This window comes from Stegostoma tigrinum, chromosome 44 (assembly GCF_030684315.1).
Source record: "Stegostoma tigrinum isolate sSteTig4 chromosome 44, sSteTig4.hap1, whole genome shotgun sequence".
Taxonomy (NCBI): Eukaryota; Metazoa; Chordata; class Chondrichthyes; order Orectolobiformes; family Stegostomatidae; genus Stegostoma; species Stegostoma tigrinum.
Window position 1 is genome coordinate 15,081,340 of NC_081397.1, and position 66,837 is coordinate 15,148,176.

Sequence of the window (66,837 nt, forward strand, 5' to 3'; positions counted from 1 at the left end):
TTCAATCCATTGCCAATAATCTCCAGTTATCTGTTTGCATCTGTATCTGTTCACGACCCTATTTGCTTTCTTCTTTGGTCCATTTAATAACACCTTTATGCAGTACTTCTGTACGAGATGAGAGCTGCTTTTTAATTTGTACCTCTTTGGAGGCAAATTACATTGTAATGTTTATTTCATTTTAGACTTGGCCTACTATAGTTCAGTTCCAACAAAGGAAATTGATACATTAGTTACATGTCCAAATCTAAGACATGGTGCGATATTTGGAGGCATATTTAATCTGGCTTTCAATTTACTTCTTGAGCTGTTTCAGTAGAATTCATCATTGATCATGCAATAGCTTCAGTATTTGCTAATGTAGTGAACATGACTAATTTACTTTATGCCAAGCTGATACCTCATACTTAATCCTAAAGGAGAGCATTCACATACCGGGATTGAAGTACTTCACTCTTACCCTGTCCTATGAATGCTGAATGAAAGAGGAGCTCTCCCACCCAGGTGATATTTAAGAGAAATGGCATTTTCTTTTGTTTTCGCCTGGGTATCTACTAACCTGGCAGCATCTCCGTGCTTTGTAAGTTATTCTGTACCCACCGTGCATTGGCACAGGAGCTGCTGTTATGAAACAAGACAGACAGATACACTCAATTGATCCTATTTCCATCTTCCTGCATTGCGTTACTGAGCAGATTAAGTATTTCTTGGAAAGTGGGCAGCCAATTACCACCATGGCAGAGGACAGAGTTTTCAGTTCATCTCTCCTTTCGCATATGGGAAACAGCCTATGTTCTTCAGTTGTTTGTGCCTACAACATTTATAAGCAAGTGAAAATGCAAGACATTGCAACTGAAATGCGTCTGTGCTTTTCCTCAAGAGTTGAGGACAGAAAATAAATGGATCTTTGTAAAGGATACATTGCAGAGACTAATCGCTGTGGTGATATCAAAGGATATTTTCAGGATGATATTAATATCATTCAACATTGCATAGTGGCACAAGTCTTGGAATGCTGCTAAACTAAAGATGTTAATTTTCTATGTTATTGCCAAAGATGAAGTGCAATGAACAAATGAACTGCATTGCGGCTGACTGACCACAATGTTGCTTGTGCAGGAAAAAAAATTAGCTTTCTCACTTCGATTTTGTTTTATGGCACAGACATTAACATGCTCGGTGTTGAACTTTTGTTTTCTGTCATGTAGTGGGTAAAACTGGGGCCGTCAAACTGAATTTACTGAAGAATAAACACTGTTGAACCCTCTTTGCAAAATATAAATGAGGACGGTTATGTAGTTATATTGCTTGTTTGAAAAAAATGGCATGAAGCGTCCTTGTGTTTGATGTAAAAATTCAGATGGAATGTCAAGAGGAACACAGGGCTATTTGAACAAAATTTAAGCTAATTTGAAAACAAAAGGTCTATGATTATAAAGTCCTCTTGCTTAAGATAGAATAAAAGATATTCTAATCATGCTAGGTGAAGCAATTGACAACTGATAAAGGTGAGGATGATACTTCATCTGCCAACATGACACATTTATGGAATTTGAATACTGGCTGAATTGATGTAGAATTGTCGGCTGGTTGTTTCTAAACAGTGCAGGTTCAATGAGAGAAAGGTCTGTTTGCTGTGCTGCAGACATCTATGAATATATGGGTGTGAGTGATAAGCATTGATCCGTACTTGTTGGTAGCTGTCACGTGAAGATATAAGCGTCACCATCCAACTGTCCCTCTCAGTTTCTGCTGTGAAATATGAGAGTTTAGTTATCAATCTATATCCATCAATTCCTCTCTCATGAATGCAAAAGTGTTACAAATATGTCCTAGTCAAAATCTTCTGTGAATATGCAAATGTTGTTATCAATCTACATATGCTTATGCTTTTGCTTTCCTGTCATGTGTGGATGTATTTATCAGCCTGTACCTGTCAGTTTTTGCAGTCTGAATGTGTGTGTAATTATCTTACTGTCCCTGTCACTTTCTGATGTGTGAATGAGTGTACTGTTATCAATATGTGCCTGTCAGTTTCTTCTCTATGGCTGTGCAAGTGTATTTACCCATTTGGCCCTGTCAAATCCTGTCCTGTAAATCTGACAGTAGAGTTATTAGGCTATGCCTGAAGCTATCTGGTTTGTGAATGTGTGAATGCATTTATCATTCTCTCCCTGTATAATTTCTAGGGTCGGGTTTATGTCTTATTCCGGCTTGGTCTGTCTCTGGTCTGGACACATTTAGAGTTTAATGTTCATTTGTTGTTGCAAGCTCACTGTATGAGACATTATTAATTGTATAGTCAACAATCTAGGTTATCTGCCTGAATGTAGGTTATTTTCTGTATCATTTCAGGTCAATATTTGATTTCCTTCTGGTCTATTTAAATAGCAAAGTTTATATACAGTAGAAGTGTTTCAGATGGTTTTCACTATTCAGTTTGTAGTTTTATGCAAACAAATGCAATGTCAATGTCAATTTCAATCTGAAACCTGTCCTGATATGCAATTTCTCCAGTTTGTAGAAAAGGAAATGACACATTAATTACCTCTAAGTCGATGAGATGGTAACACGTAGAGAGGTGAAATTAATCTCTTGCTCGATATATTTCTTGGACTACTTCTTGGGAATTCAGTGTGTCAAAGAACAAAAAAAAAAATTCCAGCAAAGGAACAGGCCCTTTGGCCCTCCAAGCCTGCGCCGATCCATATCCTCTGCCGAAACCTGTCGCCTATATTCCAAGGATCTGTATCCCTCTGCTCCCTGTCCAGTCTTGTGTCTGTCTCGATACATCTTAAAGTGACACTATCACGCACATCTCTACCACCTCCGCTGGCAAAGTTTTCCAGGCACCCACCGCCCTCGGTGTAAAGACTTTTCCATGCATATCATCCTTATACTTGTCCCCCCTCACCTTGAAATCATTACCCCTAGTCATCGAGTTCCACACTCGAGGAAAAAGCTTCTTGCTATCCACCCTGTTGTTGCAACTCATGACTCTGTCGGCCTCAATCAAGTCCCCACTCAACCTCCATCTTTCTAATGTAAATAATCCTCATGTACTCAAACTCTATTCAGAGCTAGCACCCTCCATACCAGGCAACATCTTTGTTAACTTCCTCTGCAACCTTCTCCAAAGCATCAAGATCCTTTTGGTAATGTGGCGACCTGAACTGTATACAGGATTCTAAGTGTGTACAAACCAAAGTCCGATACAACTGTAACATGACCTGCCAACTCTTGCACTAAACGACCCATCTGATGAAGCAAAGAATGCAACATGTCTTCTTGGCCATTCTATCGAACTGTGTTGCCACCTTCGGGTACAATGGACCTGAACACCCAGATCTCTGAACATCAATTTTTGCCAGGGCTTGTCCATTTTCCGTATAGTTCACTTTTGAATTGGATCTTCCAAAATGCATCACCTCGCATTTGCCTGAACTGAACTCCACAAAATTTGTCCAATTTTTTTCCCCCCCATATAATGAATGAGTGATATTCACATTATGAACACGGGAGTGCATGTACACATGAGGATTGAAGTATTTAGCTCACATTCTGTTCTATTTGTCTCTTATCATGAAAGGCTACCTCTCTGACCTGAAATCCGTGAGTGGAAGTCATCTTCAATATTACACATTCTGAGGTTTGCAATATACATGATCTTCATGGCTGTTAGATGGTGTAACACATGTGATGGGGATAGTGTATATATTTACAACTCAGTGGAGTGCGTGTGTGCCAGAAAGTGTGCACACACACTCTGCTGGCATTCTACGTTAGGCTTTGGGACAGGATGTGCATTTTGAAGGCACATTATTTAATTGTTCTGGCTGTGCCTGGGACATCTATTTGACAAAAGATTAATGCTGTCCTGCTCGGTTACTGATAATAATGTCAATGTTTTCCTCCATGTCTGTCCTCATTATCTGCTAGATGTATGGTTGGTGTAACTATGTAGCAGCATGAACTATTTCTTCACCTTGACAGTAACTTTGAAAACATAGTTACTAAATGCAGATTTACTGCAGTTCTTTTGTGTCTATTTCAGATGAAAATTCAGTCTATTCATTTTCAAAAATGTTGTAAATGCCAATAGGCTACAAATGATGAATTTTTTTGAAATGGGGTGGTGTGTGTTGAGAAAACAGAGGGAGAGAAAGAACTATTTGTATTTTGTTGGTTGTGTTTGACTGTTGTCTTGAAAGCATGTCACCAGAAATTGAGTTTAATGTATCTCTGACTCAATTTGTTCTGTGCCTGTGGAAAGGATGTTCTCTGCTCGGACATGGTAACATACCTGTTGTTTGTTAGAAGCAGCTGGTCACCCTTAGCTTTGTATTGGCCAAGTATTACATTGTCTTGTTCCTGCAAGTATTTTCCTGGGGGAAGACAGAAGAGTTTACTCCTGTAAATCAACATCAACTAAGTTTTACAATGTCAAAAAGATTAATGTAATATTCAGTTAGTAATTATTAGGATGATTCTTTTCTTTAACTTCTTCTGATGAAGACCAGTGCTCCAAAAGCCTATCATTTTAAAATAACCTGTCGGATGATGACAGTGTCATGAGACTTCTGCCTTTACTTTAAAGTCATCAATTCAAACACAGCTCTGATTCCATTTTAACCTTGAGCTGCTCCTTGTCTAAGGATAATTTCTGTTTTAAATACATATGCTTCGATACCAATTGAGTAAAATCCAGAAGTGGAACGATAATTGGACAGCTCTACGTAAGGTGCTACCCAAAGCCACTGCGATGTCTGCGCCGTTACCAAATCCCAAATCACGAACTGTAGAATACATTGACTCTGATCAATGTCCGTTACAGGGTTCTTATACTTCCATAGTCTTATCTGTGTTTCGACTTAGACTGCACAATGTTAACAAACAGCATGAAACAGAAGCCAAACAATGAATTTCCAGCAGTGTTTAGAAGACTAAAAGCTACAAGACTGACCCCCAGCAGCAGCTTCTTGCCGCTGTGTCTCCCTCAGCAGGCCCACACACAGCCCGAGAAAGGCCTCTCTCTCCAAGTTCCGGGACCAGTTCCTGCTCCGCTCGGCCTCTTACCTACAGCCCCCGGTTCTCCCTGAACTGAGCCCGAATCAATGCCGGTCTCGGAGCCCCGTCTGTGTCCCAGACTCACATCTCGATGCGCTGCTGGAAGGAGCCTGCTGTTCCCTCGCTTCCCTGGGCGCTGGTCTCTCCATTGCGGCCTGTTTCAAACAAACCTCTTCTACTCACTGAGTCAATGCTCCTCAATGGCAGCGCTGGGGCAAGGCCTTACGCATGCGCTCCTCTAAACAAACAAATGCTCTTTTTCGAGGGGGTGGGGGAAATCGCGCATGCGCTACTTTTCCGAATAATTCCCAGAAACAAATATCAATTGATCATTTCCCCGATTCACTTTTCTCCCAGTTTCAGCAAAGCAACTGAGGGCTGTGGGGGAAAGAGCAGAGAACGTTTGTATGTAATGACTTTTCTTTCCGACGATTCAATTCCAATTCGCAAAAACAAGAGCGTGAAACAGAAGCTGAACGATGAACTTCGATCGTTTCCCGGAACATGTTAGTAACTGCCTCCCTGCGGCTGTCTCACAATCTGATGGGCAAGTGGAGTAGCTGCCGGCCATTCGACCCTTTAGATGTGCTCCCTAATACAAAACATCACGTCTAATCTTATGACAACACAGTGTCGAGCTGGATGAATACAGCAGGCAAAGCAGCATCTGAGGAGCACAAAAGCTGACGTTTCGGGCCTAGACCCTTCATTAGAAAAGGGGGATGGGCAGAGGATTCTGAAATAAATGGGAAGAGAGGGGAGGTGGACTGATGATGGACAGAGGAGAAGATAGGTGGAGAGGAGAGTATGGATGGGGAGTTAGGGAGGGGATCGGTCAGCCCGGGGAGGACAGATAGGTCAAGGGGGCAAGATGAGGTTAGCAGGGTGGAAATGGAGGTGCGGCTTGAGGTGGGAGGAGGGGATAGGTGAGAGGAAGAACAGGTTAGGCAGGCTGGGACGAGCTGGGCTGGTTTTGGGACGCAGTGTGTGGAGGAGAGATTTTAAAGCTGGTGAAATCCACATTGATCCCATTGGGCTGCAGGGTTCCCTAACGGAATACGAGTTGTTTTTCCTGCAAACTAAGGGTACTGCAGGACGCCCAGGATGGAAATGTCGTCTGAGGAATGGGCCCAAGCTACGCCTGTCTCTTTGTAGGTAATGTGGAACAGTCCCTCTTCCGCACCTACACTGGCCCCAAACCCCACCTCTTCCTCAGTTACATTGATGAATGTATTGGTGCTGCCTCATGCTCCAAAGAGGAGCTCGAACAGTTCATCCATTCCATCAAAACCTTCCACCCCAACCTCAAGTTCACCTGGACCATCTCTAACACATCCCTCACCCTCCTGGACCTTTCTGTCGCGATCTCAGGCGACCACCTATAAACCAATACAACAAAATGTGAGGCTGGATGAACACAGCAGGCCAAGCAGCATCTCAGGAGCACAAAAACTGACGTTTCGGGCCTAGACCCTTCATCAGAGAGCTCTCTGATGAAGGGTCTAGGCCCAAAACGTCAGCTTTTGTGCTCCTGAGATGCTGCTTGGCCTGCTGTGTTCATCCAGCCTCACATTTTGTTGTCTTGGATTCTCCAGCATCTGCAGTTCCCATTATCTCTGACCTATAAACCAATGCCCATTTCAAGCCCACCGACTCCCACAGCTACCATGAATACACCTCCTCCCAAACACCTTCCTGCAAAAATTCCATCCCCTATTCCCAATTCCGTCACCGCTGCCGCATCTGCTCCCAGGATGAGGCATTCCACTCCTGCACAACCCAGATGTCCTCGTTCTTCAAGGGCCGCAACATTCCACCCCACCCTCCCCCGACAGTGGTCAAGAACACCCTCGGCCGTGTCTCCCGCATTTCCTGTACCTCATCCCTCACACCCCACCCTCTCAATAACTGCCCCAATAGAATCCCCCTCGTTCTCACATACCACCCCACCAACCTCCGGAAACAACACATCATCCTCCGACACTTCTGCCATCTACAATCCGACCCCACCACCAAAGGTATTTTTCCATCCCCACCCTTGCCTGCCTTCCAGAGAGACCACTCTCTCCGCGACTGCCTCATCCACTCAACACTCCCCTACAACCCCACCACACCCGGCACTTTCCCCTGCAACTGCAAGAAGTGCTACACCTGCCCCCACACCACCTCCTTCACCCCCATCCCAGGCCCCAAGATGACTTTCCATATCAAGCAGATAGTCACCTGCACATCTGCCAATGTGTTATACTGCATCCGCTGTACATGGTGTGGCCTTCTGTGCATTGGGGAAACCAAGTGGAGGCTTACAGACTGCTTTGCAGAACACCTACGCTCGCAGTAAATAACCGCACCTCCCAGTTGCGAACCAGTTCAACTCCCCCTCCCATCAATGTGTCCTCAATTTGACCCAGGAATGCACTGTATAATATAAGGTTATACACGTTGGTAGCAAAATAAAAGGAAGGCACTTTATTTTCTGGACGTCGATAGTTGGACACAGTGGAATTTGCAATGAGATCTGGGTGTCCTCACAAACCAATCACTGAAATTAAGCATGTAGGTGTAGCAGACAGTGAGGAAGGTAACTGGTATGTTTTCCTTCATGGAGAGGTAATTAGAGTACAGGAGAAAAGTAGAAATTGTGGCAATTTAACAGGGTATCTGTGAGACAACATCTCGAATACTGACAGCAGGTGTGGCCTCCTTATCTGAGGAAGGATGGTGTTACTATAAAGGTAGTTTTAGTGGGCAGATTGCTGGGATGGAAGGAGAGATTGAATTGTTTGTGAACTTCTGTGCTAAAGTTCAGAAAAATGAAGGATTTTTGTAAAAACCTGTAAGCCACTGGCAGACTTAAACAATAGAAATGCTGGAAAAATATTCCTGATGGTAGGAATTACATGTTTCGGAAATAGGATAGGACATTTAGGGCTGAGAAAGTGAGAGCTTTCTTCATTCAGAGAACGGTATGCCTCTGGAATTCTCGACCGCAGAAATCAGCTCCATCCAACACACTATATGATTTCAAAATGTTATTGTGTGCAGCAATTGTGAAGAAATAGAATCAAGGTATAATTGGCTTAATGGCAATAGAGAGAGAGTGAAAGTGGAGGGCTGTTTTGTTTTCAGTCTGGGGGCCTGTCACCAGTGGTTTCCACAGGGATTTGTACTGGCTCTGTTTTTGTTTGTCATTTATAAAAATGATGTGGATCAGAATATAGAAGGCATGGTAAGCATGTTTGTGAATGCTCGCAAAGTTATTATCATAGTGAATGGAGAAGGTTTTCTGAGATTACAAAGGGATCGTAACCCAATCGGTTGGGCTGCAAAATGGAGTTCAACTGGATAACTGTGAGGTGTTGCATTTTGGTGCAACAATCAAGGGTAGGCCCTGTACAATTAATGGGTAGTGTTGTAGAAGAGAAGGACCTAGAATTCTTTTCAGTCTGCATCACACCTCAACAGGATGGTTAAGAAGGTGTTTGGCACGCTTTCCTTCGCTGCTCAGTCCTTTGTGTTTCGGAGGTGGCATTCACATTGACGTTACACAGGGCATTGGGTGAGGCCACTTCTGAAATACTGCCAACAGTTCTGGTCGGCCAGTTAGAGGAAGGACAGGATTAAGGTGGAGACGGTTCAGATGAAGTTCACCAATATTTCGAGTATGTAAGGTTCGAGTTATAAGGAAGGGATGGATAGGCTGGGAGTCTTTTTTTTCACTCGAGTGTGGCATGTTGAAAGTCAGCTTATAGAAGTTCATAAAATAATGAGAACTGCAGATGCTGGAGAATCCAAGAAAACAAAGTGTTGAGCTAAATGAACACAGCAGGCCAAGCAGCCTCTGAGGAGTACAAAAGCTGACATTTCGGGCCTAGACACAATGGTAGCTGTCCTTTGCCTGGGAAGGGGGGAATTGAAGAGCGGCATGAACATTTTTAAACTGACAGGAGAAAGATCAAAAAAAAAATACGCGAGGGTTTTATTATCACAGAGCCTGATGCAAGTCGAATGAACTTCCTGACGAAATGGTCGATGTGGCTACAATTACAACATTAAAACGGCATTTGGATTAGTACGTGAACATGACAGGTTTGAAAGGAAACAGGCCAGGGTCAGGTGGGTGGAACTAGTTCAGTTCGGCATTAAATTCGGCATGTTATGGCTGGACTGAAGGATATGCTGAATGATTCGATATGAGAGAGAAACGGACACAGGCTATTGAGTTGGATGACCTGCCATTTTCATGAGGACTGGGAGGAGAGGTTTGAAGGGCTGATTTGTTAGTTTCAGTTGCTATTATTTGTGTTTCTCTGCCTGTTTATTCCCAGAAAAATACTGACCTGGGTGATCAATGTAACTTCAAACCAGATGATTGGCTCTTGCAGCTGAATCAGGAGAAGAGCGAATCTCCGGCGCTCCGTCCTCAGAGAGTTTAACAGTGACTGAGGAGAGAGAAAAAAACTACAACGAACTCCCTGGGTATCGGAGCAAAGGCTGAAAGGAAAATAAATTATATCCGCCCACATTTATATTTCGCGATATTTCTAGCCTGCGACTGTATGGATGTGAATATTGTGCCAGAGAGACTGTAGGTAAAGGGCGGTCGGGAGAGTTTAACGTAACTGTGTTTGTGTGTCCGCTCATATCATGATATTTCCCAGTCTGTCTTGAGCAAATTAAAAAGATTTTCGATTCAACTTATCCCCCTGCTCCCTCACTAAACCCCAAAGCTAGAATTCAAGGCAACGTGTTTGTTGCTTTCTAGATTTCAGCCCAAAAGTGATGATAATGCCAGCGCTCAGCTCAGACAGCGCGATCAGTGCAGCAGCAAAATGCGTTTAACTCGACAACGGAGCCGTCAATTCGAGTGAAAACCTTTCGGCCGCAAACCTTCCTTTGTCAGGGTCAGGAACGATCGAGCCTGGCTCTCTGGAGATGCGGAATTGCAGAGGAATTGGAGAGTTTCTGCCGAGAGAGAAACACAGACAGGCAGCAGGAGCAGGGAGCTGAGGGCAGGTTGTCTCCGCGCCGTCCGCTCGCTGCCTTTAAGTTGCTCAGTGCCGCCACCAGCAGCTTCATTGCTGACCCAGTTCAGTCTGACAGAGAGAGATTCAGCGCAGAGTTCCCGACATGAGCGACAGTGCAGCCGCCGAAACGGCTCCTCCAGCCTCCGGCAGCACCAAACCCAAGTCTCCCAAGAAGAAGAAGGCGGCGGCTCCCAGGAAGAAACCAGCCGGTCCCGGGTTGGGCGAGCGGATTGTGAAGATTGTCGGGGAGAACAGCGATCGGAAGGGGACGTCTCTGGTCGCTATAAAGAAGGCGCTGCAGAGAAGCGGGATCAATGTGGAGAAGCAAAATGCACAGATCAGGATGGCTGCCAAGAGGTGCCTGGCGAAAGGCTCCCTGGTTCTGGTGAAGGGCCAGGGCGTCTCCGGCTCCTTCAAACTCGCAAAGAATCCAGTCAAGGCAAAAGTGGGAAAGAAGGCGAGACCAGCAGCAGCCGCCAAGAAAGCAGCCGTGAAGAAAACAACGAGCAAGAAGGTGGCAGCGAAGAAAGCGACAGGCAAGAAGGCAGCAACGCCGAAGAAACCGGCGAAGAAAGCAACGCCGAAGAAAAAGACTCCCGTGAAGAAGGTGAAAAAGACCAAGAGCCCCAAGGCCGCAAAGCCGGCCCCGAAATCGGCGAAGGCAAAGGCCAAGCCCAAAGCGAAAGTGACCAAGAAAGCAGCAAAGAAATGATGCAGTCGGTGTAACATGTAACAACCTGAACCCAAAGGCTCTTCTCAGAGCCACCACATCTTTCAGGAGAGAGCTGAGCCCGGATCAAATGATCCCTGTCCTAGCTCCGAGTGCAGGAATAATTTAGACACTAATTTATGTGAATAACCGTTCCGTATTTACCTATCGGATTTACACTCAGCCCCTCTTCCATACTCTACAATATGTGAGTGTGAGGTCCTGCTCACATAGACCATAGGCTCTAGTGCTTTGTCAGTTCATGTCAGTCTGCTTTTCACACATGCAGGGAGAGAGTCTCAAAGAGTCAAACACAGGCTCTGAAACCCCTCTTCACCACACAATCCTCAAGAAATGATTTTGTCTCATTCAGCTGGGGGAATAGAAACTGACGTAGAAATGGAAGAAACCGTGTTGTCTTGTTAAGAAAGGCCTGATCATGGGCGTTTAATTGTATCACAACTGCTTTGAAAAAAAGTCCCTGTTTTTACCTGCTTCGAACATGAAGCTCGAGACCGCAGTTCTTTTGCCGAAAATTGTGTTCACTGCATTGTTGAGAATAGTTTTATTTACAGATCCAGTTGGGGGCTGGAGTTCGCATATATTGCTGTATTTGTATTTCATTAACCGTTACAGGAATGATATTTCTTTCAGTTTTGATTCTGGGACAACTGTGAAAGTTTTAATTTACTTTCCATCTGCCTGTTGCAGGAAGCAATGCCAAATTATCTTGGGACTAATTATAAACGAGGTGAAAGATAGAAATGCCGCTAAATTGAGTTTGTGTAACTTTATTCGTTACACTGTGTTGCACCATATTAGCTTTTAAAATGCTTTATTCGGCGGTGTTTAGATGCATTAACGGCAGTTACACGTTCGGTTCATCATGTTTGTCCGGCTGTATTACACGCCCTCCCCCTTTCCTCACGCCTGTTACAGACAGATGAGGCAGTCCTGTCTCCGCTGATGTCGAGTTTATTCAAAAAACTTAGTTTGCAAAGTACACGATTTGATCGGAGGCGGACTTTATTATCCTTTTAAATATTTACTTTAAACTCAGGATCGCGAGGGTAAAATCGGCGGGCTTTTTGAAAGAGGCCAACTGTCATTTCAAGTTAACCAATCAGCCTCCAAAAAATATTATTCGGCCTTTTCTGTACCTTCCGGAGCTGTTTCTCAGGGGATTGAGGGACGGGACTGTATCCAATCCCAGCTCTAGGGCGGGCTCTCCATTCCCTTAAATAGGCAGCGCAGCAGCGGCGTCGGCATTGACAGCAGCAGCTTGTGTGTGTGTTGTAGAGAATGGCCAGAACCAAGCAGACAGCGCGCAAATCCACTGGAGGGAAAGCTCCCCGCAAGCAGCTGGCGACCAAAGCGGCCCGCAAGAGCGCTCCGGCCACGGGCGGAGTGAAGAAGCCTCATCGCTACAGGCCCGGCACGGTGGCTCTGCGGGAGATCCGCCGCTACCAGAAATCCACCGAGCTGCTGATCCGCAAACTGCCGTTCCAGCGCCTGGTGCGGGAGATCGCTCAGGACTTCAAGACCGACCTGCGCTTCCAGAGCTCGGCCGTGATGGCCTTGCAGGAGGCCAGCGAGGCTTACCTGGTGGGTCTGTTTGAGGACACCAACCTGTGTGCCATCCACGCCAAGCGGGTCACCATCATGCCCAAAGACATCCAGCTGGCGCGGCGGGGAGCGCGCCTAAACGGAGCGTGCCCGGCCCTGCACATTCACCCCGAGAAAAACAACGGCTCTTTTCAGAGCCACTAAACTGTCCCGAGAGAGCAGCAATCGATTGGCAATGTTGGTTACTTTATTATGCGCCCAATTTTTTTCTGCTGTTGTATTGTGTCGTTTCGTCTGTTATTAAACAATTTCAATCTGGCCGAGAAGTGGATTTGTCACGTTAATTAGAAGACAAAACGGACATTGCTGTGGGGAAGATATAAATTGATGGCAGTACATAATTGAAGCCTCCCAGTGTGCTGGAGATTTCAGTGACAGGAAAGCACCTCCCTGCCTATGCTTCCCTTGGTGTTAGCCCACTCTAACTGAACACGGCTGGGAAGTTGGGCGGGAGAAATAATTGGCGCAAAATCATCAACCGCTTTTATTTCAAATCTGAAAAGCCCGCCAATATGTAGGGGGTTCAGACCAGACATCACACTTTCCCTCAGGCCCCAGCCTGTTTCGGTTGATGCTTGTCGCAGCAAAACCAGAAGTTGCTGAAACAGCTCAGCAGGTCTGGCAACATCTCTGAAGAAGAAAAAAAATCAGAGCTAAGTTTTCGGGTCCCGTGAGCTTTCCTCAGAACTGCAAGGGTGGCCGGAGCTGAAACGTCAACTCTGGATTTTATTTTCTGCACGACTGCCAGACCTGTTGAGCTTTTTCAGCTACTTCTGGTCTTGTTCCTGATTTATAGCATCAGCTGTTCTTTCCATGTTCTTCGGAGGATCGATCAGGCTCGAAAGGCCATTTCCTGCTGTGTCGAGATTCCACGAAAGTTCATCCCTGTCAATGTATCAATGGGGCACCAATGGAGAATGAGTTGCTGTTCCTGAAACCTATGGGTGGCATCACTATGGCATTGCAGGAGGCCCAGGTTGGACATGTCGTCTGAGGAATGGGAGTGGGAGTTAAAATAGTTCATGAGTGGGAGGTGAACTCTGACACTTCCACCATCTACAATCCGACCCCACCACAAGACATTTTTTCCATCCCCACTCTGATCTACCTTTCGGAGAGACCACTCTGTCTGCGACTCCCTTGTCCACTCCACACTCCCCTCCACCCCCACCACACCTGGCACTTTCACCTGCCACTGCAGGAAGTGCTCCACTTGCCCCCCACCCCTCCTCCCTCAACTACATCCCAGGCCCCAAGATGATCCACATCTAGCAGATGTTCACCTGCACATCTGCCAATGTGTTATTCTGGATCCACCGTACCCGTTGTGGCTGCCTCTACATTGGGGAAACCAAGTGGAGGCTTAGGGACAGCTTTGCAGAACACCTACACTCGGTTTGCTATAAACAACTGCACCTCCCAGTCGCGAACCATTTTAACTCACCCTTCCACTTCTTAGGCAAATGTCCCTCCTGGGCCTCCTGCAGTGCAATAATGATGCCACTCGAAGGTTGCAGGAACAGCAACTCATGTTCCACTTGGGAACCCTGCAGCCTAGTGCTATCGATTTCACCAGCTTCAAAATCTCCCCTCTCCCCACTGCATCCCAAAACCAGCCCAGCTCGCCCCCACCCTGTCTCCCTAACCCTTTCTTCCTCTCACCTATCCCCTCCTCCCACCTCAAGCCACATCTCAATTTCTTACCTACTGACCTTATCTCCCCCCCTTGACCTGTCCATCCTCCCCAGGCTGATCTATCCCCTCCCTAACTCCTCACCTATACTCGCTACTCCACCTATCTTCTCCTTCATCCATCTTCAGTCTGCCTCCCACTATCTCCCTATTTATTTCAGATTTGCCTCCCCAGCCCCCATTTTCTGATGAAGGGGCTAGGCCCAAAACATCAGCTTTTGTGCTCCTAAGATGCTGCTTGGCCTGCTGTGTCAATCCAGCCCCACACTTTGTTATCTCAGATTCTCCAGCATCTGCAGTTCCCATTTTCTCTGACTTAAATAGATGGTAATTGCTTTGTTTGCCAGGGGTGAAGCACATGGTCCATACCCCACTAAGGCTTGTCACCCTGGAAATGGAGTCAAAAAAAGCAACTTGAGCAAATGGAAGTGGCTGAACAATGAGTTACTGGAGTTTATTATGTTCTCTCTCCCTTTTAGGTGTGACTCCACACTCCCATCACTGATATTGACTTATATATAATGGCTCTATGGCAATTACAGGTGGTTTAGCCGAGCCAGAAATGCTAATAATCTGATGAACAAGTTCAAACCGCTTTAACCTCTGTATTTATGATAAATGTAACATGCATGCAGGCTTCAGGGCTTTGATGATTAGGGTTGAATATGTTTCTAGTGCTGACACCTGCTCACAAGCTACTGGAGGCATGAGGGGTTGACAGTAAATATGCCAGTTTCCCACATTTTGAACAAGTGGGCGAAGGTAAATTCAGCAATGTGTCTTGTTTTTAAGGACGTGCTCTTTTCATATAATTGAGGCAGAGACAGATGTTCAACGTGAAATAGATAATAAAATGTGAGGCTGGATGAACACAGCAGGCCAAGCAGCATCTCAGGAGCACAAAAGCTGACGTTTCGGGCCTAGACCCTTCTTCAGAGAGGGGGATGGGGGGAGGGAACTGGAATAAATAGGGAGAGAGGGGGAGGCGGACCGAAGATGGAGAGCAAAGAAGATAGGTGGAGAGGGTGTAGGTGGGGAGGTAGGGAGGGGATAGGTCAGTCCAGGGAAGACGGACAGGTCAAGGAGGTGGGATGAGGTTAGTAGGTAGCTGGGGGTGCGGCTGGGGGTGGGAGGAAGGGATGGGTGAGAGGAAGAACCGGTTAGGGAGGCAGAGACAGGTTGGACTGGTTTTGGGATGCAGTGGGTGGGGGGGAAGAGCTGGGCTGGTTGTGTGGTGCAGTGGGGGGAGGGGATGAACTGGGCTGGTTTAGGGATGCAGTGGGGGAAGGGGAGATTTTGAAACTGGTGAAGTCCAGGGAGACCGCGTCTCCCGCAACACATCCCTCACACCCCGCCCCCGCCACAACCGCCCCAAGAGGATCCCCCTCGTTCTCACACACCACCCTACCAACCTCCGGATACAACGCATTATCCTCCGACACTTCCGCCATTTACAATCCGACCCCACCACCCAAGACATTTTTCCATCCCCACCCCTGTCTGCTTTCCGGAGAGACCACTCTCTCCGTGACTCCCTTGTTCGCTCCACACTGCCCTCCAACCCCACCACACCCGGCACCTTCCCCTGCAACCGCAGGAAATGCTACACTTGTCCCCACACCTCCTCCCTCACCCCCATCCCAGGCCCCAAGATGACATTCCACATTAAGCAGAGGTTCACCTGCACATCTGCCAATGTGGTATACTGCATCCACTGTACCCGGTGCGGCTTTCTCTACATTGGGGAAACCAAGCGGAGGCTTGGGGACCGCTTTGCAGAACACCTCCGCTCAGTTCGCAACAAACAACTGCACCTCCCAGTCGCAAACCATTTCCACTCCCCCTCCCATTCTCTTGATGACATGTCCATCATGGGCCTCCTGCACTGCCACAATGATGCCACCCGAAGGTTGCAGGAACAGCAACTCATATTCCGCCTGGGAACCCTGCAGCCATATGGTATCAATGTGGACTTCACCAGTTTCAAAATCTCCCCTTCCCCCACTGCATCCCTAAACCAGCCCAGTTCATCCCCTCCCCCCACTGCACCACACAACCAGCCCAGCTCTTCCCCCCCACCCACTGCATCCCAAAACCAGTCCAACCTGTCTCTGCCTCCCTAACCGGTTCTTCCTCTCACCCATCCCTTCCTCCCACCCCCAGCCGCACCCCCAGCTAACCTACTAACCTCATCCCACCTCCTTGACCTGTCCGTCTTCCCTGGACTGACCTATCCCCTCCCTACCTCCCCACCTACACCCTCTCCACCTATCTTCTTTGCTCTCCATCTTCGGTCCGCCTCCCCCTCTCTCCCTATTTATTCCAGTTCCCTCCCCCCATCCCCCTCTCTGAAGAAGGGTCTAGGCCCGAAACGTCAGCTTTTGTGCTCCTGAGATGCTGCTTGGCCTGCTGTGTTCATCCAGCCTCACATTTTATTATCTTGGAATCTCCAGCATCTGCAGTTCCCATTATCTCTTCAACGTGAAATGATTGCCTTTTAAAACTGCTTGGAAAGAATGTGTGAATTGACAATATCTTGGCCACACACCTTCTCTTCACAAAAAGAAAAATCAGTTGTCAAACTGGAACCTGATCAGAAGTTGCCGTTTTTGTTTTTGTTTCATGATATTTGAACACATACAATTTAGCTGCATTAACCACCACTGAACTGAAACCTCCAACTGGCCCATTATCACATCTTGTACAAAACTTCTTTCAGGGGGCACTGGGGTGGCTTTTTCAGCCTTTTGAAAATAAGGTTGTATCTTGTTTAACTTCTGTTTCAACATTTGTTGCTGATGGTATCCTTCGGAAAATTTGGCCAATATATTGAGAACAGTAGTTGGGAGGACAAGTTGCAGCTTTACAGGACATGGATTAGAACACTTGGAATAATGCATTCAATTCTGGTCTCTCTGCTACAGGAATTTAGTTAGATTTATTGTGACATGTTCCTAAATAGTGAATGGTTTTGTTGGCGAGCAGTATAGCCAGATCATAGTCAGTAAGCACATACAGGTCATAATGTGAAAAATGGAAATGATAAGGCATACAAGTTACACTCCACAGGATGTATGCAGGCAAGATCAACACTTTTGAAATTTAAGATTCCATTAGTCAGTCTAACAATGACAGGGAAGAATCTGTTCTTGAACCTGCTGGTGTGGGTGTTCGAGCTTCTGTATCTTCTGCCTGATGCAAGAGGTTGTAGGAGGGCACCACTGGGGTTGGATGGATTTTGATGTCTCAGGCTTTGCACAGCAATGAGAGCCCATGGTTGGGAAGTTGGGTGCCATGACGGTGTGGGGTGTGAACACAACCTTCCATAGTTGCTCGTGGAACAGGACAGAGCAGGTTCCATATCAGGCCTTGATGAACCCAGACAGTATGCTTTCTATGGTGCATGAGTAACATGCCAAATACATGAGCAGCCTCAGGAAGACGAGGCCTTTTTGTGCCTTCATTACCATTGCATCTATGTGGGAAGTCCCATGAAGGTTGTTGGTTATTGTAACTCTTGGGAAATTGACACTCTCAGCACCCTGCTCTGTTGATGGACCTGAGGGTGTGTTCTGCTCTTTTCCTTCTGAAACCAATTATAAGTTCTTTTGTTTTGTGACCATTCAGTTTTCTTTTTATAATTGCACCACGTCACCAAACCCTCCATCTCTTTCCTGTCATCTGAATCATCATTATTTATTATCCATCCCATCATAGTGTTGTCAACAGCAAACTTATAGGTGGCATTCATTCAGAATTTGACAACAATAGTGAGTATACAAGGAGTACAGTAGGGACCTGAGAATGCATTCTTGAGGGTTGCAGTGTTTGAATGTCCTCGCAGAGGAGATTCAGTTGCCTATCTTCTTGATTTATGGTCTGTGTTTCAGGAAGCTGAGGAGTCAGTTGCACAGGGAGGAGCCAAGCCTGAGGTGTTAGTTTTGAGTTCCGTCTTGCAGGGACAATGGTGTTGAAGACTGAGCTGTAGTTGATGAGCAGAAGCCTGATTGTAGGTGGCCTTGTTGCCCAGATGTTCCAGGGATGATTGCAGGGCTGGGAAAAGGGCATCTGCTGTGGGCCTGTTGCATTAGTGGGAAAATTGCAAGGGATTGAGGCAGGCTGAAAGTCGAGAGTTCAAGTGGGCCATGACCAGCATCTCTGAGCACTTCATGATTTTGGATGCCAGAGCCACTGGGCAGTACAGATGAAGTCATACTGCATGTAGATTTTAGGACTGGGATAATGGTGGTCTTCTCAAGCAGGTGCAGAGTACAGCTTGTCAGAGGGAGACAAAGATGTCAGAGAGTACCTCCCCACAGGAATTACATGCAGAGTTGGTGCTTCAGTCCAGGTCTGTTACTTTCCTTGGGTGTTCTCACCAGGAAGACGGATCTGACAACTGCAGTGACCGATAGAACAGGTGCGTTGAGGCCTGGCGGGGCAGTGGACACCACGCTGCTGGCATTCTGTGTCAACCAAGCATGGACAGCATCAGGGTGGGAACTGTCTTTGTCCACTATCTTGCTTTGCTCAGTTTGGTTGGTTGGGGCCACTAAACTGTTCCAGTCCTGCCTCTTGGTATCTTTGATGGATTTGCTGAAGCCTTCTCCGCTGAATTTTCTGAAACAGCCCTGGTCGTCCCCTTTTGATGCTGCACTCCTGGTCTGCTGTAGGGAATGGATTAGACAGTTCATCCAAGGTTTCAAGATGATGAACAGCCAGATTGACGAGAAGCTTTTGTTTTTAACTTTAAGCTTAAACATTCATAAAAGATTTGTAAGGGGCTCAGCTTCAGGGAGAAGCTGTACAGGCCAGGGCTACTTCTCCCAGGATAAAAGGTAGGCTGGTGGGTGGCCTTCGTGTCTTTGAGGATTTCCTCTAGGTGCTCTGGTTTCCTCCATAGTCCAAAGATGTGCACTTTATGTGGCATGGCTATGCTATGGGCCCAGTGTGTCCAGAGAAAGACAGAGTGACAGGGATATGGAAGGGCACTTTGTGAGAGATGCTCTTCAGAGGGTCAGTCGGGCCTCGATGGGCCGAATGGCCTGCTTCCACACTGTGAGGACTCGATAATATCAAAGGCAGGAAAATGAGCTGCACCTGAGATTAATGCGCAGAGGGTCAGCGGCCGTTCATTATCAGAAGCAAATGACCCTGCAACGTGCTGTCCCGGGTCACTTTCGCTTTCTCTAATGCGATGAAGGGAGATGTGAAATTGGCAGTGAACAACAAGCAGTCGGACTGGAAAACGTATTTGCAAAACGATTATTCTGTTCTCCAATTATGTCATACATTGTAATTTATAATAAGCTCATCATAACTTCTTCCTGCTCATCGGCTGCCAGCTCTGAATGGAAATATTACCGAAATCAGGAGCAGCAGGATGGATTTCATTTTCTATCGAACTGTGACAACTACAGGATCAATGAATGATGTGATTGAAATTTGACGTTGCGAAGTCCCAGGCTCTGTATATTTAAAATTAAATCAATCGAACAGAAACGAGGTCTGAGACTCTTTCACTGATGTTGTGGGTGGCTCTGAAAAGAGCCTTTGGATTGTCAAGTTACAGAACGGTCTCTTCACTTTTTAGTGGCGCCCCCAGCGGCGGTTTTCTTGGGCAGCAGCACGGCCTGAATATTAGGCAGCACCCCGCCCTGAGCGATGGTCACCCCTCCCAGCAGCTTGTTGAGCTCCTCGTCGTTGCGCACGGCCAGCTGGAGGTGCCTGGGGATGATGCGGGTCTTCTTGTTGTCCCGGGCCGCGTTACCGGCCAGCTCGAGGATTTCAGCCGTCAGGTACTCGAGCACCGCAGCCAGATAGACCGGCGCTCCGGCACCCACACGCTCAGCATAGTTACCCTTTCTCAGGAGCCTGTGAACACGGCCCACCGGGAACTGCAGCCCAGCCCGGGACGACCGAGACTTCGCCTTCGACCGAGCTTTCCCGCCACCGCCCTTTCCTCTCCCAGACATCGCCACAATCTCACAAACACTTTCACAGAGAATTCTGCAATGCGGCCACATCCCGCCCTCTTATACCTTCGGGAGGAATGGGGGTGCGGCCATTGCTGATTGGTCACATTGTTCAGTATCTCCTAATGTCGTTTCAATGCCCAATCAGATATCTGCTTCCCTCACCAATCCGGAGAGGGCCCGGGGAGGAGGCCGGAAAATCCCGGCGCCAAATCTTCAACCGCTTTCTTTCAAACTCGAAAAGCCCGCCAATATTTAACGAAAACTCGGACGTTGAACAGAACAGAATGCGCGAATACATTTACTTTTAGATTATGAATGTATATTTGACTTCATCTCCCTTTCCCGCATTCCCGAACCGAGTGGAATGTCCATTTCTGACCTTGAATCGGATTTTCAAAAACTTAAATGCAAGCGGCAAAAAGGGGCCCGAAATCTGCACCTGCATATTCATTTCACATTTCAAAAACACCTCGATATGTTAATAAACCAAACGATAACTTTTTTTTCCTGAAAGAGAGCATTAATCGTGCGCACCATCTTTAGACACTATTTTAAATTGCCTGTTCCGTCAAGGCCCTTTACTTTTTGTTTCCTCGAAAGGTTTGACATCCTTCTTCAAATCTCCAACATATCGAGGCCCAAACTATTCGTACATTCCTCAGACACCTGCCAGCGTGTCTCGGTATCAGTTTTACTCGGATTACCTTGGGTCACAGACGAGTGCTGACGTACTGTGACCAGTGCTTTTTGCTTTCTGTTGATTTGACAAATTTTACTCTCTCTCCCACTTCGGCTCTCCAATCAGTGTCACTATCAGTTTCTGCTGCAAGATATGAGTGTAGTTATCCATATAGCCTGTCAATTTCTGCAATGTCAATATGTCTGTTTAGTTATCCATTTATATTTCTCATTTTCTGCTCCGTGAGAGTGTGTCTGTGAGAGTGTGTATGTGTGTAGTTACCAATACATAGGTGTCAGATACTGCACTGTTGATATGCATATAGTTATCAAAGTGTACCTGTCAGTTCACGCTGTATGACATTGGGAGGGTTATTACCAAGCTGTTCCTGTCCATTTCTGCTTCATGGATACGTGAAGTTCATGATCAGTACGTACCTATGAGAATCTGCTTGTGAAAATTGGAGTGTAGTTACATTGAACATTACAGCACAGTACAGGCCCTTCAGCCCTCAATAGTATGCCAACCTGTCATACCGATCTGAAGTCCATCTAACCTACACTATTCCATGTATGTCCACATGCTACTCCAATGACAACTTAAATGTACCTAAAGTTGGTGAATCTACTACCGTTATCACACTGCACCTAAAAAAAATGTTAAGTCTGTGGATATTTAAATGCATTTATAAAATTGGACCTGTGAAGTTATGCTGTGAAACTGGAGTGTTAGCAACAGAGAAGAACGGATTGTTGATATGCTGTGGATATATAAGCGTATTTATCATTTGGGTACATGTAGTTTGATATGTGAGCATAAATATTAATTTGTACATATCATTTTTCAAATGTGAATTTGAGAATGGTATAGCAAACTTTTTTTCCATATATCAGAGTGTCAACCTGTTTTTTGCCTGTTTCTACAGGGTGAATGATTGAGCAGAGGAATCAACACATGCTTGTCAGTTTCTATTTGACAACACGGCTGAACTTTGGCAGCCAGTAATATTCTCTGTGACAATGCAATTTGTTATGTGGTAGCTGTTATCAGAGTCATTTAATGCAGATTATATTCAGTTTGAGTGTGTATTTTGGACAAGTATTCAGTCTGTCCATCTTCAAAAACGGTGTAAATGTCAATGGGCTGTGAATGCAGAAATGTGATGTTGTTGACTTGGTCAGTGAGCTGTCATGTTTTTGTTCGGACGTTTTGCCACCATGCTAGGTGACATCATCAGTGGAGCCTCTGCTGATGCAATGTGATTCTCCTCTGCTTGGAATTTGCACTGTCAGGTCTGTTATGCTGAGTACTGTCATTTCAGTTTTGATCTATATGGGTTTATACATGGGGTCCAATTCTATGTTTGTGTGGAGAACAATGTCTCTAGGAATTCCTTAACATGTCTATGTTTGGCTTAGGCTGCTATGGTTACCTTACACAACAAAAATAAAAGGTGCTGGAAAAAGCTCAGGTCAGGCAGCATCGGTGAAGGGAAAAACAGAGAGTTAGCCTTGCGGGTCCAGTAACCTTTCCTCAGAACCAGTTACTGCTGAGCTGCAGAGCTTGTCCAGCAAGTCTGTTTTTTGTTCCTGATTTACAGCATCCACAGTTCTTTCTTTTTAATATGGTAACTTTGTCCCATTTCAACTGATGGCCTTGGTTGTCTGAATGTATCACATATTCAGACAATAAAGGCCATCAGGTTAACATGGGACAAAGTAACCATGGTAGCCCAAGCCAAACACAGACACACAGCAATTCCGAGAGGCATGGTTTTCCATGCATACTTCAATCAACAAGATTATAGAATCGGACCCCAAAAATGAAAACTCAGACAGATCAAAACCAGAAGTGATAGTAGTCACCATAATGGACCATACAGTATAAATTCCACAGGACGTGGAATAACTGACTCATTGGAGGCTCCACTGATGATACCACTGAGCATGGTGATGGACTGTATGAAGAAAAGCAAGCCAGCTCAACATTATCCGCTATCCGAGCTGCAGATCTCGCAAAACACTTGAAATGCTGAAATTTGTTCGAACTGGGCAGGTGTGCATTGTGAATGGTGGAAAAAAACAAAACTTCTATTTCCTCTGTGTTGTTGGAACAAATCTCACTGGAAATTGACCTCAATGTGTGTCTGACTCAATCTGGTCTGTGACTGTGGAAAGGATGCTCTCTGCTCTGACAGCGGTAACATACCTTCCGTTTGTTAGAAGCAGCTGGTCACACTTGGCTTTGTGCCGAGGGAATATTACTTTCTCTTAGTCCCTCACGTATTTGCCTGGAGGAAGACAGAAGAAAATCCTCCTGCAAGTCAACATCAGCCAAGTTCAGTGATATTTCATTATTGGATGCAATGTTCAGTTAATAATCATTACAATATTTAATTTCAAGCCAGGAATCTGAACAGAATTAGGTGTTTGATTCCACTCTTGATCTGAGCTGCTTCTTTGTCTTGTGATTTTTCTTTTTGTTAATTCCATACCAATTGAGTGAAGTCCAGAAACAAACTAAGTGTCCAGATCCATGAATGGGACTACACAATGTAAGTGGGTCTGTGGATATGAGTTTATTTGTTGATCTATTCATGTCTCACACATTGGTGAGCCTTTGTTAAATTACTTATGTATTCACACAGCAGAGACTGACGGGGACCTGTGAGATTCTGCCCTGTGTTTATTTGAGAAGTTATCAAATTGGACTTGACTGTGATTATTTTTTTTCCCCCCCTTTGTGAATATGAGAATGCCGTTGTAAGTCTTTACCTGATTGTTGGTGATGTGGGAATGTTCGTGTCAGTGTCTGCAAGGTGAGTATACTTATCCATCTGTGCCAGTCGTTTTCTGCTATCTGAATGTCAGAGAGCAGGCTTCAGACTGTGCTTCTCAGTTTCTGCTATGTCAACACGTGAGCTTGGCTTTTCATCTTTACCTGTCAGTTCCGAGCTTTGAATGTGTGGGTGCAGTTGTTAGCGTAACCTTGAATGTTTCTGCTTGTAAAAATGCACCATATTCATTCAATCCTAACAGTCATTTTCAGACATGTGAATATGAAAATGTAGTTATCCGTCTGTGATTGTCAGTTTCTGTTCTGTAATTATGAGACTGTGCTTTTCAGTGCGTACCAACCAATTTCTGTTGTATGAATGAGATTGTCATTATCAATCTGAACCTTGTCAGTGTCTCCCCAGTGAATATTCTTGTGTAATTATCAGGATTATACCTCTAGGTTTCTGCTGTGAATTATTAATTAATTAATTAGTTCTCTTGCTTTCTTGTAACATTTTGCAGGAAGGATTATCCCATCCCTGTCACATATTACAATACAAATGTGTGGTTATGGTTATCAAATCTGCTCACTCAGTTTTTGTCATGTGAATGAGAGGGTGCAGTTATAAATCTCAGTTTCTGCAATGATAATGGAAGTGCAATTATCAGTCTCCATCAGTTTCTGCTGTATCCATAGATGGGTTTAGTTATTATCAGTACATGTCAGTTTCTGTCACATAAATGTGTGAGTGTTATCAACCTGCCCCTGACAGTTACTGTAATGCAGGTGGGTGACTGTAGTTATTAAGCTGTAGCTCTCTGTTACTGCCATGTGAATGAGTGTAGCTGTGCACCTACACATCAGTTGCTGGTGGTCAATGCATGAGTGTAGTTGTCACGTCTATACCTGTTTTGTATTTGCTTGTCAGTCTGAGTTTAGTAATCGATCAGTTATTGTCAGATTCTGCTGTGAAAATCTGATAGTTATCAAACTGTACCTGTCAGTTTAAACAAATATGAAACTGGGAGTTTTATTATTAATCTGTTTCTGTCAGTTTTTGCTGTGTGGATATGATAGATTTGTGATCAAAATTTCAGGAATAGTGCCAGATGACTGGAGGGTAGCAAATGTGGTTTCCCTGTTCAAGAAGGGGAGTAGAGACAACCCTGGTAATTATAGACCACTGAGCCTTACCTCAGTTGTTGGTAAAGTGTTGGAAAAGGTTATAAGGGATCGGATTTATATTCTAGAAAAGAATAAAATTGATTAGGGATAGTCAGCATGGTTTTGTTAACGGAAGGTCGTGCCTCACAAACCTTAGAGTTCTTTGAGAAGGTGACCAAACAGGTAGATGAGAGTAAACCGGTTGATGTGGTGTTTATCGATTTCAGCAAGGCATTTGATAAGATTCCCCACAAGACGCTATTGTACAAAATGCGGAGGAATGGAATTGTGGGAGATATAGCAGTTTAGATCGGAAATTGGCTTGCTGAAAGAAGACAGAGGGTGGTAGTTGATGGGAAATGTTCATCCTGGAGAGCAGTTACTAATGGTGTACCGCAAGGGTCGCTGTTGGGTCCACTGCTGTTTGTCATTTTTATAAATGACCTGGATGAGGGCGTAGAAGGATGGGTTAGTACATTTGCAGACGACACCAAAGGTCGGTGGAGCTGTGGATAGTGACGAAGGATGCTGTAGGTTGCAGAGAGTCATCGATAAGCTGCAGAGCTGGGCTGAGAGGTGGGAAATAGATTTTAATGCAGACAAGTATGAGGTGATGCACTTTGGTAGGAGTAAACAGAAGGCAAAGTACAGGGCTAATGGTAAGATTCTTAGTAGTGTAGATGAGCAGAGAGAGATCTCGGCGTCCATGTACACAGATCCTTGAAAGTTGCCACCCAGGTTGACAGGGGTGTTAAGGTGGCATACAGTGTTTCAGCTTTTATTCATCGAGTTCTGGAACCAAGAGGTTATGGTGAAGCCATACAAAACTCTGGTGCGGCTGCACTTGGAGCATTGTGTGCAGTTCTGGTCACCGCATTATAAGAAGGATGTGGAAGCTTTGGAAATGGTGCAGAGGAGATTTACTAGGATGTTGCCTGATATGGAGGGAAGGTCTTGAGGAAAGGCTGAGGGACTTACATTACAGAGAAGAAGGTTGAGAGGTGACTTAATTGAAACATATAAAATAATCAGAGGGTTAGATAGGGTGGATAGGGAGAACCTTTTTCCTAGGATGGTGACGGTGAGCACGAGGGGGCATAGCTTTAAATTGAGGGGTGAAAGATATAGGACAGATGTCTGAGGTAATTTCTTGACTCAGTAGTAAGGGAATGGAACACTTTGCCTGCAACGGTAGTAGATTCGCCAACTTTGGGTACATTTAAGGCGTCATTGGATAAGTATATGGACGTACATGGAATAGCGTAGGTTAGATGGGCTTGAGATCGGTATGACAGGTCGGCACAACAACATCGAGGGCCAAAGGGCCTGTACTGTGCTGTAATGTTCTACGTTCTATGTTTTGTCATTAACTACCAGACGAATGTCCGAGTCCATTTACCGGTCAGTCCCTGTCAGTTTCAGCTGTGTGTCCGAGTGTGCAGTTATAAATCTGTAACTGGTAGTCTCTGTTACATGGCTATTTCAGGACATTTATCAATCGTTCCCTATCAGCCAGTGAGTGTGCTGTGAATGTGCTTAGCAATTTGGATTTGCCAGTCCTGGTATTGAAATATAAATAATTTCTCCTTGTCAGTTTCTGCTTGGTGTGTTAGTGAGTGGAGTTAGAAATCTGTACCTATAATGTTTATACCACATGAATAAGAGTACAGATGTCAATCTTTCTCTGTCTGTTTCTGCTCTGTGAATATCGAAGTATAGTTATCAATCTGTACATGCCAGCTGCTGCTTTGTGAACCTCCGAGTTTAGTTATCAGCCCAAGCCTGTCAGTTTCTGCTTTAAGAACGCAGGAGTGCAGTTATCAGCCTGTGCCTGTCAGTTATTGCTCCATGCATTTGTTTTGTGCAATGGATTGTGTAATGTAAAAGCAAAAAGGTTTTGTAACTCCAAGAGAGCAGAGTCTAACTGACAGAAATTGTATCAAGGGCTGTTCTTCAAGGTGACATCAGCTTTTCTGTGTACACAGGAACAGAATTTTGTGAATAATGCTGAGGGAATAGATTGATGTGGCATTCCTTTCTCTGAGTCTAAAGAAAAGGGCAATGAACAAATCAACTGTATTCAGCTGAATGACCACGAGGTTCCTTCTACAGGGAAGGGTATCGGCTAATTCACTTAAATTATACTACCACGGATATAACAGAACCCTGCTCTGTTGTGCAATGGCACATGGCATCAGCAATACACTGACAATGCGCTGTCGTGGGGATGAAGAAAGAAAAAGGAATTGTATTTTCTGTCTTACAGTGGAGAAGATTTCACCTTATTGAATATGGTCGAACTGTGAGAAAGTAAAATTTGACAATTACAAGATTTAGTTAAATGGATCATTCTTCGTTGCTTTAAATGATGATTACATCACTAACGTGAAGAAACAGGATTCTGTTTTCTTGCGTGTTTCTGGAATATTTCATTGGGAGGGACAAGTGACACTAGAAAACTGTTTAACTTAGTTGCCAAATTCACTTCAATGCTTCACCCCACACAAAAAAAAGAAATTTTGCAAGACAGACGGAAAATATGGTTTCTATTCCTGAAGGTGAACACATTGAGAATCACGCTGTGATAAGGTAGATTGGCAAATCGTATACTGCCATGGCACACTTATTGAAATGGAATGCTGGCTGAACGGGATCAGAAATGTCAGGTGCTTGTTTTTGTCTACTATCAACCCCATGGGCTGAAAGGTATTTTTTTCTGTCTGGTAGACTCTCTTGCTTTTCTTAAAACAGAGCTGTAAACATTTTCTATGTATTTGCTTCTGTTCCCTGCAGTGTGTATGACAACAATGTATACCCAGTCTTTGTATGTTATGTGTTGATACAATGAGCATATTTGGGACTCAGTCAGCAGCTTTGTCTATGTGTTTGCATGTGCTCAGTAGTGATTTGCTACTTGTCAGACGTGGTTGTTCAAACTATGTAACATGATGTCTTCCTTTGAGGGGGTAACAAGGTGTAGAGCTGGATGAACACAGCAGGTCAGGCAGCAGAGGAGCAGGAGAGCTGACATTTTTGGACTGGACCCTTCTGTCAGAAATGGGGGGGGGGGGGGGGGGGGGGAAGGGAAGAGAAAGGGACTCTGCAATAAATAGAGAGAAGTGAGGAGATGATGACAAAAAGGTGGATAAAGGACCAGATAGGTGGAGAAAAGATGGCCAGTCAAGGAGGCAGGGCTGGAGCCAGTAACGGTAAGTGGAGGGAGGGAGGTCAGATGTGGGTTGAGGGAAGGCTGACAGGTCAAGGAGGCAGGGCTAAGGTTAGTAGGCCAAAGTGCCGGTGGGGGTTGATCAGTGAGGTGGGAGAAGCAGATTGGTTGGAGAAAAGATGGACAGGTCAAGGAGGCAGGGATGGGTTTGGGGTGGACAGATTTTGACGCCCTTGTTGAGAACATTGTGCTGCAGGGCTCCCAAGTGAAATACGAGCTGCTGCTCGTGCACCCTTCCGGTGGCAATGTTGTGGCACTGGAGGCGGCCTGGGATGGACATGTCGTCCAACGAGTGGGAGGGGGTGTTGAAGTGGTTCATGACTGGGGAGGTGCAGTCGTTTGTCACGATGTGAGCGTAGGTGTTCAAAGTGGTTTCCAAGCCTCCGCTTGGTTTCCCCAATGTAGAGGGGGCCACATCGGGAACAGTGGACACAACACAATGTATTACTGGACATACAGATGAACATCTGTTTAACATGGAAGGTTTTCTTGGGACCTGGGATGGAGATAAGGGGAGAGAGATGAGATATTGGGGCAGGTGTAGCACTTCCTGTGGTTCCAGTGAAATGTGCCAGGGGCGGTGGGGCTATGGGGAGTGTGGAGTGGACGAGGGAGTCAGAGAGAGCGGTCCCTCTGGAAGGTTGATAGGGTTGGGGAGGGAAGAGTGTCCTTGGGAGTGGGGTGAGATTGAAGGTGGCAGAAGTGGCGGAGGAAGATGCGTTGAATCCTGAGTTTGTTGGAGTGATCCGTGATGACAAAGGAGATTCTGTCTTTTTTGTTATTGTGAAGAGGTTGTCTAAGGGGCAAGTTGCAGAAATGAGAGCGATGAGGTCAAGGGCATATTCAGCCACTGTGGAGTGGAAATGGCAGTCCTTGAAAAACAAGGACGTCTGCAATGACCGGGATTGGAATGCCTCATCTCGGGAGCAGCTGAAACAGAGGAAGGAATTGGGAATAGGGGATGGCATTCTTGCAGGAAGGTAGGGGAGGGGAGGTGTATTCTAGGTAGCTGTGACAGTCGGTTGACTTGAATTAGTTACCAGTTTCCAGAAATGCAAACAGAGTTGTCCAGGAAGGAGAGAGATGTACTTAAGATGGTCCAGGTGAAGTTAAACTTGGGGTGGAAGCTGTTAGTAAAGTGGATGAACTGTGAGTTCCTTGAGGGAGTACGAGGTGGCACCGATACAGTCATCGAAATAACAGAGGAAGAGGTGGGGGTGGGGACAGTGTAGCTGCAGAAGAGGGGCTGGTCCATGTATCCTACAAGAAGCAGGAATAGCTTGGGCCCATGCGGGTACCCGTGGCCACCCAATTTGACTGCAGAAAGTGGGAGCGTGAGAGACAGTGTGCATCAACGGGGCAGTCGGGTTTGTGGATTTTAGGGATAAGGCAGAAACAGTTAACATGGCGTTGGGGAAAGATGAGGTCAGAGGCTGTTGGCAGGAGAGTACCTGAGGTGCTGAGGTTGTGGATGGTCTGGGAGTTGATATTGTTTTGGCGATTGGGGCAGGGTCATGATCAAAGGGGGTGGTAGGAGGAGTCTCTCTATCCGGTTTGAGATATTATAAAATACCTTTCCTAAATGCAAACTTGATTCAGTTGCTGTTTTCAGTACTTTCAACAAGGAGTCAGCTGTTAACATTCACATCATGTTTGAAATGTTAAGGGGCTACAAATGATATTAATTGGAACGAGCATGATGTCAATTGACAATGAAAACAAAAAAAAATAAACTTGCCTTTCCTCAGTTGTGCTTGGTTAGTTGTTTCCTTGGAAAAGTCTCTGGAAATTGAGCTCAAAACAAGTCTGATCCAATCCACTCTGACTATGGAAAAGATACTCTCCATTCTGATCGCAGGAACATGCCTGGTGTTAGTTAGAAGCAACTGCTCACACTTGGCTTTGTAACAAGGAAATATTGTTTCTTCGAGTACTTTCCTGGAGGAAGACAGAAGAGTTCTCCTGTAAATCAACATCAGCCAAATTTAACAATATCAGTCAGATTAACATATATTCAGTGAACAGTTATTAGGGTGTTTCGTTTCTTGAACTTCACTTCCCAAAGCAACAGAACTCCAAAATAAACCTGTTGGACCACAGCATAGAATTCTCTTGACACAGTCTTTTCTTTAAAGGGCATCAATTCAAACACAAGTCTGATTCCATTCTTAAATCGAGCTGCTCCTTGTCTGAGGAATTGTTTTTCAAATATGTAATTCGATACCAACGGAGTGAGATTCAGAAACTGAGCAATAATTGCAAAGCTCCATCTGAGGTGCGACCTGAAGATGCTACACTGTTGACACAGCTCATGTTACCAGATCCCAACACACTGTTGAAAAGAACAGCAGCCGCTGTTTCAAATGTGTTTTTTCCCCCCGAGACGTATAATCTGTTAACTCCAATCTACGTCCTTTATCGGAAGCCCCACAACTGGCAACTAACAGCGTGAAACAGCAGCCAAACAATGAATTTCCATCAGTGTTTCGTAGACTAAAAACTACAAGACTGATCCCCAGCAGCAGCTTCTTGCCGCTGTGTCTCCCTCAGCAGGCCCACACACAGCCCGAGAAAGGCCTCTCTCTCCCCGCCCCCAGGCCGCTCACTCCAAGTTCCGGGACCAGTTCCTGCTCCCCTCCGCCTCTGACCAACAGCCCCCGGTTCTCCCTGAACTGAACCCGAATCAATGCCGGTCTCGGAGCCCCCTCTGTGTCCCAGACTCACATCTCGATGTGCTGCTGGAAGGAGCCCGCTGTTCCCTCGCTTCCCTGGGCGCTGGTCTCTCCATTGCGGCCTGTTTCAAACAAACCTCTTCCACTCACTGAGTCAACACTCCTCAATGCCATCACTGGGGGAGGGTCTCACGCATGCGCTCCTTTCATCGGCTGCCGGCGTCTTGGTGGTTTGGGAGTAAGGAACGCGCATGCGCTGCTAACACACCAATTTGCTTGAAACCGACCTTGCCCACAGCGCGGACAGGACACGGGATCTGATCTGTCTGTAACAGGCAGGAGGGAAGCGCGGAGATTGATACAGCTCAGGCAAACTGATCAACCAGCCGTGTAACCGTGGGTAATCAATCTTATCAAACACGCCGAATTAAACATCTTCAAAGCGATTAATTGCAAAATCCCTTTTTTTCGGGACATGTTTATTTCTCCCAGATTGTAAACATTCCGAACACAATTTGTAATTACTGCCTGAAATGTCTTTCGCAGGTAAATGGGAGGAATACACCGTTAAAACATCGCCAGAGGTCCTATCATCAAAATTAAACAAATTAACATTCCTGGAAGGGTTAATGAGATGCATGTACTGCATTATGTAAGATTTGTGTCTGGGCAGAATTACAAGTCGCGGTATGAAATAGCCAGATGCAGTTCCAGTGACCCTCCCCATGTGATACCATCCCCATTCTCAGTCTCTGCTCTCGGAAATGTGATATTTCAGTTACTCGAATCAATTCAAGTTTATGCTGTGTCTGCACTCGGAACCGGGACAGGGATCATTTGAGAGATAGACGGAATTGCAGATGCTGGACAATCTGAAATAACAAGGTGTAGAGTCGGATGCAAGCCAAGCAGCACCAGAGAAGCAGGAAGAAGGATCTGGGCCCGAAACGTCAGCTTTCCTGCTCCTCTGATGCTGCTTGGCCTGTTATGGTCATCCAGCTCTGCACCATGTTATTTCAGGGATCATTCGATCCGGGCTCAGCTCTTTCCTGAGAGATGTGTCCGGCTCTGAGAAGAGCTTTTGGGTTCAGGTTGTTACATGTTACACGGACTGCTTCATTTCTTTGCTGCTTTCTTGGTCACTTTCGCTTTGGGCTTGGCCTTCGGTTTCCTCGATTTCGGGGCCGGCTTGGCGGCCTTGGGGCTCTTGGTCTTTATCACCTTCTTCATGGGAGTCTTTTTCTTCGGCGCTGCTTTCTTCGCCGCTTTCTTTGGCGTTGCTGCCTTCTTGCCGCCCGCTTTCTTGCCTGTTGCTTTCTTGGCTGGGGACTTCTTCGCTGCCACCTTCTTGGCCGTTGTTTTCTTCACGGCTGCTTTCTTGGCGGCTGCTGCTGGTCTCGCCTTCTTTCCCACTTTTGCCTTGACTGGATTCTTTGCGAGTTTGAAGGAGCCGGAGACGCCCTGGCCCTTCACCAGAACCAGGGAGCCTTTCGCCAGGCACCTCTTGGCAGCCATCCTGATCTGTGCATTTTGCTTCTCCACATTGACCCCGCTTCTCTGCAGCGCCTTCTTTATAGTGACCAGAGACGTCCCCTTCCGATCGCTGTTCTCCCCGACAATCTTCACAATCCGCTCGCCCAACCCGGGACCGGCTGGTTTCTTCCTGGGAGCCGCCGCCTTCTTCTTCTTTGGAGACTTGGGTTTGGTGCTGGCGGAGGCTGGAGGAGCCGTTTCGGCGGCTGCACTGTCGCTCATGTCGGGAACTCTGCGCTGAATCTCTCTCTGTCAGACTGAACTGGGTCAGCAATGAAGCTGCTGGTGGCGGCACTGAGCAACTTAAAGGCAGCGAGCGGACGGCGCGGAGACAACCTGCCCTCAGCTCCCTGCTCCTGCTGCCTGTCTGTGTTTCTCTCTCGGCACAAACTCTCCAATTCCTCTGCCATTCCGCATCTCCAGAGAGCCAGGCTCGATCGTTCCTGACCCTGACACGGGAAGGTTTGCGGCTGAAAGGTTTTCACTCGAATTGACGGCTCCGTTGTCGATTTTACCGCATTTTTTGCTGCACTGATCGCGCTGTCTGAGCTGAGCGCTGGCATTATCATCATTTTTAGACTGAAATCTTGAAATCAACAAATATATTGCCTTGAATTCTATCTTTAGGGTTTAGTGGAGGAGCAGGGGGATGATTTGAAATGAATATCTTTTTGATTTGCACAAGAGAGACGTGGAAATATCATGATATGAGCGGACACACAAGCACATTTCCGTGTGACTATCCCGCCCGCCCTTTTCCTACAGTCTCTCTGACTCAATATTCACATCCATACAGTCACAGGGCAGAAATATCTCTAAATGTACCTGCGGGAGTATGTACTTTCTCCCCCTTTCAGCCTGTGCTCCGGTACCCAGGGAATTAGTTGTAGTTTTTCTCCTCAGTAATTGTGAAACTCTCCGAGGTCTGTGCGCCGGAGATTCGTTCTGCTGCATATTCAGCTGCAAGAGCCACTCATCTGGTTTGAAGTTACATTGATCACCGAGATCAGTTTTTTTTTCATTGCAGTGACAATACTCAACATCGTTTCTGGGAATCACACTCATATAAACGTAAAGAATAGCAACTGGGCAAATAACACCCATCAGCCCTTCAAACCTCTCCTCCCACTCACCATGAAAATGGCAGATCATCCAACTCAATGGCTTGTCTCTTTTTTTTTTCCCCCACAGAGTCATACAGTGAGGATACAGACCGTTCAGTCCAATCAGTAGAGGCCGAGTATAATACCAAATTGAATTCGTTCCATCTACCTGCCCCTGACCTATTTCTTTTCAAAACTGTCGTGTTTATGCACTTCTCCAAATGTCGTTTTAATGTCATTATAGCCACGTCGACCATTTCGACAGGTAGTTTATTCCACATCCTTCCGTGTTCTATGTTTAAAAAACGCCCCTCGTGTCTTTTTTTTCAATCTCTCGCCTGTAACATTAAAATGTCCGCCCTGGTTTTCTATTCCCTCCATCCCAAACAAAGTTCAACGACCATTAACTCTGTCTCACCCCATCAGTATTTTACAAACTGTGAGAAGGTGACTTCTCAACATCCTACTCTCCAGTGAAAAAAAGCCCCAGCCTATCCATGAAAACACGGTGTGGAACTGAATGAACCTCGCAGGTCAAGCAGCATCTTAGGGACAGGAAACGTTATGGATCTTGACCCCTATCCATCCTTTCTATATGACTCGAGCCTTACATACTCTGCAAATACTAGTGAATCTCTTCTCAAATTTCAAAAACGGTGTTAAATAGCCCTCTAAAATGACAGTTTTGTAGACTGTAAAAAGACCACCATCCATACTCACGAATATATCCATTTGAAAGGGCTTGGGCAGTTGATGTGGAGGAACACCACCTTGATACTAGCCACGTTTCCCTCCAATCACCCACAATCCTAACTTGGAAATACGTCCCCTTGCCTTCACTGTCTCTGAATCAAGACCCTGGATCTACCTGCGAACTGCAATGTGGGCAGCACATGGACCAGAACTATTTTAGAAGGTGGCTCAGCACCAACTTCTCAATGGGGGAAACTAGGGACGCGCAATAAATGCTGGACCAAGCCAGAGACGTCCTCTTCCCAGGAATGTGCAAACCAGAAAAAACAGGTGGGTCATTCGTTGCGGTAACCCATTCATCACAAGGTTTCTGCCTGCAGCATACTGAGAATAAAATCAGTCATCAATTCCAAACTGGTATTTGCATCGGGCCCAGGGATATTATTACACTCCTCTGGTCCGGGTGTGGCTTTAGGACGGCCCACCTGACCCAGAAATAGGGAAACTACCTCTGCGCTGCAAGACTTCCCACAGCAGTTACATTCTGCCTTCGTCATAATGTCGCATTTATTCCATCGCTCTGTGAGTCAATATGGGACGAAGACCAGCAGAATTAAATATCACAGTTAACATGAGATCAGACGTGATTTTATTGAATAGTAGAGAATATTAAATGGGCCGAACGGCTGCCAGCTTCTCCGCTTCCCCACCAGATTGTGAGAAAGCCGGGGGGAGGCAGATATTAACATGACCCGGGAATGAGCTCCATTGGAGCTTCACAAAGGGCCAATGCCCCAGTTTGAAACACTTTATGCCATTTCCCCCACAGCCTCCATTCGCTTTGCTTAAACTGGGAGGATAGGGAATTGGGGAAGTAACCAATTGATGTTTGTTTCTGGGACACAGCGGGGAAAGCAGCGCATGCGTGATCCTTGCTATGCCCACCCCGAAAAAGCTGCTTGTTGCTGACCAGAGGAGCGCATGCCTGAAGCTTTCCGCTGAGCCGCTATTGAGGGGCATTGACTCAGTGAGTGGAAGAGGTTTGTTTGAAACAGGCCGCAATGGAGAGACCAGCGCCCAGGGAAGCGAGGGAACAGCAGGCTCCTTCCAGCAGCGCATCGAGATGTGAGTCTGGGACACAGAGTGGGCTCCGAGACTGCCATTGATTCGGGCTCAGTTCAGGGAGACCCGGGGACTGTTGGTAAGAGGCCGAGCGGAGCAGGATAATAAAATGTGAGGCTGGATGAGCACAGCAGGCCAAGCAGCATCTCAGGAGCACAAAAGCTGACGTTTCGGGCCGAGACCCTTGATCAGAGAGCGGAGCAGGAACTGGTCCCGGAACTTGGAGTGAGCGGCCTGGGGGCGGGGAGAGGGAGGCCTTTCTCGGGCTGTGTGTGGGCCTGCTGAGGGAGACGCAGCGGCAAGAAGCTGCTGCTGGGGGTCAGGCTTGTCGCTTTTAGTCTTCTAAACACTGATGGAAATTCATTGTTTGGCTGCTGTTTCACGCTGTTAGTTGCGAGTTTGCATTGAACCGTGAATAAAACAAAGCAGTGTGTGCAAACGGGCTCATCCCGCGAAGGAGAAACATAGCAGTCACCGGATTAAGAGTTTCCAGCAAAATATTTGAAATCGTGCCTGTTGTGCTTCCCTTCAATAGTTCGTGTATTGGGAGCTGGATATTGAACCGTGTAAGCATTCCATTCGTGGATCTGGTTAGCTTTTGTATCTTAGTAAATTGTTTTAGAATTTCGCTAAAAGAAAGAGGAGGAACCCGGGTTAGTTGTGTAACCGGACCCTTTTCTGTTCGACTCGTTGGCTTTAAAACAAGGAATTATCATGAGTATTCACGAAATTTTCTATTGATGAGCTTTGATATTTTGAAACTCGGTAGATGTCGATTTACGGGAGAATTCTCTTTTGTCTTTCTCCAGGCAATTATCTGATGTGTCAAGACAATGTCACGTTTCCGTGGTGCAACACCAAGTGTGACTAGCTGCTCCTACTAACAGCAGGTATGTTCCCACTGTCAGAGCGGAGACTGTGCTTTCCACAGTCGCGGTTTAAGTAAGACTCGCATTGAACGCAATTTCCATAAAGAAACAATTAAACCAGCGAACAAATGCCACCAACAAAATACAAAATGTAACCTTTTTTTTCCTCTTCTCAATATAAACTAACCCAGTTCCAGTAAAGTTTATCTTTGACAGCCCATTGTCATTCACAGCATTTGAAGAGAATAGATTGAATTTATGTCACAAATATACTCTCAATAACTACATTGAATTCACATTAAGCGAGGGTATTTTTATAGTTATAATCCAGGTATACAACCTGATCACAAGGTTTAGAGCTGGATGAACACAACAGGCCAAGCAGCATCATAGGAGCAGGAAAGCTGATGTTTCTGATGAAAAGTTTAGGCCCAAAATGTCAGCTTTCCTGCCCCTGAGATGCTGCTTGGCCTGCTGTCTTCATCCAGCTCCACACCTTGTTATCTCGGATTCTCCAGCATCTGCAGTTCCATTTAAGTCTGATACAAACAGATCAAGTTGTGACAATGACCATTATATGGAGTAGGTATTGAGTACAAATATGGAAGGAAACTTTTGATGTTTATCAGTGACTGAGGACAGAAATAGTAAACAAAAACAGAATTTTCTGGAAAAGCTCAGCAGGCCTGGCAGCATGCGTGAAGAGAAATCAGAATTAATGTTTCGGATCCAGTGACCTTTGCGCAGAACTGAGGAAGTGTTTGAAAAGTTAACCATGATTTCTCTTCACGTGCTGCCAGACCTGCTTTGCGTTTCCTGCAAATTCCATGTTTGTTTCTGACTTGCAGCACCTGAAGTTTTTTGAGTTTTTATTTAGGACTAAAATTATCTTTTGATGAATGATGTCCCATACAAAGACACAGAAATTAAATAATGTGAAATGCAAATGCACTTTCTCTGCCAAAGCCTGACAAGTAGAGAATGCAGCATGGTCTGTCAGATACAGAATAAAATTCTCCAAATAAATAAATGAAAAAAAAACTCAATATCCCAGTACACAAAGTGAAACTAAGTATCTCAGTAAAACTGGAAACAGCCTACACTGACTCACAGGGCCAGCTTTTTTAAAAGAAAAATAAGCTTGTCTGTCCATTTCTACATGATATCTTTACACTGACGCACTATCCAACACCTGGATTCATGAAAATGCCTCAGAAATACAGACCAAGTACGTGTCAGAAGCAGGCCATTCAGCCCATTGTGCTTGCTCTAGAACATTTGTACTCTTCAACTGTTTCCACAAATTGTTGGGAATATAATCTGCTCTCCACCTCCTTACCCCCTCAGACTGACAGAAAGCTCATAAACTGCAAATGGAAATGGGGTTAAGGCTCACTCTCTACGCCCTCATAACTATTCTCTCAGATTGAAGCACAGTCACAGAATATCACTGGTGGCCAGAGAATAAAACTATTTTGATGCACAAGAGTAGAAATTGATTATTTTGGATTGAGAACTTCACTCTCACAGTCACACAGCAAAAACTGGTGTTTGCAACAATTACTAAACTCACAAATGGACATAACAGAAACGGAAAGGCATACATTAATAGTTGCTCTTGTTCACGTTGCAGTAACTGACAAGAAAAGAATGATAATAACTCTCACATTCTCATTGTTCAAAACAGGAGAGGGGTTTGACAGTTAATAGGAGGGCCGTGGGAAGTGTTCCCCAACAAAGACGCCAAGGTGTTTGTGTGCGTAGTTCATTGAAAGTGGAGTCGCAAGTAGATAAGGTGGTGAAGCAAGTGTTTGCCTTCATTGGTCAGTGCATTGAGAATAGGAGTTGAGATGTCATGTTGTGGCTGTACAGGAAATGTTTTGGGTCCACTTTTACTGCTTAAAGTTCTGGCCAAACTGCTGTCGGAAGGAAGTTGTTGAACTGGAGAGGGCGCAGCAAATATTTACAGAGATGTTAGCTGGACCAGATGGTGTGAACTGTTTGGAGAGGGTGAACAGGCTCGGGCTTTCTCCCCTGCAGCGTCAGAGACCGAGGGGTGACCTTGTAGAGGTTTATAAAGTCATGAGGGGCATGGATAGGGTGAATAGCCATGGTCTCTTTTTCTCGGGTGGTGGAGCCGAAACCTTAAGGGCATAGGTTTACAGTGAGAGGGTCAATGTTAAAAGAGACCTGAGGGAGATTTCTTTAGTGCAGAGTGTGGGGCATGTCTGGAACAAGCTGACAGAGGTACGCCTTGTGGAGGGTACAATGATAAGTTTTAAACACCATTGGACGGGTAGATGAACAGGTCGACATGAGAGGGATATGTGCAAAATGCTGGCAAATGGGACGAGGTCAGATTGGGATGTTAATCTATTGCAGACCAGTTGGATGAAAGGGTCTGTTCCCATTCTGTTTCACTCATGGACGCTGTGATGCTCGAACTGATTCTGTACATAAATACAGATACTGCAAGGACAAGTCAGAGTCTGGGTATCCTGCAGTGAGTGTCTGGTCTCCTGCTTCCCCAAATCCTATCCAACATCTCATGTGATCAAGTCAGGAATGTGATGGTTTAGCCCCACTTACCCGGATGAGTGCAGCTCCACAAACACACCAGAAGCAAGATACCATCCAGGAGAGAAACACTTGATTGGCTCCACATCCGCAAACGTCCATTCCCTCAGACACCAATACTCAAGCAGCAATGTGTACCTTCCAGAAGATGCACAGCTGGAATTCACCAATGCTCCATAGACAGTGCCTTCCAAGCCCACGACCACTTCCATCTAGATACCACTGTGACACAGGGTGTCATCCAATACTTATGTGTTGCTTCAGTGAGAATGTCCCATTTCTTTCATTTCTCTGTCTGTTCTTTCAACATTGAATTAATACTTATGGGATAAACTTCAAGGTGAATGAATACGATAGTTAACAGCTCACTTGGATCAGATATTGTCATTGAACAGTGGAGCAAATTGAATGGGCCAAATTTTCAATCCACTTCTTTGATTCCCTGCAGGAGTGAAACTCCAGACCTTGGACAAAGACTCGGGGCAGGCAGAATTCAGGCCCGTGGCAGTATTTCGTCAACCAGTCACCAGATCATGTGGGGAGAGGGCCACAGCCACCCCTCTTGAAGATGCAGTTACATCATTAATTTTTAGCTCAGATTGGAAAGCGATTGATGACACTCTGATTCTCACAGTGGAATACAGTATTATACATTTTGTTGCAGTGATTCAATGCAACGGGATCACTGTGCCTTTCCCCTTATTCTATACAACAAATCCTTTGAAACTCCTAACTGAAGATGGGCCCTCTATTAGCCAGGCCAAGAGTCGCCACAATCACATAATGTTTAACAGACAATGTAATCACCAGGCCATGGGATCTTTCCATGCATCTATTAATTCGCTTTTCAAAGTTACTGGCTGTACACCTTCAGTCATGCCCCAGAATCGCTTACCTATCAGGCTATCTTGAATTCTGCTGTCAATTGTATTAATTTTGTGTCTCTATTAAATTCTGTTACTCCTCTTATTTTCCCACTGTCTGAATCATAATAAAACAGACAGTTGACTCCTACTAGGAGGCCAGGCAGCATCAGAGTATCAGGAAAGTTGATGCTTCTGAAGAAGAGTCCTGACCCACAACTTAAACTTTCCTGCACCTCTGATGCTGCCTGGCCTGCTGTGTTCCTCCAGCTCCACATTGTGTTATCTCCAACTGCAGCATTGGCAGGGCTTACTATTGCTGAGTTGATTCTTACGACTTGCTGTGAGATTCATGATATTAATTGTATTCTAAAGTGAGTTTTATTTAAAGCATTATGCTTACCCTACTCTTAGCTCTGTTGGAGCTAATGAATTGTGAGCCATTTGCTTCTTATTGGATGCACCAGGCATTCCTTTAGTGACATAGGAAACCTTCTGGTGACTAATTAACTTTCATACCCATGTTTGAATCTTCTCCCCTAATGCTTATATATAGATTTAGAATTACATTGAAATCCATCTGAAGGATCTTTAACTGGAACCAATTTCTTAATAGCGTGAATATTGCTGCAAGATGGAGTTATCTGCTGTTTTCATGATTAGCTAGGCCAGCTGTCTTTGGGATGATTGACACCCCTCGTCCTAACTAACTATATTCATCTAATGGGACAACATCCTTTCATTAAAGGGACTGAAGTCAATTGCTTATCAATTTTAATGAACTTGTTTGATTCTGTAGATTTTTTTATGAGCCATAATCCCATGAGTTCAACTGTTTGTTTCTTGCAGAATTTACTGTCCCCTTCAATCTTTGTTGCAAACCTTCAAACTGTCTCCAACAAATCTTGCAGCTGTTGTTTGTGCAATGCTCCCTTTTGCCTCGGAATAACCTCTTCTCCAAAGTACCATTGTGTCTTTGTTAAATGCTGGAGCAGGCTTTATTCATTCGTTCTGTTTAACCACGTGTCAGTCATAGGCAGCAGGGCTAGAGGAACAGCTTAGCTGCCAGCCATTCGGTGTCTCTTCGACTTGGGCAGCCCGAACATTGCTCATTCAATTCTGAGATAGCTGGAGGCAGGGAGTTATTAACATGACCTGGGGAAGAGCTCTATTATTGCTCCACAAAGGGCCGACGCCTCAGGTTGAAGCATTCTCTGCCCTTTTCCCCACAGCCCCAGTTGCTTTCTTCACAGTAGGAGAGAAGGGAATTAGGGAATGACCCATTGATGTTTGTTGTTGGGAATTATTGGGAAAAGCAGTCCATGCCATTGGTGGCCCTGCCCCAAATGCTGCTTGTTTGGCTACTGTTTCACACTGTTTATCGTCATTGTGCAAAGAATAGTGGAAACACAGGCAAGATGGTGGAAATATAAGAATCCTGTAAAGGATGCAGATTGGAGTCAACAGATTCTATGTCTCGAGCAAAAACATTTGAAATAGTGTTTGTTGTGCTTCTTTACAACAGTTAGTGTGTTGGGATCTGGTAACACAAACTGTGTCAATATTACAGCATCCTCAGGTAGCACCTTTAGATGCAGCTGTGCAATTGTTCAGTTTCTGGACCTCGCTGAGTTAGACCTGTGTTTGAATTGATGGCTTCAAAGAAAAGGCCGAAGTCTCACGATTTGTGTGATAGTCCAATAGGCTTATTTTAAAATCTCAAGCTTTTGGAGCTCTGCTGCATTGTCAGGTGAAGTTGAAGAAAAGAAACATCCTAATAATTATCAACTGAATGTACGTTAATCTGTTTGAGATTGTCAAACCTGGCTGATGCTGATTTACAGAATGTTTCTCTTCTGTTTTCATCCAGGCAAATACATGAAGGACCAAGACAGTGTATCATTTCCTTGGTGCAAAGCCAAGTGTGAGCAGCTGCTTCTCACAAACAGCAGGTATGTTACCGCTGTCAGAATGGATCATTTCCACAGGCGTCGAGCAGTTTGAGTCAGAGACACGGTGATCTCAATTTCCAGAGAAATGCATTCAAGCCAACAGTCAAATACAAGCAACAAAATACAAGTAGTTTGTTTTCTCTCTTCCCAATGCACACCTCCTCGGTTGCTATAATTTTCTTCATTCATAGCCTACTGATATTTACAACATTTTTGAAAAGTCACAGACTGAATCTTCATCTGAGACGGACACCGAGGAACTGCACTAAATCTGCATTTAGTAAGCATGTTTTTCAAGTTACTGTCAAGTGAAGAAATAGTTCATGCAGTTACATAGTTACTTCGCACAGTGTGAGTACAGATATGGAAGAAAACATTCACGTTATCAGTAACTGAGCAGGACGGTGTCTATGTTTTGACAAATTGATGTCCCATGCATAGAGAGAAGAATTAAATAATGTGACTTCCAAATGTGTGACATAAAATGGTTACTGAGAGCACATAACATAAACTGCACATGCGCGCGCGCACACACGCACCGACTTACTGAGTGATTTACAATGTATTCCAAATACATAGATGCACTGTTCCAACACACATTCCTCAACATCTAATAGCCATGAAGACCATGTACACTTCAAGCCTCAGCACATGTAACACTAAAAATGATTTCTACTCTCAGATTTCAGGTCAGAGAGCTAGCCTTCTATGAAAGAGACAAACAGAACAAAAAGTGAGCTCAGTTCTCCAATCTCCATGCACTCCCTGTAGGATTTAACTACATGGTAATGGCCATGGTCATAAATTAAGTATCAATTGTTTGCGACATCATTAAAAAAAATTGTGTGAATTTTTTGACATAATTACTTCCCATGAAGTAGTCCAAGTAGTAGATTGAACAAGAGATTCATTGTACCTCCAAATATCTCACGGTGTCTTAGACTGAGAGAGGTAACTGAAGTTTTTTTTTCCTTTTGTACAAACTGGAGGAATTGCATATCAGGACAAGTGTCAGATTGAAACCTATATTGCCATTGAATTTGTTTACCCCACAAACTGAATAGCAGAACCCACTGCCGAATATAAAGTTTTAAATCTACCTGAAGGAAATTAAATATTGACCTGAAAACAGGCAGAAAATAACATATGTTCAAGCAGATACCAAGTTTTTTGACTTACAATTAAGAATGATTCGTACAGTGAACTTGCAACAAAAATGTGCACATTAAACTCAACACATTCAAACCAGAGACTGACCAATATTAGAATAAAACTTAAACTGTACCATAGAATGAATATTGTGGAACATACTCAAACTTCAGCCGCACTGCTAGAGTTAGCGAATGGTATAAACACTGACGGTTTCACTTACAGCACCTTACATAGCTGCAGATAAAATCTTATTCATGTTAATGAGCAGATATTTGAACATCAAAGAAAACCTGCAGATGTTGAAAGAGCAATATTCAGCTGAAACTGACAGTCACAGATCGATAACTTCACTTGCACATTTACACAGCAGAAACTTGACAGGGAGAGAATGATAAATGCATTTACAAATCAGATAGCGACAGGTATAGCTTAATAATTAGTTTCTCAGATTTACAGGGCAGGGTCTGACTGGCAGAAATGAGAGAAAATACTCTCTCAGCCAGAGAGAAGAAAGTGACAATCACATATCATTGAGGCAGAGAGTAGTAGTAGAAGGGAGTTTCTCAAATTGGAGACCTGTGACCGGTCGTGTTCCACAGGGATCTGTGCTGGGACCACTGTTGTTTGTGATATACATAAATGATCTGGAGGAAGGTGTAGGTGGTCTGTGCAGCAAGTTTGCAGATGACATTAAGATTGGTGGAGTAGCAGATAGTGAGGGGGACTGTCAGAGATGACAGCAGAATATAAATAGACTGGAGAGTTGGGCAGATGGAGTTCAATCCGTGCAAATGCGAGGTGATGCATTTTGGAAGATTTAATTCAAGGGTGTACTATACAGTAAATGGAAGAGTCCTAGGGAAAATTGATGAACAGAGAGATCTGGGTGTTCAGGTCCTTTGTTCCCTGAAGGTGGCAACGCAGGTCAATAGTGTGGTCAAGAAGGCATATGGCATGCTTTCCTTCATCGGACGGGGTATTGAGTACAAGAGTTGGCAGGTCATGTTACAGTTGTATCAGACATTAGTTCGGCCACATTTAGAATACTGTGTACAGTTCTGGTCGCCAGATCACCAACAGGATGTGGACTGTTTGGAGAGGGTGCAGGGGAGGTTTACCAGGATGTTGCCTGGTATGGAGGGTGCTGGCTATGAAGAGAGGTTGAGTAGATTAGGATTATTTTCATTAGAAAGACGGAGAGTGAGGCGGGGATCTGAATGAGGTCTACAAAATCATGAGGGATATAGACAGGGTGGATAGCAAGAAGCTTTTTCCCAGTGTGGGGGACTCAATTACTATGGGTCCTGAGTTCAAAGTGAGAGGATGAAAGGTTAAGGGAGATATGTGTGGAAAGTTCTTTATACAGAGGGTGACGGGTGCCTCGAATGCGTTGCCAGTGGAGGTAGTAGATGCAGACACATTAGCATTTTTTGAGATCTATTTGGACAGGTATCTGGATGGGCAGGGAGCAAAGGGACACAGACCCTTAGAAAATAGATGACAGGTTAGACAGAGGATCTCGATCGGCACAGGCTTGGAGGGCGGAAGGGTATTTTCCTGTGCTGTAATTTTCTTTGTTCTCTTTATTCTTTGTATATCGATAACTACACTCTTGTCTTCACGTATCAGAAAACGACAGGGACAATGACAATTATGCACACATTCAGAATGCAAAATAACTGACAGGTACAGATTGATAAATATATGCACACATTATGAAAATGTAGAGATTGTGATCTATATTTGCACATTCACAGAAATTTGACATTTTTTTTGCAATGCACTCCCACATTCATGACGCAGGAATGGATGGGTATTGATTGACAACTAAACTCACATATGACACAGCAGAAACTGAGAGGGGCAGTTTGATAATTACAATCACATCTTCACGAGCAGCTACTGACAAATACAGATCAATAGCTACACCCAGTTCTTCACAAAACCAAAGTTAACAGGTACAGATTAATAACTAAATTCCTGTCTTGATGATACAGAAACTGCTAGGTACAGGTTTATAAAAATGCTCACACATTCCCCAAGCAGAAACTGACAGGAATATATTAAAAACAAAACCTCAGTTTCTGCTCCATGAATGTATCAGGGATAGACTGACAATTACACAAACACATTTGAATATTCTGATTTCAGATACTGACAGGGACAGATTGACAACTTCATTCATTGACACACACACACACACACACACACCCCTGAAACTGACAGGCAAACTATGATAAATGTATTCACACCTCTACAACTTTCTGAAGAAGGGCCCAGGCCCGAAACATCAGCTTTCCTGTTCCTCTGATGCTGCTTAGCATGCTGTGTTCATCCAGCTCTGTGCCTTGTTATAACAGATTTATAACTACACTGTCAGATACACACGGGAGAAACTGAAAGTTACAGATTGGTAAATATGCTCATGCTGGCATGCAGCAAAAACTGACACAAAAAAAAACAGCTCCTGTAAACCGTCATCAGATGGGTTTGAAAACATTTAACTGATCAATTCAACATCTAGCTAATAAGCATTCAGATATTTAGATTATCACCAGGAATTCGAACAGAACTGTGGGTCTGATTGCACTCTTGCCCTGAGCTGCACTACATTTGATCAATTTTAAAAACTTCAACTCTAATTGAGTGATGCACAGAAAGTAACTAACACCCGTACAGCTCCATGACTAGAACTACCTAATGCAAGCTTGTCTGTGCATATGTGTTTAGTTACTGATCCATGCATGTCAGTTGCTACCTGTTGAATGTGTGTGTGTAGTTATCAATGTGTCCCTCTAAATCTTTGGCAAATTACTTCTGTATTACACAGCAGAGACTGACAGGGAAACATTGGTCTAGACCAATCAATCATTGTAAAAATGGTACAGAACAGAAGGAGGTCATTTGGTGCATCATGTCCATGCTGACCCAAACACCCCCAGATGGGCATCACAATCACATCTTCCTGCACACATCCCATAGCCCTGCAGGTTTCATTCTATTATCCTTCAGAACTTGGTCCATATGTGACAGACCATCAAAAGAGGAGAGCCAAATTATTTTGTGAAGAATTTGGAAACTAAAATTTAACACTGAGGACCATTGGGTGAGTACCCAGGTTTTAGATAATGAGATTTTTTTGAAAAGAACCGTTGTTATGGAACAAGATGGACAGCCACACTCCATTGATCTTTCAATCTTCCTGCATTCGAAAACTGAGCATTTTAAATGTTTCATGTAAAGTGGAGAGCCAGTTACCATTTAAATTATTATTTTTTAAAAAATAAATGTCCATGATTATAAAATCTTCTAGCGTACAACAGAACAAAAAAATTCTAGTTCCACAAGATGAAGAATTTGAGAACAATCCTGCGATAAAGGTGGAGATGGTAGTTCCCCTGCCACCGTGATACATTTATGGAAATTGAATGCTGGCTGAATGGATGTAATTATTGGCTTGTTGTTTCTATCATTGCTGGCTTGGAGAGACAGGACTGTTTGCTGTGCTGTTGTTGTCTATGACTAGATATGTGTGAGTGATGATCATTTTGTATAGATCATGTATCTGTTGCTGGAGTTTAAATGGAACTCCATAGCTGTTAGTCCTTGGATCACATCTTTAGTTATGATGTCTGTATTTTGAAATAGTTCTGAGTCAGTCAGTACCTGTACCTGTCAGTCCATCCACGTGGAAACAAAGCAAGTAATATTACAGGTCCCGTCACACTTCCTCAGAACAGAGGTTCAACTTCAGAACATTCATTTCCATACTCATATGCTGATAGACTTGCTGAGATTTTGCAGCAATTTCTACTTTTGTTGCTGATTTCCAGCATCTGCAGTTCCTTGGGTTTTTCTCATTTGTCAGGCATGTGTGTTTGAAGTTGTCATGATTTGATAAATGTATGCACACATTATAAAAATGTAGAGATTGAGATGAATGAAATGACATGAATGGATCAGTAACTAAACTCATATGCACAGACAAGCTTGCATTAGGTAGTTCCAGTCATGGAGCTGTACGGGGGTTGGTTACTTTCTGTGCATCACTCAGAGTTGAATTTTTCAAAATTGATCAAATGTAGTGCAGCTCAGGGCAAGAGTGCAATCAGGCCCACAGTTCTGTTAAAATTCCTGGTGATAATTTAAATATCTGAATGTTTATTAGCGAAATGTTGAATTGATCAGTCAAATGTTTTCAAACCCATCTGATGACGGTTTACAGGAGCTATCTGTTTTTTCCTTCCTGCAGACAAACGCTTGAAGGAACAAGGCAATGTATCATTTCTTCAGTACAAAGCCAATTGTGACCAGCTCGTCCTAACAAACAGCAGGTATGTTCCCACTGTCACAGCAGAGAACGTCCTTTCCACAGTCACGGAGCAGATTGAGTCAGACACCGTTGAACTTTAATTTCCAGTCAGACATGTTCAAACCGACAATAAAACAACACGGAGGAATGCCACTTTATTTTGCTTCTCTCTCCATTCAAAATACCCAGTTCAAACAGATTTCACCTAACATAACCCATTGACATTTACACCATTTTTGAAGATGGGTAGACTGAATCCTTATCCAAAGTATACCCTCAGGACTTGAAGAAAATCTGCATAGAATTACTCTGATATCAACTCCACATAATGAATCACGCTTCCACGGATAATATTTTTGGCTGCCTGAAACCTAATCCACTTTTAGGAGTAGAAAGTGACCAGTACGCATGGATACCTAACCTCACACATTCGTATTGTAGGGTCAGACGAAAAAAATAGTATTTGACCATATTGATACTTCAGAAACTGCAAGTAAAAGGTTGATTAAAAATGTTCACATAGTCACATAATAGAAACTATCATGCATATATTCATTGATGTACTCGCTTTCACAGAGACTGAAACTGGCAGGAATATATTGATGATAACACTCCCAATTTCACAGAGCATCAAGTGACAGCTACAAACTTAAAACTGCAATCACAAATCCACAGAGAGACAGGCACGGATTGCTGACTGTACTCAAATATTCAGAGTAGGTTCTCACAGGTACATCTTGGTAACTGGACGCTCAAATTGACAGAGAAGCAAATGATAGGTGCATGTTGCTTTCATGCACATATCCAAATGGACGAACTTGACAGGAACAGATTGATAACAACCTTGGACATAGCAAGAACTGCAGATGCTGGAATCAGCCTTCCCAGTTACACACAGCATAAACTGACTGACATGTACAGTTTGATAATTACTCTCATTCACAGAGCGGAATCTGAAACGTCCTTATTGATAACTGTACTCACATGGCCACCAAGCGGAAACTGACAGAGTTTGATCACAGTGACAGTTAAATTGCGGAAATTGACAGATACATGTTGATAATTACTTTCACGCTTGCCTTGCAGGAAATGTCAGGGTCAGTTCATTAAATACGATGCTGTTGACTTGCTCACTGAGCTTGTAAGTTTGTTCACAGACATTTCATCACCATACGACATAACATCATCAGTGCACCGTGAATGAAACGTTGGTATTCTGTCCTTCTTGCTATTTATGTGCCTCAGTTTGCTGGGGTGGTGAGCAACACTTCCAGATTGGTTTCTTAGTGGTTGGTGTGTGGTGTCCAGCTGGACATGTTTGTTAATGGAGTTCTAGTTTGAATTCTCGTGCATGTCTTTGTTTGGGATGTCCTCTGATGGCTACGTTGTCCCAGTCAAACAGGTGTCCCTCTTTATCCATGTGCATTAAGGTGAGTGATAGTTGGCCATGACTTTTGGCAGCGAGTTGATGCCCATGAATCCTGATGGCGGGTTTTCTCCCGGTTTGCCTTGGGTAAGGTTTGTGGCAGTATTTGCATGGTATCTTGTAAATCGCATTGGTTCTGCTAATTGTGAATGTTGGATCCTTCATTCTCAACAGCGGCTGTCACTTCGTGGGCTATCATGATTCTTACGAGGTAGAGTAACCTGGTGGTTATTTCACACCCTCAGTGCATAGTCTGGTGACTACTATCACTGGATGTGTTGTGTCTTCCTGTTGCCATCAGTTGTGTGGCATCTGCGAACAATGCATTTTGAGTAACTGTCATTTCTAAAGACACTATCTGTGTTCTTCCTTGGCTTTATGAAACTCCGGGATGCTGCAGTGTGTTGTGGCTCACTTGAACAGGGAAAGCTAGCTCATTGGATTCAAAATTGGCTTGATGGTACAAAGCAGAGGGTGACAGTTGAAGATTCTTTCTCGGACTGGAGGCCTGTGACTTGTGGTGTGCCACAGGGATTGGTGCTGGGACCTTTGTTATTTGTTATTGACATAAATGATCTGGATGTGAATGTGCAAAGCATGATTAGTAAGTTTACAGATGATGCAATGTTAGGCAGTATCGTTCATAGTGGGGAAGGTTATCGAAAATTACAGAGGGATCTTAATCAGATGGGGAAGTGGGCTAAGGATGGGAAAATGCAATTCAATGGAGATAAGTGTGAGGTGTTGTACTTTGGAATGTCAAACTACAGTAAGCCTTTTACAGCAAATGGTAACGTCCTGAGTAGTGATGTGGTACAGAGGGACCAAGGAGTACAGGTACGTAGTATGTTTAAAGCAGTGTCACAGGTGGATAGGGTGCTGAAGAAGGAATTCAGCTTGCTGGCCTTCATTGATCGAGGCATTTTGAATAGACATGGAGTATTGTGTACAGTTTTGGTCACCCTGTTGTAAAAAAGACCGAGTTCAACTAGAAAGCGTTCAAAGAAAATTTATGCAGGACTAGTGGTCCTGGGTTATGGTGAGATGTTGGCCAGGGTAGGACTTTATTTCTTGGACCGTAGGAGAATGAAGTGTGACCTTATTCAGATGTATAAAATCATGAGCACCATAGGTCGGATAAATGCATATCGTGTTTGTTTTTTTTCCCCCACAGATGAGGAATTGAAAACTAGAGGGCACAGGTTTCAGGTGAGAGGGGGCAAGAATTTAAGAAGGACCTGAGGGGTGCCAACTTCACAGAGAGAGTGGAGCACATGTGGAATCAGCTGCCAGAGAAAGTTGTTGAGGCAGGCACAATATCAACACTTTAAAAAAAAATGAACATGTACATGGATGGGAAGGATGTAGAGGGATATAATGTGGGCAGTTGGATCCAGCTGAGTGTGCACCACAGTCATCATGAACCAGTTTGGGTGGAAGGGCCTGTGTCCGTACTGTATTACTATATGACCATAAGACATAGGAGCAGAAATCAGGCTATTTGGGACATGAAGTCTGCTCCGCCATTCAATCATGACTGAGACGTTCCTTTAGCCAATTCTCCTGCCTTCTTCCCATAACCTTGATCCCCTTGATAATCAAAAACCTATCTATCTCACCCTTAAATGTACACAATAACCCGGCCTCCACAGCCTTCTGTGGCAGTGAATTCCATTGATTCAGCACTCTCTGGCTGAAGAAGTTTCTCCTTATCTCTGTTCTAAAATGTCTTCCGTTTACTTGAAGGCTGTGCCCTTGGGTCCTAGTCTCTCCTACCAATGGAAGGATCTTCCCAACATCCACTCTGTCCAGGAATTCAGTAGTCTAAGTTTTGATTATCATCCTTCTAAACTCCAAAGAGTACAGTCCCAGAATCCTCAACATTGCTCATATGTTCAGCTTTTCATTCCTGGGACCATTCCCGTGAACCTCCTCTGAACCTGCTCCAGGGGCAGTACATCCTTCCTGAGATATGGGGCCCAAAACTGCACATGCTACTTCAAATGTGGCCTGACTCGAGTCTTCCAAAGCCTCATAAGCACATCCTTTTTTTTTAAACATCTTCAAGACCATAAGTCATAGGAGTGGAAGTAAGGCCATTCGGCCCATCAAGCCCATTCCACCATTTAAATCAAGGCTGGGCATTTCAACTCCACTTCCCTGCACTCTCCCTGTAGCCCTTGATTCCTTGTGAGATCAAGAATTTGTCAATCTCTGCCTTGAAGTCCTGGCAAAATAAATGCCAGTATTGCAGTTGCCTTCCTGACTACTGACTCAAACTGTGAGTTTACCGTGAGAGATTCCTGGAGTTGAACTCCCAAGTCTCTTTGTACGCAAGACTTCTGAATTTTCTGCCCATTTAGAAAAGAGTCTATGCTTTTATTCTGGAGGGAGGATGGTAACTTCTTCAGGTCAGGCATCCCTGGAAGACGCTTTGCAGTGAAGTTAAAATTGTATCAGAGATAATGGTGACTGCAGATGCTGGAGAATCTGGACAAACCTCAGGGGATCTCTACACCACTGCAACTCTAGATTCCCCTCCACCTACCTCCTCCTCTATCCATCTTTGATCCACCTCCCAGTCTGTCCCTATTTATTTCAGAGCCCTCTTCCCCCTCCCACATTTCTGATCAAGGGTCTCGGCCCGAAACGTCAGCTTTTGTGCTCCTGAGATGCTGTTTGGCCTGCTGTGTTCATCCAGCTCCACACTTTTTTTTTAATCTCGGATTCTCCAGCATCTGCAGTTATCATTATCTCTCATGCTTTTATTCTCCTTACCCAAGTGCATGACCTCACACTTTCCCACATTGTACTCCATCTACCACTTCTTTGCCCACTCACCTAACCTGTCCATTTCATAGTGCAGCCTCAGCACCTCAATACTACCTGTCACTCTACCTATTGTTGTATCATCTGCAAATGTAGTCAGAATGCAAACAGTTCCTTCATCCAGATCATTAATGTATAAAGCATGCCTTTTATCCCCACTCTCTGCTTTCTGCCAGGCAGCCAATCTTCTATCCATGCTCGCACCATGGGCCCTTATGTTACTCAACAGCCTCCTGTGCGGCAGCTTGCCAAGGGGCTTTTCGAAGCCCAGGTAGATAACATCCATTGGCTCTCCTTGGTCTACCCTGCTTGTTACTTCCTTAAAGGATTTAAGCAGATTTGCCAGGCATGACTTCCCCTTGATGAAACCGTGCCTGGAGTGTTGGAGGCTGTGTTTATAAAATTTAGTGGTGTGGAAAGGGTGCATAATCAAGATCTTTTCCCCAGGATAGAAGAATGCAAAATGAGAGGGCATGGGTTTAAGTGACTGGGAAAGTCTTAAAATGAACCAAAGGTGTGCAATATTTGCACACAGAGTGGTGTGTGAATGGGTTGAATGCCAAAAGAAGTGCTGGAGGCTCTTACAACTACAACGTTTTAAAGGCATGTGGATGAGTATATGAATAGGAAGTGTTTCGTGGGATATGGACCAAATGCTAGTAAATGGAACGAGATTAATCTCGGATATGTGCTCTCCATGGACGAGGTGGACCCTGTACATCTCTCGGACTGTATGACGGGGACTGATTTATGAGAGAATAATCATCATTCATACTGCCTAAACAGACAGGGACAGATCGAGAACTGCACTCCCATTCTCATAATGCAGAGACTGACAGATATTCAGCAAAGTGTCCCTCAATAAACCCGCATGTCTGAACAATACAATCCTGCCCACAGCCTAATAAGGAAATCTCAGCTAGTGATGAAACAAGGTAACATTTCACTCACAAAAGATTACTATGAGCAGAATAAAACACCCTGTCACAATTAAAATCTCGGAGGTAGTGTTCAAAATGTTAGTGGATGACAGGAACAAGTTCAACTGCAAGGAGCTAGGAATTTGGTCCGTGTACAAAATTTCGGTTTGTGTTTCACATTTCGTTGCAGATCCGAACAGATCCACTTTGTGTTTCACACTAACCAATCACAGAAAGGCTAATCGCATGGTCTGACATTCTTGTAAACTACCCAATCAGGAACAAGACTTTTCCCCCATCCCTCATGAGCATTGCTGACGCCAGCAGCGTATAAAAAGCGAGCTCCGAGCCTGCTTCCGTTTATTGTATCTGAAAGCGACCGACACGATGCCGGATGAGAAGAAAGCGCAGGCAACTTCCAAGAAGGGCGCCAAAAAAATCATCAAGAAGGCGCCGGGGAAAGGCGGCAAGACAAAGAAACGATCCAGGAAAGAAAGTTACGCCGTCTACATCTATAAAGTGATGAAGCAGGTTCACCCCGACACCGGCATCTCCTCCAAGGCGATGAGCATCATGAACTCGTTCGTCAAGGATATTTTCGAGCGTATCGCGGGGGAGGCTTCCCGCCTGGCCCATTACAACAAGCGCAGGACCATCAGCTCCCGGGAGATCCAGACCGCGGTGCGGCTGCTGCTGCCTGGGGAGCTGGCCAAGCACGCCGTGTCGGAGGGTACAAAGGCGGTGACCAAGTACACCAGCTCCAAGTGAGACCCCACATTGTGCTGAGAAAAACACACATCCAAAACCCAACGGCTCTTTTCAGAGCCACCCACAATTTCAATGAAGCAGTTGAACCATTTTACGTTTGTAAATGATTCTCGGTGTCTATGGTTAATGTCCCTAATCTTTATCTTTGTTTACACAAACGTTCTAAACATTACCGTGCGGTCCCTGTCCCTCTGTCGGTTAGTTTCGGTTGCCTTCCTACCCAGTCTCTCCTCCCTCCCTGTACAGAAAGCACATTCATCGTCACTCAGTCATTTTTTTTTCAACAACTCCTTTGTGTTCCAGTTATTATTTACCCCTTGATCAGGAATTTCACCCCCTGGAAAGAAAACTAACTGCTCGAGTCCCACGAACAGATGTTGGGGGATACTTGTCATTGAGGATATCAGCTGTCGGTGAGAGGCTTTCAAAATGAGCTGAGATAAAGCCCGAGCCAGGATTGCAGTCGCAAGTGTGAAACTGTGTTCAAGGAGAATATGGGAGGGCAACTTCCAACTATTGTTTCAAGTTTTAACCCGTTCACCCCGAAAAACTTTGTGTAAGTTTTTATAAATACATCAGCGTGCACTTGTAATGTGAAAGTGAACTAAATTCAAAGAAAAATTAAACTGTTTATTCCCCTTTGTGAAACTTTTCCCCCTATATCCTACATGTTGGAGGGTTTTTCAAATTTGTCCCAATGGGGGTATGAACGCTGGATTTCACCCGTGGCAATGAAAAATTATGATCTCTTATTTGAGTCCCATTAAGAGAAATGCCGCGCGATTCCTTTTTCAATTTCCAAATTGTCAGGGAATTTTTCCGATTTTTTTTTTCAGTTTGCAGTGTGTGGGGCTTTTTGCTGTCGGTGAGAGGCTTTCAAAATGAACCGAGACCGTCCGGAAAGACTGATCCAGCACAATAAGTGAGGGCTATTTTACAATGTTTTCGGAAAACGGTGTTGCTTAGGGAGTGACAGAGAGAGATTATGTGAAGTGGATATTTTTAACTGAAAGGAAATTAAATCGTAAGCATTAACGCAAAAATACTTGTAAAAACTCTTCCTCGTATTGCCCATATTGGCGGGCTTTTCAAATCGGACAGAAAACGGTTGATGATTTGGCGCCGGTATTTTCCTACGGTTTCCACGCAGAGGAATTTTGTTTTATTTTCAAATCTCCCCGCGGGTTCTATCCGGTTTTTCAGAAAGCTGGAAATGAGGCTTTCTGCAGTCGGCGGGAAAATTTCCAAGTGAACCGAGATAAAAGCAGAACAGCTGCCGGACTGGCATCGCAAAAGTAGAAATATTGTTGATCTTGTGCAATAGGGAGCGAGATTGTAAAATATTGTTTAAAGCAGTATTGAATTCAACGAGAAAGAAACAGTTGTGTGATACTTTGATTATTATATCCGGGTGTAGATGTGAATTAAATTCAATCTGTGCAGAGAATAACTTTCGGCGGGCTTTTCTTTCCCCCTTCCGCTTAATGTTAAGTTTTTTCGCGGGGTGGAGGGAATTCAAGATCAAAAATAGTTGGTTTCAACTAGGCCGGGAAATCAGAGAGAGATGGTGTGACGTATATAGGTGTATTCTAAAAGTAAATTATCCGAAGTAAGAACGCATTCTTCTTTGTAAAACTTCTACCCATTTCGAAATTATTGGCGGGCTTCTCCAGTTTGAAAGAAAGCGGTTGATGAGTTGGCGCCGGGATTTTCCGGCCTCCTCCCCGGGCCCTCTCCGGATTGGTGAGGGAAGCAGATATCTGATTGGGCATTGAAACGACATTAGGAATTACTGAACAATGTGACCAATCAGCAATGGCCGCACCCCCATTCCTCCCGAAGGTATTAGAGGGCGGGATGTGGCCGCATTGCAGTATTTTCTGTGAAAGTGTTTGAGACTGTGGCGATGTCTGGGAGAGGAAAGGGCAGTGGCGGGAAAGCTCGGTCGAAGGCGAAGTCCCGGTCGTCCCGGGCTGGGCTGCAGTTCCCGGTGGGCCGTGTTCACAGGCTCCTGAGAAAGGGTAACTATGCTGAGCGTGTGGGTGCCGGAGCGCCGGTCTATTTGGCTGCGGTGCTCGAGTACCTGACGGCTGAAATCCTTGAGCTGGCCGGTAACGCGGCCCGGGACAACAAGAAGACCCGCATCATCCCCAGGCACCTCCAGCTGGCCGTGCGCAACGACGAGGAGCTCAACAAGCTGCTGGGAGGTGTGACCATCGCTCAGGGCGGGGTGCTGCCTAATATCCAGGCCGTGCTGCTGCCCAAGAAAACCGCCGCTGGGGGCGCCACTAAAAAGTGAAGACACTTCTTGAATCTGACAACCCAAAGGCTCTTTTAAGAGCCACCCACAACATCAGTGAAAAGCAGCTAGACTTTCACTGCTGGCTAACTAATTTTCATTTTATGTGCAAACACGGTCCTCTAAACGCGCAAAAATCATCCCTTTTGTTTTCGCTTTAACAGTGATAAAACTAGAACGGGACGAACAAAGTTGGAGGGTTTGCTGCAGGGACAGCGACTGCGACTTTAAATAGTGACTCAAAGCGGTATCCCCATCCAGGGAACATGAGACATGGAATAGCTCGGCCCCAGAAAGATGCCATGCGAGACAGAACCGACCATCCTCAGAGGATCGAATACACTTGTGGGAGATTGGGCAAAATTTCGATTGCATGGCCAAAACTACAAAAATCATTTGTATAATGTGGCGGGTTTTGAAATTGGCGATTGTTTCCCACCCTCCTTCTCCGGCAAGTTCAGTTACAGCTGGGGAAACGCCACGGGAAGCGATTCCCACACAGGCGGTTCAATTGGAAATGTATCAATTATAAAGGGTGGAATGCAGTACTTGAATTTGTTGTGATTACTGAAAATTTATAAACCTGATTGTCCCGAGTTGCCTCGTCTTCAATATCAATTCGTGCATCCCAGACCCATTCATTTTCTGTAAGTCCTGTTGCATTGAGACATCAATAGCATGCTGTGCGATGACATTAACTAAAGTCCAGTGCCTGACGATTGCTGCTCTCTCGGGACAGTTTAGTGGCTCTGAAAAGAGCCGTTGTGTTTCTCGGGGTGAATGTACAGGGCCGGGCACGCTCCGTTTAGGCGCGCTCCCCGCGGATCCGCCGGGCCAGCTGGATGTCTTTGGGCATGATGGTGACCCGCTTGGCGTGGATGGCACACAGGTTGGTGTCCTCAAACAGACCCACGAGGTAAGCCTCGCTGGCCTCCTGCAGGGCCATCACGGCCGAGCTCTGGAAGCGCAGGTCGGTCTTGAAGTCCTGAGCGATCTCCCGCACCAGGCGCTGGAACGGCAGTTTGCGGATCAGCAGCTCGGTGGATTTCTGGTAGCGGCGGATCTCCCGCAGAGCCACCGTGCCGGGCCTGTAGCGATGAGGCTTCTTCACTCCGCCCGTGGCCGGAGCGCTCTTGCGGGCCGCTTTGGTCGCCAGCTGCTTGCGAGGAGCTTTCCCTCCGGTGGATTTGCGCGCTGTCTGCTTGGTTCTGGCCATTCTCTTCAACTGTCTGCAACACACACACAGGCTGCTGTTATCAATGCTGATCGTGCTGCGGCGCTGCCTATTTAAGGGAATGGAGAGCCCGCCCAAGAGCTGGGATTGGATACAGTCCCGTCCCTCAAATCCCCGAGAAACAGCCACTGAAGGACAGAAAAGGCAGTAAAATAATTATTGGAGACTGATTGGTTAACTTGAAATGACAGTTGGTCAATTTCAAATCGCCCGCCGATTTCAGCCTGAGCTTACATAATATTAAAAAGCAAAGTCCCATGCGCCTGCGCCTAAGATGATATCTTATGCTTTACAAAATTTTCTTGTGAACCTAACTTGCAGTCAGCGCGGAGTGGGCTCTGAATCATTTCCTGACCATCTCTAACAGGCAGGTGGAATGAACACGCCACTAAAACCTCGGCACGGCTACCAGAATCAAAACTGAACAAATTATCATTCCTGGGAGCGTCAATGAAGTACAAACACTGTAATATACATCATTAGCGCCTGGGCCCAAAGTTACGGACAGAGCAAATTATTATTCATGGTATGGACAGCTGGTGTTGTTATTCTGATGAAGGGTCTAGGCCCGAAACGTCAGCTTTTGTGCTCCTGAGATGCTGCTGTGTTCATCCATCCTCACATTTTATTATCTTGGATTCTCCAGCATCTGCAGTTCCCATTATCACTGGTGTTATTACTGATAGACTGGTATTCACATGGAAGAGAATCAAAGATTTAGGGTTGAGAAACAGATCAGCCATGGTCGCATGACGGAGCCGGCCGCTCCTTCTGTATCTGACATAACCAGCTGCAGAACCGTATCGTATCGACTGGCCGTGAAACCTCTATCTGTAGTGCAGGGATATCTTGATTATAAAACACGTTACTGCAGACAGTATAATTTAACAATCTTGCTCTCTCTCTTGCAACGCGGGACACGAAGTTAATATATTTCCTAAAGGCTTGGTGCAAAATTAAAAGTCGCTGCACCAGCCCAATGTGCTGGTTCCCCATCCTCAGGTCTCCGCTCTCAGGCGGAGGGTTTGGGTGGCTCTGAAAAGAGCCTTTGGGTTCGCTGGAAAAGGGTTGATTTGCTCAGCCGCCGAATCCATACAGAGTGCGGCCCTGGCGTTTCAGAGCGTACACCACATCCATGGCAGTCACTGTCTTGCGCTTGGCGTGCTCCGTGTAGGTCACCGCATCCCTGATCACATTCTCCAGGAAAACCTTCAGCACCCCGCGGGTCTCCTCGTAGATCAAGCCCGAGATGCGCTTAACCCCGCCACGGCGAGCCAGGCGCCGGATGGCTGGTTTCGTGATGCCCTGGATGTTATCACGGAGCACTTTGCGGTGCCTCTTCGCTCCGCCTTTTCCCAGGCCTTTGCCTCCTTTCCCTCTCCCAGACATCACGCTTCTTCACTCCAATCGCTGCCGAGTGAGAGCCGAGCTGCCTCGCCTTCCATTTTTATACAGCCCGCCCCGACCTGACTGAGAAACAGCTGACAGGGAGTGAGAGGATACACGGGCAGAAAACTGAGTGACACACAGAGAAATGTCCAGCTCCGCCTACAGCTGACTGCCGCCCCCAACTGGATCTGGAACGAAACCTTTTCTCCACAAGCGCAGTGAACACAAGGCCCGGCAGAAAACCTGCAGACTCAAACTTCTATTCAAAGATAATAAAACCTGGATATTTTAAAAGCAAGATGACAAAGTATGAAGCTGGATGAACACAGCAGGCCAAGCAGCATCTCAGGAGCACAAAAGCTGATATCACTGATACAATTTTAAAAGCAGAGATAATGGGAACTGCAGATGCTGGAGAATTCCAAGATAGTAAAATGTGAGGCTGGATGAACACAGCAGGCCAAGCAGCATCTCAGGAGCACAAAAGCTGACGTTTCGGGCCTGGACCCTTCATCAGAGAGGGGGATGGGGAGAGGGAACTGGAATAAATAGGGAGAGAGGGGGAGGTGGGCCGAAGATGGAGAGTAAAGAAGATAGGTGGAGAGAGTATAGGTGGGGAGGTAGGAAGGGGATAGGTCAGTCCAGGGAAGACGGACAGGTCAAGGAGGTGGGATGAGGTTAGTAGGTAGATGGGGGTGCGGATTGGGGTGGGAGGAAGGGATGGGTGAGAGGGAGAACCGGTTAGGGAGGCAGAGACAGGTTGGACTGGTTTTGGGATGCAGTGGGTGGGGGGGAAGAGATGGGCTGGTTGTGTGGTGCAGTGGGGGGAGGGGACGAACTGGGCTGGTTTAGGGATGCAGTAGGGGAAGGGGAGATTTTGAAACTGGTGAAGTTCTCATTGATACCATATGGCTGCAGGGTTCCCAGGCGGAATATGAGTTGCTGTTCCTGCAACCTTCGGGTGGCATCATTGTGGCAGTGCAGGAGGCCCATGATGGACATGTCATCTAAAGAATGGGAGGGGGAGTGGAAATGGTTTGCGACTGGGAGGTGCAGTTGTTTGTTGCAAACTGAGCGGAGGTGTTCTGCAAGGCGGTCTCCAAGCCTCCGCTTGGTTTCCCCAATGTAGAGGAAGCCGCACCGGGTACAGTGGATGCAATATACCACATTGGCAGATGTGCAGGTGAACCTCTGCTTAATGTGAAATGTCATCTTGGGGCCTGGGATAGGGGTGAGGGAGGAGGTGTGGGCTACACTTGCGTCCCAGTCACAAACCATTTCCACTCCCCCTCCCATTCTTTAGATGACATGTCCATCATGGGCCTCCTGCAGTGCCACAATGATGCCACCCGAAGGTTGCAGGAACAGCAACTCATATTCCACCTGGGAACCCTGCAGCCTAATGGGATCAATGTGGACTTCACCAGTTTCAAAATCTCCCCTTCCCCAACTACATCCCTAAACCAGCCCAGTTCGTCCCCTCCCCCCACTGCACCACACAACCAGCCCAGCTCTTCCCCCCCACCCACTGCATCCCAAAACCAGTCCAACCTGTCTCTGCCTCCCTAACCGGTTCTTCCTCTCACCCATCCCTTCCTCCCACCCCAAGCCGCACCCCCATCTACCTACTAACCTCATCCCACCTCCTTGACCTGTCCGTCTTCCCTGGACTGACCTATCCCCTCCGTACTTCCCCACCTATACTCTCTCCACCTATCTTCTTTACTCTCCATCTTCAGCCCGCCTCCCCCTCTCTCCCTATTCATTCCAGAACCCTCTCCCCATCCCCCTCTCTGATGAAGGGTCTAGGCCCGAAACGTCAGCTTTTGTGCTCCTGAGATGCTGCTTGGCCTGCTGTGTTCATCCAGCCTCACATTTTATTATCTTGGAATTCTCCAGCATCTGCAGTTCCCATTATCTCCAATACCAGAGAGATTCGGGATTGTAGTGGGGGTTGTAGTGATAGACCTTGCTGTTAGGGTGGATGGAGGCTATATCAAGTCTGATCAGTGTGTGTGAGGGTAAAACTGTGTCACAGAGTCGTGCAGTAAGGCATCCTTTGGCTTGGGCCTCAGCATCATTGTATCCTCCACTGTCAACATCCTGGGAGCTACTATGAAGGACAAATTGAACCGGACTCATCCGATAAATGCAATGGCTACAATAACAGGGCCAAGGCTATGGATACTGCAGCAAGTAACTTCCCTCCTGACTTCTCAAACCTGTCCAAAATCTCCAACATTCAAGTCAGGAATGTAAAGGTTTCCCCTCTGTAGCCCCCATTACCTGTATTAGTGCAGCTCCAACTGCACACGGCAAGCAAGGTACTATCCATGAAAAAGCTGCTCCTGGTTAATTGGCACCACATTCACAAACATCCACTCTCTCAAATATAAAATTAGATAGCACCTACCAAACCCACAACTACTTCCATCTTGAAAGACAACAGCAGCAGGTTCATGGGAACTGCACGAACTGCAAGATCTTCTCCAAGACACTCACCATTCTGACTTGGAAGTATATTGGCCGTTCAGTCTGTGCCAATCCGTGAAAATCCTGCAATTCCCTTACTAATGGCAATGTGGGCCGACCTGCAGCTCAGAGATTGCAACGGTTCAGGAAGGCAGTTCACTACCACCTTCTCACGGGCATTTCAGGAGGGTCAATCAACGCTCAGACCAGTCAGTGATGTCCACAGCTGGCATTTTTTTCTTTGAAATGTCTGCATTATTCTTGCCCAGTAACAAAGACTGTCCAAATTCTCTTAAAACACCCAGTTGTGAAACAAAGCATAGACTGGGTAATCATTTTGCACAATATCTATGTTCTGCTTGCAAAAAAGACCTTGAACTTCCTGTTGCCTGTCACTTTAATGCACCACCCCGTTTCCAGTCCAACATCTCTGTCTCTGTCTTGCTGTAGAGTTCCATTGAAGCTCAACACAAGCTAGAAGAACAACATCTCATCTTCCACTTGGGTCCCTGCAGCCCTCCAGACCCAGTATCGAGATCAATATTTTTGGGCCTAAACTCTACCCCTCACAAGGCCTTGTTACCACATACCCTGCCATTATCCACCACCCACTAAGAGTTCCCATTAATTACTATTCAACATCCCAGCCTGATCGTTATCGACTCTGTCCAAATGTTCTTCTCTCTGTTAGGCTCTATCCTAACATTTATTCCAAACCCCATCACACTCCCCTTTTATCAGCATATAAACTGACGTTTTCCCAGCCACCATCAATTCTGCAGAAAGGTCACTGGACGCAGAATGTTAATTTTGTTTCTTTTTCCTTCTTAGATGCTGCCATACATAGAACCGCTCCAGGCCATTTGGCCCAACAAATCCTCAGCGCCCCTCTGAAGAGCACCCTACCCAGACCTATTCCCCTACCCTTTACTTCTCATGTCTGACCCACAGAACCCAAACATCTCTGGGCACCACGGGCAATTTAGCATAACCAATAGCATAGCTTTCACACCTTTGGACTGCGGGAGGAAGCATTCAAAATGATGCTCTAACTTTTTTTCTATATGAAAACAGTAAGGGAGGTGACATGAGCAGAACAAAACATTGGCATATAGTTCGTAATTATGCGCCTAATCTACAGCACGCTTCATAGAATCATCATAGAATCCCTACAGTGTGGAAACAGACACTTCAGCCCAACTAAAATTCCACACCGACCCACTGAACAGCATCCCCTCCCAGACCCATCGCACCGCCATTTCCCCGCAACCCTGCATTTCCCTTTGTCACACACAACCCAGAGGAGCGCATGCGTGAGGCCCTCTCCCAGCGCTGCCATTGTGGGGCATTGATTCAGTGAGTGGAAGAGGTTTGTTTGAAACAGGCCGCAATGGAGAGACCAGCGCCCAGGGAAGCGAGGGAACAGCAGGCTCCTTCCAGCAGCGCATCGAGATGTGAGTCTGGGACACAGAGGGGGCTCCGAGACCGGCATTGATTCGGGTTCAGTTCAGGGAGAACCGTGGGCTGTTGGTAAGAGGCGGAGCGGAGCAGGAACTGGTCCCGGAACTTGGAGTGAGCGGCCTGTGGGCGGGGAGAGAGAGGCTTTTCTCGGGCTGTGTGTGGGCCTGCTGAGGGAGACACAGCGGCAAGAAGCTGCTGCTGGGGGTCAGGCTTGTAGCTTTTAGTCTTCTAAACACTGATGGAAAGCTTTTGTGCTCCTGAGATGCTGCTTGGCCTGCTGTGTTCATCCAGCCTCACATTTTATTATCTTGGAATCTCCAGCATCTGCAGTTCCCATTATCTCTGGAAATTCATTGTTCGGCTTCAATTTCGCGCTGTTTTTGGACATAGTGCCGTGAACAGTGGAAACACAGACTAGAGGCATGTTATAACCCTGAAAAGGACAGTTAATTGAGTCCCTAGGTTAAATTTCTCACCTGAAATATTTAAAATAGCGCCCTTTGTTCTTCCTTTTCACAGATAGTGTGTTGGGAGCCGGATATTGAACTGTGTATGTATGCATGCCTGCTCCTTCGGATAGCCCCATTTATGAAAGTACAGTTGTTGCTCAGTTTCTGGACCTCACTCATGTGATTTCGAATTATTTCAGGAAAAAAAGTACAATGAGAATCCCCAGAAAAGGAGCAGATCTGGAGAACAGAGAACAAAGCCTCTGGTTCTGTTCAATTTGCTAGTTTTCTTCTTTTAAAAACAAACACACGTCCCAATGATTATGAACTTAATGTTATGTTGATTACTTCAATACGGTCAGACTTTATGTATGTTGACTTCCTCCAGGCAAATACTTGAAGGACCAGGATGATGTTCTATTTCCTCGGTGCAAAGCCAAGTCTGACCAGTTACTGCTAACAATCAGCAGGTATGTAGCCCATTGACGTTGACACAAGTTTTGAAGATGGATAGACTGATTGGTCATCCGAAATAGACACTCAGGAACAGCATTAAATCTGCATTGAATAAGGGCATTTTCAAAGTTACAATCAAGACAAACAATAGATCATGCTGTAACATAGTTTCAAAGTCATACCTCAGTGAGATGTTAAGTACAGAAATGGGAAGAACCTGTGCACCAAGAGTTACTAAAGTGGATGAAACATGTTTATATGAAGTTTATCAGTGACTGAGAAGGACAGAATTAATCCTTTGATGAATAATTCTCTCCTCCTCTCACTCTCTCTCTCACACACACACACACACACACACACACACACTCTGTAACATAGACCTTCAGTCAGTCAATGTGGAACAACTAAATTGTTTTGTGTTCACTGCAAATCATAGAAAATGATAGACTCAAAATGATCTCCACTAACACCCTCAAGTTACAGAACTCTACAGCACAAGAGAAAGGCCCATCAGCCCGTTGCATCCGCACCATTTTTTTAAAATGGTGAACAACTTTTAAAATCCCAATCAGCCAGCATTCTATTTCCATGAATGTATGGAGGCTGAAGAGGAACTGCTATCCTCACCCTTATCATTTCTTCACCTTACAGGAGTAAATATTTCTTTTTTAACATTGTGTATCTCTTTCAATTTTTTGTTTCAATTTTCAACAAAGGGCTTGATGTTCATCTCGACCTTCCCTACAGCACAATCATGTTAGTCCTCATGGTACGGACAAATGTCAGTGTAATATTAATCCCAGTGTAATATTAATATTAATCGTACAGAGTCAGTGAATATCTACTGTACCTGAGATGGTTGCAGACATCATGAAGCTAGCACTGCAGCTATTCAAATGCTGATAACTGGAGAACTAATGTCAAATTGGCACTAACAGACACTGGCAGTGAGTGGAAGAAGTTCACAATTCCAACAATTACTGGAAACTAGTATGCAGAATGTAATGTCCCAGTGCAAGCACAGTGGGCTGAATGGTCTGCTTCCACGCTGCACCTCATCTTGATTCTGATCCTGGTAATGACGTAAATGATATTCTGTTGTATAGAGTATTAGTTTAAAAATATAACATAGAAATAGACAGAGAGGTGCAGAACAAAATCTTTAAGAAAGAGCACGAACAATGCCCAATACAAAAAAAATGAATCTACGGAAACCTGAAAAAACAAATCCCGTACTGAGACAGAGAATCAGCATCTGATACGATCGGTATATAAAACCCATACTCAGCACATAAACTGTAAATTGTGTTGTTGATTCAGAATGGTTCTCATAGGAAACCAGTCCCATTTATATGACCCCTCCTAGATCCTGCCAACTGATAACGAACTCAGAAGTCTCAAATGCCGAAGAGATTAATACCCAGCCTCAATGTCCTATTAGCTATGTCAGAATATGTTGCATAGTCACAGAGAATATTACTGGCTGCAAGAGAATCAAGGCACATTGATACACAACAGTAGAAACTGACAGATACAGATTGATACCTACACTGACTCATTCACATTCCAGAAACACACAAAAGAAAATTGATGATGAATCACATATTCACATTCAAATAACAGGAACGGACATGGACTGATAATTTGACTTGGCCATTCACACAGCAGAAACTGACTGGAGAGATGGGGAAATGCAGCCTCACATTTATGTTGCAGATACTGACTGCAAGAATAATGTTGTTAGACACAAATTCACAGAATAAAAACTGACTGGTACACATTGATAAATGCATTTGCCTATTCAAAGCCAGAAACTCATAGGTGGAAATTGATGGGTAAAATCACACATTCCCAAAGCAGAATGATTGTTTGTAATAGTCTTGGTTTCAAATAACTGACGGGGACAGATTGGTAACTTCACTCACCGATGCACAGAGCAGAAACTGACAGGCATAGACCAATAACTACACTCATCTGCTGCCGTAGGTACTGATTGACAATGACATGTACATATTCACACAGAAGAAACTGACAGGTATTCACTGATAACTGAACTCATATATTGACATAACAGAAACTGCAAGTGATAGACTGAGAATTACACAAACATATTCACAAAGCAGAGGCTGAAAGTGTACGGATTGATAACTACACAAACATATTCACACAGCAGTCTGAGAGGAATAGACTGATTGTTAAACTCACATAGACAGAGCAGAAACTGACAGGCAGAAATCAGCAGTGAAACTCTCATTCTTTTAGCTGAAACTGACAGGTAGAGATTAATAACTAAATCCTCACATTCACAAACCAGAAACTGACAGGTGCAGAATAATAATGACATTGACATATGCACATAGCAGAAACTGACATGGACAGAATAAAAATATCATGCCCAGGCTCATTTGGCATCATCTGAACAGTACGTTTGAATAACTAAATTAATTTTCACAGAACAGAGTTTGCCAATTATGTATTGATATCTATATTCCAAGATTGACAGAGCAGAAACTGACAGGCATAAATTGATAACTGAAATCATATTCAAAGAGCAGAACCTGATTGGTACAGATCCAGAACTGCACTCACATATTAACATATCACTTGCTATCAGTTAGTTCCAGCTAACATCATTCACATATTGACAAAGAATTAACTGACAGATAAAAATTGACAACTATATTTATATATTCCCAGACCTGAAACCGGCAGGTACAGAGTGGTAAATACACTCATGCATTCACATATCAGACTGACAGGGACAAATTTTAAAACTACATTTCACAGAGTACAAGGACAAGAACAGATTGATCACAGCACTCATGCATTCACATGTCAGGACCTAACAGGTAAGGATTGATAATTATACTCATGTTTTGAAGTAGCAGATGCTTACAGCTAGAGATTAATTACTGCACTCTCATATGCACAGTGCACAAACTGACAGATAACTGATAACTGCACTCAAACATTCACATGGCAGAAACTAATATAAACAGATTGATAAATAAGCTCATACTTATATCGCAGAAATAGGCAGTGACTAACTACTTCTGTGTGAATATGTAAACATATTTATCAGTCAGTCTCTGTCAGTTTCTACAATGTGGATATATCAGTTTAGTTATCAGTCTATAGTTGTCAGTTTCTGTGATGTGAATGTGTGAGGGAAGTGCATCGGATGCCATCTGTATGGATTTTAGTAAGGTATTTGACAAAGTGCCACATGGTAGACTGGTCCAAAAAGTAAGAGCCTCTGGGATACAGGGCAGTATGTTGAATTGTGTCCAAAGATGGCTCAGTAACAGGAAACAAAATGTAGTGGTTGATTGCTGCCTTTGTGAATAGAAAGCTGTTTCAAGTGGTGCTCAGCATGGCTCAGTGTTGGAACCCCTGCCGTTTGTTTTCTGCGTTGATGATTTGGACTTGAATGTGGTAGGCTTATTTGAGAAGTTTGCAGACAACACAAACTTGGCCATGTAGTGGGTAGTGTAGAGGATAATTGTAAGATGCAAAATGGTACAGATAGTTTAGTGGAGTTGGCAGGAAAGTGGCAGATGGAGTTCAGCTCTGATAAGTGCAAGATAATGCACTTTGGAAGCTCAAACAGTAAATGGAATCGAAAATAATTGAGAGTATATTGAGAACGGTAGATGAAGTGAGAGATCTGGTGTGCAGGCGCACAGGTCCCTAAAGGTAGCAGTACGGGCATTTAGAATTATAAACAAGGCATGTACAATGTTCCCCTTCATTGACAGTGGTATGGAATACAAACGTAGGGATATAACTGTGAAACTGTGTATGGAAATGGTGAGGCTGCAACTGGAGTATTGTGTGCAGTTCTGGTCACCATATTACAGGAAGGATGTAATTGCTGTGGAGGGAATGCAGAGGAGATTTACCAGAATGTTGCCAGGGCTGGAGATTGTAGCTCCGAGGAGAGATTGCAGAGGGTGAAGTTATATTGCTTGGAATAGAGGAGGCTGAGGGGTGTCATGATTGAAGAAAACGAAACTGTGAAAAGAAGAGACAGAATAGACAGGAGGAACCTGTTTCCCTTGGAGAAACTGTTCAAAAATCAGAAGTCATTGATTGAAGTGAAGTGGCTGAAGGATCGGAGGATTCTTAAGGATTTTTTTTAACAGTATGAAACAGTCTGACCTCTTCCAGCCTTCCAATATTAGGAAGGAAGATGTGCCAAGAACTTTGAGGAAGGTGAAGATAGGTAATTCCCCTGGGCCTGATGGGATTTATCCAAGGATTCTGTGGGAAGCGAGGGTGGGGCAGGGGGTGGGGTGGGGGCGGGATGGGGGTGGGGGAGTGGGGCAGGGGGATGCGGG

At 45.0% G+C, this 66,837-nt stretch overlaps 4 protein-coding genes and 1 long non-coding RNA gene across 10 annotated transcripts; 2 read left to right on the forward strand and 3 right to left on the reverse strand.

Moving 5' to 3' along the window:
* Positions 1-16,538: 16,538 nt before the first annotated feature.
* LOC132206860 (late histone H2A.2.2-like) lies at positions 16,539-23,096 on the reverse strand. 3 transcript variants are annotated; one of them, XM_059641971.1, is made up of 2 exons: positions 22,987-23,096; positions 16,539-20,919 (listed from the first exon to the last, which is right to left on the reverse strand). In XM_059641971.1, the coding sequence occupies exon 2, from the start codon at positions 20,145-20,147 to the stop codon at positions 19,704-19,706; it is 444 nt and encodes a 147-aa protein (XP_059497954.1). In that variant the 5' UTR covers positions 20,148-20,919; positions 22,987-23,096; the 3' UTR covers positions 16,539-19,703. The 3 variants fall into 3 exon arrangements, with proteins under 3 accessions (XP_059497954.1, XP_059497955.1, XP_059497953.1); XM_059641972.1 differs by having other exon boundaries at positions 16,539-20,922; positions 22,987-23,092; XM_059641970.1 differs by having other exon boundaries at positions 16,539-20,922; positions 21,118-23,086.
* Positions 23,097-31,064: 7,968 nt separating this feature from the next.
* Positions 31,065-32,412, reverse strand: LOC132206856 (histone H1-like). Its single transcript, XM_059641960.1, has one exon. It carries the CDS (start codon positions 32,371-32,373, stop codon positions 31,735-31,737), a length of 639 nt encoding a protein of 212 aa, XP_059497943.1. The 5' UTR covers positions 32,374-32,412; the 3' UTR covers positions 31,065-31,734.
* A 2,481-nt stretch (positions 32,413-34,893) lies between these two features.
* On the forward strand, positions 34,894-46,947 carry LOC132206865 (uncharacterized). Of its 4 annotated transcripts, XR_009443212.1 has the most exons (4): positions 34,898-35,072; positions 35,879-35,959; positions 41,249-41,330; positions 46,735-46,947. It is a non-coding gene; the product is annotated as an uncharacterized LOC132206865 (long non-coding RNA). The 4 variants fall into 4 exon arrangements; XR_009443209.1 differs by lacking the exon at positions 46,735-46,947 and having other exon boundaries at positions 34,894-35,072; positions 41,249-44,974; XR_009443210.1 differs by lacking the exon at positions 46,735-46,947 and having other exon boundaries at positions 34,897-35,072; positions 38,964-44,974.
* Positions 46,948-52,356: 5,409 nt separating this feature from the next.
* On the forward strand, positions 52,357-53,194 carry LOC132206862 (histone H2B 1/2-like). The gene has a single exon (XM_059641974.1). The coding sequence runs from the start codon at positions 52,357-52,359 to the stop codon at positions 52,735-52,737; it is 381 nt and encodes a 126-aa protein (XP_059497957.1). The 3' UTR covers positions 52,738-53,194.
* Positions 53,195-55,841: 2,647 nt separating this feature from the next.
* On the reverse strand, positions 55,842-56,278 carry LOC132206863 (histone H3). The gene has a single exon (XM_059641975.1). It carries the CDS (start codon positions 56,250-56,252, stop codon positions 55,842-55,844), a length of 411 nt encoding a protein of 136 aa, XP_059497958.1. The 5' UTR covers positions 56,253-56,278.
* Between the last annotated feature and the right edge of the window lie 10,559 nt (positions 56,279-66,837).

Bases quoted from the DNA above. Each gene is read 5' to 3' on its own strand.
- LOC132206856 (XM_059641960.1), bottom strand. From the start codon at position 32,373: ATGAGCGACAGTGCAGCCGCCGAAACGGCTCCTCCAGCCTCCGCCAGC.
- LOC132206860 (XM_059641971.1), bottom strand. From the start codon at position 20,147: ATGTGGCCGCATTGCAGAATTCTCTGTGAAAGTGTTTGTGAGATTGTG.
- LOC132206862 (XM_059641974.1), top strand. From the start codon at position 52,357: ATGCCGGATGAGAAGAAAGCGCAGGCAACTTCCAAGAAGGGCGCCAAA.
- LOC132206863 (XM_059641975.1), bottom strand. From the start codon at position 56,252: ATGGCCAGAACCAAGCAGACAGCGCGCAAATCCACCGGAGGGAAAGCT.